We start from the raw sequence: 72,089 nt of genomic DNA on the forward strand, positions 1-72,089 counted from the left end.
GGTTTGGCCTCCTAAGGTTGAATAGCTTGCTGATTCTCACCATCCAGTTCACATCTGAAGAATGGTGACATACATGGGTATGTAGTATTTATAGTACAGAAACAAACCATTGGGCCCAACTGGTCTGTGCCAGTGTATATGTTCCACCTGAGCCTCCTCCCTCCCCCTTCTTCATCTAACCCCATCAACATATCCTTCCTTTCTTCTTCATGTGTTTATCTCATTTCCCCTTAAATGCATCCTGCTAGTTGCTTCAACTACTCCTTCTGGTAGTGAGTTCCGCATTCTCAACATTCTCTGGGTGAAGAAGTTTCTCCTGAATTCTCTATTGGATTTATTAGTGACTATCTTATATTTAAGATTTCCAATGCTTGTCTCACCCTCAAGTGGAAACATCTCTATTTCTGCCCTATCAAGCTCTTTCATAATCTTAAAGACATCTATCAGGCCACAGCTCACTTTTCTAGAGAAAAGAGCCTCAGCTGTTCAATCATTCTGGAAAGGAATAACTTCTCAGTTTTCGTGTCACTCTGGTAAATCTTTTTACACCTTCTGCATTGCTCCTCTATCCTTTCTCTGCCAAACTGTTCACAGTACTCCAAGTGTGGACTAACCAAGGCCCTATATAAGTTTAACATAACTTCTTTACTTCTTCTGGCACTATTCCTTTTTCTAATTAATTTTTACATATATGTAATTGTGCCTCTCTTCCCTAACTTCTTTTAATATGCAGGGATATAATCTATCGAAACAAGGGGTTTCATCCTTTCTAAACTTTATTCATCAATTATCCCCTTCCTTTCTATCTGAAATACCTTTTTTGATCTTTGCTTCTAATGTCATGTCCACCATGTTAGTCTACCTGGTAAATACCAAGGCAAAGTAGTTATTTAATATATCTACCATTTTGCTGTCATTAACTGTAAGTTTATCATGTGTATCCCTTAGTGACCCCATCCCTTTGCTGATTTTTCTTTTGTTACTTATGTATCTGTAGGATATTTTACTATTCCCTTTTATATTCCTTGATAATTTCATTTTTTTCTCTTTGCCTTCCTAATTGTTCTTTTGACTTCTTACCTAACCTTTTCATATTCTCTTTAATCATCCTCTGTTTTGCTGTCTATGTACATAGTGTATGTCTTTTTCTTTAGTTTCTTACATGGAAGAAGAAAACTGGAGGCCATCAATTTAAGATAGTCACTAAGAAATCAAAAAGTGAATTCAGAAGAAACTTCTTTACCCAGAGAGAGGTAAGAATGTGGAACTCATTACCATAGGGAATAGTTGAGGCAAATAGTATAGATGCTTTGAAGGAGAGGCTAGATAAGCATATGAGGGAGAAAGGAAAAGAATTAAAACTGTCATACAAGGATGTAAAGGGTTAATACTGAAGACAATGAGAGAGAGAGACCCCTCACACTGTACAAGCGATGATGTAACAGTCACATCAGATAGGCTTGAGAAAAAGATAGTATAGCAGGATGAAGGATGCTAGCTTAGGTGGCTTGCAGAGAGTGTATATAGTAAGTGAAAATAATAAAAAATTATTAGTTAACCTTTAGCGGAGTCTAAGACTTTCTCTAGAATGCCCTACAATGCTACTAATACAAATACAACTAAACCCAACATGGTGGCTGTGGTAAAACAACAGTAAAACAGCGGTAAATTAATAGTAAACGAGCGATGAAAGTGACCAGGAGAATTTGAAAATCTCCTTACGTTTGGAAGAAACACCAGATGAACAACAGAGAAATTTAAAGAGAAATACTGGCCCGGTACAGTAAGAAAACTACTTATCTGCAGAAGGGGCTATGAAGAGCTCCGCAGCTGTGGTGAGTCAGAGCACAGAAATACAGGCTGTACCACAGAACAGAAGCATGGTGGGCTGCATGTAGAATCCAGTGATAGGGTGAGTCACAATTCCAATGGTCGGGGATCGCGTTAAAAGCCTTTGAGAAGCTTCCAGTAGTTTTCTTAAGGCATCGTGCTCAGGGAGAAAAAACAGGGGAAAGCCCAATCCTTCACTAGGGCTAAACATGAGGGTAATGAGTGGGAAGACCCCGAAAAGTGTGCAAACTCCTGAAAAGCGGGAGGAAACCCCAAAACAGCAGGAACACCGCCATTAAGGCAACAAAGCCTGAAAAAAAACAGTGAATTTCTCAGACAAAGGGGAAAACCCTAAAAAGCCTATTACAACAGCAGGGAACTCTCATAAACAGCTGGCACACCTCCGTTAAGCCAGCCAAGCCCAAAAAGAAAACAAACAAGCAGAATTTCTTAAAAGGGGAACACGCTAAAAAAAAAGTCTATTAAAGAAAACAATATGGATCCAAAATTGGGAATACTTGAGAGTTTCCAGAATCAAGAGGGACCCAATCAGATTCAAAATTAGCGATCATGGAGAAAAAAGGTTCCTAAGGTTTAGAATTGCTTCGCAACTCCATACAAAATCTGAAGTGGAACAAGTGAATACCCTTCTACACTCAGCAGGGCCGATTCTGGACTATGCAATTGTCTGACCAGGGATCAATGAGGCTACCAATAAATTCGAAGAGGTACTCCAAGCCTTTGATAAATATTTTAATCTCTGTACCAATAGAATCTTGGAAAGAGCCAAATTTAATAAGCAGACACAGATGATTGGTGAATCTGTAGACTCCTATATTAATGAGCTTTATAGATTGGCAGAAGGTTGTGAAAATGGTGAATTAAAGGCAGAACTAATCAGAGACAGGATAGTTGTCAGCATAGCGGATGAATCCTTGTTGGACCTGCTGGAAAGCAAGGAAGACCTTACACTGGAAAAGGCCATTTAATTTGTAAGACAGACTGAAGTTCACAAAAAGAATAGGGACATCCTATGAGCTGAAGACAAGCCATGGATGAGAAGGAGTCCAATCCCTATCCAACTGTTAAGCCAAAGCCAGGGAAACACTTTGAGGAACAGAAAAAACATACAGGTGAGACGATGCAGGAAATAAGACAATCTTGCCAACATCGTGGAGCCAAGAAGATCCACAGACGAGAGCAATGCCCAGCAAGTAAAGCTGAGTGCTTTACTTGTGGAAAAACTGGACACTATGGGAAAATGTGCCATAGAAAAATTTCTTTGCTTCAAGGTACAAAGCAGAAGACCTTCATTCAAACAGCAGCCAATCAAGCACAGCAATACTCACAAGAGAAAGAACCAGGAGCATTCTTGTCAGAAATCAGTAACCAGACCAAGATTTCTGGACAGCAGACATCTACGTGAATGGACACCTCAGGAATTCTAAGCTCGACACAGGGGCTAGCATCACGGTATTGTCTGACCAAAAGCCTTGCATGAAGAGACATTACTTGCAACCAACAGATATACAGTTGCATGGTCCAACTGCGAATAAAAAGCAAACTCCAAGCAACTCCTTCAGCATAAAAGAAGACAACTGGCAGAGATCGTATATGTCTTACACAATCAAGAATTTTCTTTACTGAGCAGGAATGCATGTTTACAATTGCAATTGATTAAAAAGGTAGCCGAAGTCAAGCAAACAAAGGTAAACAATTCTTTTCAAATTCCTGAAGCTGTTCACAGGGCTCATAAACCAAAAGACAGAGTACAGGATCACTCTGAAGTAAGGGGCCAGACCAGTCTATATCTTCACACCAAGAAGAGTACCTCATCCCTTATTAACCAAAGTCCAAGAACAATTGGAGGAGATGACAAGAACGGACATTATCTCTCCGGTAACACAAGCAACTGACTGGTGTTCAGCCATAGTTACTGTCTTGAAGCCAAATGGAACTCTGCAAATATGCATGGACTTAACGTAGCTCAACAAAACAGTAGCACGTGAGATTTACTCAATGTCTATGGTGGATGATAGTTTATCGAAACTCTCTCAGAGCACCATGTTTACAAAACCCGATGCCAATATTGGGTTTTGGCAGGTACCCCTGGATGAGACCTCAATGTTATTGACTACATTCATAACACCTTTTGGGCAGTTTTGTTTTAATAGGTTACCATTTGGAATAATCTCCTCACCAGCGATTTTTCAATGATCAATGTCCAATACCCTAGAAGGGCTCACAGGAGTGATATACCATATGGATGATATTTTGATACACAGGAAGTCAGTAGAGGAACATGGCCACAAAGACAGAAAGGTTCTAAAGAGACTTTAAACGGGAAGTGTGAATTTTCCAATACTTCCATTCATTTCTTGGGCCACATTGTGAGCAGAGGAGGAATAATGGCAAATCCTCAGAAAACAAGGGCCATTAAGGAATTTCCTATCCCTACAACAGTTCAGCAACTCCAGAGATTTCTCAGAATGGTATATCAACTAGAAAAGTTTTTACCTCACTTAGCACAAATAATCAATCTGCGAAGACAAACTTTAACAAAACAGCAAGTGTGGTGTTGGGATGCCCGCCCATCAGGAACAAGCATTTCCAGAAAATTAAAGAGATGCTAATTTCTCCAGACATGTTGGCACACGACAATCCTACACTGCCTACAACAATAGCAGCAGACGCCTCGTCAGATGGCTTGGGTGCTGTTCTTTTCCAGGAGCAACCTGATGGTTCCCGTAAATCCATATTCTATGCGTCAAGAGCACTGTCAGATACAGGGACATGCTACACAGTTATCAAAAAAGAAGCTCTAGCTGTCACATGGGCGTGTGAAAAATTTTCAGACTACATCATTGGAATACGTGTGATAATCTAGACAGACCACAAGCCATTGGTTTCTTTATTAGATGAAAAGAAATAGCAAAAAGGCCTCCATGTATACAAAACTTTCGTCTCAGATTAATGAGATACACATACGAAGCTGTATAGGTCCAAGGGAAGTTCCAATCGTCAGCCGATGCGCTATTGAGGGCAACTGTAGAACATCCATCACAGGAAGACCTGAATTTCGTAGGTGACATAGAGTCATACTTGCAATACACAGCACAAGGTTGGCCAGCAAGCACACAGAAGTTGCAAGAAGCACAGAAGAATGACAAAGAATGCATTTGCATTCTTTACCATAATTGACGACTTATTAGTTTACATTGAGATCCGATATCTTAGATTGATTATGGCAAGGCCATTTGGGTATAACCAAGTGCAGAGCGAGGGCACAATCTTCAGTATGGTGGCCTGGGATATCTAAGGATATTGAGACCATGATCAACAACTGTCAGACATACGCGATACAAAGGCCAGAACAGCGCGAGCCACTGTTAACTACCCAATTTCCAATTTTCCTCGGGAAAGACTAGTCATGGATTTATTCATGTTTGGTGGAAAGTCATATATCATCATTATCGACTACTTTTCCAGGTGGGTAGAAGTCCAACAATTACATTCTATGACTACTGAGGTAGTTATCATAGTCATCTTCGCAACACATGGAATTCTGGATGAAATATTATCAGACAATGGACCACAGTTTGCGAACAAATATTTTACCCAGTTTGGCGTGAAAGTAGGCTTTTAGCATCTTACGAGCTCACCAACATATCCACAGTCCAATGGCAAGGCAGAACAAGGTGTGAGAACCAGAAAATCTTTACTTAAGAAAAATGAAGATCTTCCTTTCTCATTCCTAGTTTATCACTCAATACCACTGCTGTGCAGATTATCACCAGCAGAATTACTGATGGGAAGAAAGTTAAGAACGCAGCTTCCAGTATTGCCTCAACAATTAACACCTGGATTGAAGATTCAAGACTACGAGAAAGTTTAAGAAAGAGAAAATGCCTACAGAAGGAAACAAACCTGGAATTACAATAGGAGATTTCAAGTGAAAAGCTTACCCAAATTAAACAATGGTCAAAAAGTTTGGATACGTGGACCAGGAAGGAGAAGGTACAAAATCCATAAACATGAGGACTATCAGCAATCACGTGTTATACGAATGAATGAAGGGAACATAACAAAGGAATTGGAGCAATATCATTCCTATTCTGCAAAAGCAACAGCCAGTAATTCCATCTGCAAGATCCAGATGAAGAGGAACAAACCCAAACTGAAAGGAATACGACAACCTGTAGAAATTAAAAACAAGTCAGCAACCCAGACTTCCTACGAAGTCTACTGATCGCCCCAGAGAGATTACAACCAGATCGGGGAGAGTTGCCAAACCTCTGATGAGACTGAATCTGTAAAGTCAGAGACCTGGGGAGAATGAGAGAGTTGTAGAGAAGTCATAAATGTATATATAGTTTTAGTTTAGAGATACAGCACTGAAACAGGCCCTTCGGCCCACCGAGTCTGTGCCGACCATCAACCACCCGTTTACACTATTCCTATACTAATTCCATATTCCTACCACATCCCCACCTGTCCCTATATTATCCCTACCACCTACCTATACTAGGGGCAATTTATAATGGCCAATTTACCTATCAACCTGCAAGTCTTTGGCATGTGGGAGGAAACCGGAGCACCCGGAGGAAACCCACGCAGACACAGGGAGAACTTGCAAACTCCACACAGGCAGTACCCGGAATTGAACCCGGGTCGCTGGAGCTATGAGGCTGCGGTGCTAACCACTGCGCCGCCCCAATATGTTTGGAAAAATATTGGATAAAGACTTGGGTGGAGATGTAGTGTAAGGATGTAAAGTGTTAATGCCAAAGACAGTGAGAGAGACCCCTCCCCCTGTATGAGTAGTCATTTAACAGTCACGTGAGATAGGCTTGAGAAGAAGAAGGTATAGCAGCACGAAGGATGCCAGCTTAGGTGGCTTGCTGAGAGTGTATATAGTAACTGTAAATAATAAAGAGTTGTTAGTTAATCTTTACCGGAGTTGAAGACTTTTTCTACAATGCCCTACAATGTTACCAATACAAATACAGCTAAACCCAACAAAAAACTATGCTAGCTTCTTCTTTAAATGGCTCAGAAAAGGCATGTACCACCAGGCTGAACTCAGCCCATTCATCGTTTTCACTTGCTCTCTCACTATAGGTAAGAATAGACAGAATTAAAATTATAGTTCTCTAGAGAAGTCTATATAATTGAATCCCACTGTGAACAACACAGACATCTTTCTGGAACTTAATAACTATGCAACTGTTCACTGGGAATGGAAAGCTTCTATGCTGAAGTTTTTCCTCAACTAGACAAGCAACAATTTCCTTTAGCTCTGTGTTTTGACTTTCACATGGAGGGAAACACAGATGGTTTGAGATCATAAATCCCACTCCAGTATACCGGAAGAGGGAAGGTTTGGTTACCTCACAATTATCCCTAGGGACCCTACCTTTAGGGCACATTTCCTCAAAGCTCTGTTGGAAATTTTTTTTAGGTGTACATGGTTTAAAAGTAGAACTAACCTCTGCTGTTACATCCTCCACTGTAGAACAGCTGGCAACACTTGCCTTCCAGATTTATTCATGGAGGATGGTCAATTGGCAAAAGTTCCAGAGAGCTGATGGTGCACAAGGGACCCCAACATGTGCCAAAACCTTCAAGAGATGAGGGGAGAAAATCGGAAATTCAAACTAAAAAACCTTGTAAAAAACAAGTCAATATGTACAGTGTTGCTGAAAACAGAATGCTGCTGCTCGAAAACACAAACAATAAATACTCCAATGATAGTTTTGTTTCAGAAGCCTTTGGCCTAAATAGGAACATAGAAGCAGGAGTAGGCCATTCAGCCCATCGAGCCTGCTCTGCCATTCAATACAATCATGGTTGATCATCCACTTCAATGCCTTTTTCCCACACTATCACCATATCCCTTTATGTCATTGATATTTAGAAATTTGTCAATCACTACTTTAAACATACTCAATGACTGAGCTTCCACAGTCCTCTGGGGCAGAGAATTCCAAAGATTCACAACCCTCTGAGTAAAGAAATTGCTCCTCATCTCTGACCTAAGCTTCCCCCTTATTTTGAAATTGTGTCCCCTGGTACGAGACTCCCCAACCAGAGGAAACATCTTAGCTGCATCTACCCTGTCTATCCCTTTAAGTATTTTGTAGGTTTCAATGAGATCACCTCTCATTCTTCGAAACTCTGGAGAATACAGACCCAGTTTCCCCAATCTCTCTTCATAGGACAATCCTGCCATTCCAGGAACAAGTCTGGTGAACCTTTGTTGCACTCCCTCTATGGCAATAATATCCTTCCTAAGGTAAGGGGACCAAAACTGCGCACAGTATTCCAGGATCTGTGGAAAGAGAAGCAGAGTTAACGTTTCAGGTCAGTGACCGAAGAAGGGTCACTGACCCGAAACATTAACTCTGCTTCCCTTTCCACAGATGCTGCCAGACCTGCTGAGTGGTTCCAGCATTTCTTGTTTTTATTTCAGATTTCCAGCATCTGCAGTATTTTGCTTTTATCACAGTATTCCAGGTGCAGTCCAACCAAGGTTCTATACAAATGAAGCAAAAATTTGTTACTCCTGTTCTTAAATCCTCTTGCAATAATGGCGAACATACCTTTAGCCTTCTTAATTGCTTGCTGTACCTGCATGTTAGCTTTTAGTGACTTATTGATAAGGACACCCAGGTCCCTTTGTACATCTACACTTTCTAATCTGTTACCATTTAAGAAATACTCTGCACATCTATTCCTCCTACCAAAATGGATAATCTCACAATTTTCCACATTATATTCCATCTGCCATGTTCTTGCCCATTCACTTAGCCTGTCCAAATCCCCTTGAAGCTGCTTCGCAACTTCCTCACAACACACATTCCCACCTAGTTTTGTGTCATCTGCAAACTTGGAAATATTACATTTGGTCTCCACACCCAAATCATTGATATATATTGTGAACAGCTGGGGCCCAAGTACTGATCCTTGCGGTACCCCACTAGTCACAGCCTGCCAACACGAGAATGACCCGTTTATTCCTACTCTCTGCTTTCTGCCTGTTAACCAATCCTTAATCCATGCCAGTATATTATCTCCTATCCCATGTTGGGCGGCACAGTGGCCCAGTGGTTAGCACCGCAGCCTCACAGCTCCAGCGACCCGGGTTCAAATCTGGGTATTGCCTGTGTGGAATTTGCAAGTTCTCCCTGTGTCTGCGTGGGTTTCCTCCGGGTGCTCCGGTTTCCTCCTACATGCCAAAGACTTGCAGGTTGATAGGTAAATTGGCCATTAGCAATTGCCCCTAGTATAGGTAGGTGGTAGGGAAATATAGGGACAGGTGGGAATGTGGTAGGAATATGGAATTAGTGTAGGATTAGTATAAATGGGTGGTTGATGATCGGCACAGACTCGGTGGGCCGAAGGGCCTGTTTCAGTGCTGTATCTCTAAAACTAAATGTGCTTTAATTTTGCTAACCAACCTCCTGTGGGGGACTTTACTAAAAGCCTTCTGAACATCCAAGTATACTACATCCACCAACTCCCCTTTATCAATTCTGTTAGTAACATCCTCAAAAAAACTCCCAACAGGTTCGTCAAACATGATTTCCCATTCATAAATCCATGTTGACTATGCCCAATCAGATCATTATTATCCAAGTGTCCATTTATCACATCCTTGAGAATAGATTCTAGCATATTTCCTACTATTGATGTAAGGCTAACAGGACTGTAGTTCCCTGTTTTCTCTCTCCCATCCTTCTTAAATAGTGGGGTGACATTTGCTATCTTCCAATCTGCAGGAACCGTTCCAGAATCTATAGAATTTTGGAAGATGATCATCGGTGTTTCCATTATTTCCATAGCTACCTCTTTCAACACTCTGGGATATAGACTATCAGGTCCCAGGGATTTATCAACCTTCAGCCCCATTAATTTCTCCAATACAACCTTCTTACTAATACTAATTTCCTTCAATTCCTCATTCTCCCTACTCCCTTGGATTGCTCATTCTGGGAGATTTCTTGTATCTTCCTTGATGAAGACAGACACAAAGTAATCATTTAGCTTCTCTGCCATTTCTCTATTCTCCATTATAAATTCTCCTGACTCTGCCTGTAATGGACCCACATTTGCCTTAGCCAAATGTTTCCTTTTTACGTATCTATAGAAGCTTTTACAGTCCATTTTTATGTTTTTTGCTAGTTTACATTCATATTCTATTCTCCCTTTCTTTATCAGTTTCTTGGTCCTCCTTTGCTGTATTCTAAAATCCTCCCAATCCTCAGGTTTACTATTATTTCTGCCAACTTTATAGGCCTTTTCTTTTAATCTTATACAATCCTTATCTTTCTTGTTAGCCACGGTTGACTGACTTTTCTTTTTGTGTTTTTATGCCTTGAAGGAATGTATAATTGCTGTAAACTATATAATAATTCTTTAAAGATTGCCTATGTACTGTCATACCTTTTAATGTATTTTCTGAATCCACCTCAGCCAATTTGTCCCTCATACCTTCATAATTTCCTTTGTTCAAATTTAACACCCTGGCTTCAGATTGAACCACCTCACTTTCAAACATCATGTAAAATTCTATCATATTATGGTCACTCATCCCTAAATGTTATTTAACAAGATAATTAATTAGCCCTTTCTCATCGCATATTACTAGCTCTAATATAGCATTTTCTCTAGTTGGTTCCTCAACATACTGCTATAGAAAACCATCCCTAACACACTCCAGAAACTTGTCCTCCACAGCATTAGTGCTCATTCGGTTTATCCAGTCTATATGCAGATTGAAGTCACCCATAATTACTGTATTACCCATGCTACATGCTTCTCTAATCTCCTGATCAGTACCATCAGTACCACTACTGTTTGGTGGCATATAAACAACTCTTACCAATGTTTGCGACCTCTTGCTGTTTCTTAGCTCCACCCAAACAGATTCCACTTTTTGTTCTTCTGATCTGAGATCCTCCCTTACTAGTCTACTGATCCCAGCCCTTATTATCAGTGCAACACCACCTCCTTTTCCTTTTTGCCTGTCCTTCATAAATGTCGAATATCTTCGAATATTCAGTTCCCAGTCTTGGTCACCATATAGCCACGTTTCAGTAATGGCAATTAGATCATACCCATTACCTCTATTACCTTTAAATTATCAACCTTGTTGTGTATGCTGCATGCATTCAGGTAGAGTGCCCTTAAGCTTGTCTTCTTGACTTTATTCTGCATTCTAAGCAGTGTTGATGCTCGTCTTTGTTTCGCCTGCCTTCTGTCACTTGCTACTTTTCTACCTCCTGTTACCAGTTTTATTTCCTTCCAATTTGAGCTACCCTTCACGTTCCCATCTATCTGACAAGCTAGTTTAAACCCTTTCCAACAGCACTAGCAAATCTCCCTGCGAGGATATTAGTTCCTTAAAGCATACAACTCCTTTAGCTGTTCATCCAAATAGGTCACGTTAAAAACTCGCCATGTATTTACTGCCAATCTAGATGCTGTCCTTGTATAGTTCGAAAACTGTCTGATAAACCAATTTTAGCGTCTCCACGAGAGCACACATTCTTTGCCTGCATATAAATGTACAGAAAACAAGGGAGAACAAACTATGACACACTTAAAGTGTATTTGTCCACTTTTAAATAGTTTTTTTCTGCTTTTGAAGCACTCCCAAAGATAAGGGCAACAGTCCATGTACTGAGTGAGAGATTCAGCCATCATTTGCTGCAATGAATAAATCTTTTGTGCCAATGAGACGTGTCAGTTAATCATAGGAGTACAAATAGAGACAGCAGCTCTGCAACTTCTCCCTCCCCCACACTCTGACTGCCTGCAACCTGTGTCGGCATCACACGAATGATCGAATGTTTTGTTCAGTGCGAAGATTTAACATGGTAAATTCTCAAAGAGTAAACAGCTTCCAACTGCTTTTCTTTCGTCGTTGAAAGTAATTTACTACCTTTAAACAAAAGCGGGAGCATGCACCTTTAAGAGCACACATGATTAATTATTTTATCCAATTCTGTTTCAATACATTCAATGTTCCAAAGTGCTATCTCTGTTGTAACATTATTATATCATGTTGCATTTTATTCCATGTTCTTTTCAAATGTTCCACACAGTATAAAACCTTCTTGAAAATCCCATAATAATACTCCACTGCTAACATGTACTCAAGTTAAATAAAGTTGTACGTATAGATTATTATACTTCTGGACTGGCTTTGGTGGCAAAGGATCAAGTGCCATCAAGAAGCTTGTAACCTGACGTTCCCAAAGTATAGCACTCTACAGATAATCCATAGCATATTAACTCCTTTACTAATTCAGGCCAGCACCACTACCATATTTAAATCAGTAATTTAGGTTCTGATAATCGGCTATAATGTTGATGTGCCGTTCCCCTTTTCAGGTGCTTACAATCCCCTGTGTGTATTTAAAGCATTCCTCTTTTTATTTTATATTGAAAATTAATGCCTACTTTGAAACTATTTCCTGCCATCATTCCATAGCTATTAATAAAAAATATCTTAAAGTAATAAAACTGCAAACAAAGTACATCCAACCACTTGAATAATGGGAAATACGCATCATCTATCTACTAATATTTGGCACCAGTACATGTTGTTAAACTTGGACTTACAGCCACTAAGCAGCCCACAGCCTGAAGACCAATCAAAAACATGATTACACATGACTAGAGCATTGGCATCAAAGCAACTAGCCACGTGAGGACCTTTGTGACATGACTCATGCTTCCATCCTTTTTAATTTATTGGTCTGTCACATGGCTTAATTGAGAAACCCCAAAGGGACATTACCAAATATCTATTTCATAATTAGCAATATCATTCCACTGAAGTGATGAGGTGTACTGATGGAATTACTTTTATTTCTTTTACCATGGATTTAAAAGGCAAGAATGGATATAAATGTATTCATAAGTAAGATTTTATTTAAATTACAAAAATAGAAGTTAAACTAGGATTACCATTTCAAATGCATTCATTTTCTTGTGGAATTGCAAACAGGATCAGAAGAGCAGAAATTATCCTTTTTATTAAGATCTTTTGCAATGACTTAATAGAACCATAGGAAGAGGAGTAGACCATTAACAGCTTGATCTGTTCCGTCATTCAATTAGACCTGTACCTCAGTTCCATTTATCCACCTTCGATCCAACCTACCCTTACCTAGTAAATATGTCAATAACACTTCTGAAATTTTCAAATGACCCAGTAACCACAGCTTTTTGGCAGAGAGAATTCCAGATTTCCACTACGCTTTGTGTGGAAAAATGCTTCCTGAGTTTACTCCTTATAAAGACTCAAATTTCACAAGTGCTAATTTCTCCACATAACAAATTAAACAACTTTAATCTTGAATATTGAAGGGCCCAGTTAATTTTTACATATCTTACCTTGTGGTTGGTTGTGATTCTTCCTTCACTTCGACATTACCTTGGTGATCTCTTAATATGGGTGAACGCTCGCATATCACTTAACCACAAGATGGTCTCCACGGGGGTAGTTATTTTAATTAAGCAAATTCTTTGGTACTGTCTGGCCATTTAAAGAAATTATAAGCAACATGTTCAGAGTTATCTTACTGTGGTATTCAGATATACAGAAAGCAAGTTCTTTCTCATTAAACTCTTTCAGGAATGTAAGTAGCGGTTGTACTCAAGAACATTTAAGAAAAACTTGTGTGTGTATAGAGAGAGATAGAGAGAATGAGAGAGAGAGAGAGAGAGAGAGTACCCTATTACGTCCTTAGGATGTCTCAAAATGCTTCACAATCAATGAACACATTTTTAAGTTCAACTACTGTTGTTATGTAGGCAAACATAGTAGTCAATTTTTGGCCAGGGCTCCATAAACAGCAAATGAACAAATGACCAGATAATCAGATTTTTTTTGTTGTTGCTGTTAGTCAGAACACTGGGAGAACTTCCTCTTCTCTTTTGGGTAGTGCCATGGAATCTGTTATGTCGATCTGAATTGGCAAACGAGGCATAGGCTTAATTTTTTTTTTCATGGCATGTGGGCGTCCCTAATTGCCCTCGAGAAGGTGGTGGTGAGCTGCCTTCTAGAACTGCTGCAGTCCATGTGGGGTAGGTATGCCCACAGTGCTGTTGGGAAGGGAGTTCCAGGATTTTGACCCAGCGACAGTGAAGGAATGGCGATATAGTTCCAAGTCAGGATGGTGTGTGGCTTGGAGTGGAACTTGCAGGTGGTGGTGTTCCCATGCATTTGCTGCCCTTGTCCTTCTAGGTGGTACGAGGTTGTGGGTTTGGAAGATGCTGTGTAAGGAACCTTGGTGCTTTGCTGCAGCGCATCTTGTAGATGGTACACACTGCTACCACTATGCGTCTGTGGTGGAGGAAGTGAATGTTTGTAGATGGGATGCCAATCAAGCGGGCTACTTTGTCCTGGATGATGTTGAGCTTCTTGAGTGTTGTTGGAGATGCACCCATCCAGGCAAGTGCAGAGTATTCCATCACACTCCTGACTTGTGCCTTGTAGATGGTGAACAGGCTTTGAGGAGTCAGGAAGTGAGTTACTCGTGGCAGGATTCCTAGCCTCTGACCTGCTCTTGCATTTATATCACTACTCCAGTTCAGTTTCTGGTCAACGGTAACCCCCAGGATGTTGATAGTGGGGGATTCAGTGACCATAATGCCATTGAATGTCAAGGTAAGATGGTTAGATTCTCTCTTGTTGGAGATGATCATTGCCTGGCACTTGTGTGGCACGAATGTTTCTTTCCACTCATCAGCCCAAGCCTGCATATTGTCCAGGTCTTCTTGTATTTCTATGCAGACATCGAAGATGAAAATTGTTGAGTTTTCTTTCTTGATAGCTGTAAATCATCCATGCTTCACAGCCGAAGAGCCAGGCGCTAAGAACACTGGCCTCAAAAACCAACACCTTGGTCCTGAGAGTCAGCTGTTGTTTATCCAGGCACTTTCCGAGAGTCGGCCAAAGGTGGTAGCTGCTTTCCCTGTGTGTGTCGAATTTGCTAACACTTACGAACATACGGGCATATGAATTAGGAGCAGAAGTAGGCCATTCGGCCCCTCTAGCTTGCTCCGCCTCCACCACCTTCTGAGGCAGAGAGTTCCAAAGTCGCATTGGACTTACATTGGAGTTTTTCTAAGTGTGATCGAGGACAGAGGGATGACACCCTGTCCCATAACCACAGTTTTCTTGATGCTCATAGTAAGGTAGAACAGGTTACAGGCATGAGAGAGACAATCTGAGTCTTTGTAGTTGAGTTTCCATGTGGGCTGCTCGTGCAGCATCACCAGTGTAGAGGAATTCCCTGATCAAGACGTGCTGTATTTCCTCACTTTCAACCTGGACAGAACTAAAATGCAGGGAAACTCCTTTCATATCTGCAGGGAAGGCAAAGGTGAGGAGGATGGAGAAGAAAATTTGAGGCTAGGATACAGCCCTGTTTCACTCCATTCTTCACACTTTCACTGTCAGAAATGGTGCCGTCAAACTGTACAGCACTGTGCATGTTGTCATGAAAGGAATGGATGAGATCAAGGAGCTTTGGTGGACAAATTTTCTCCATAATCTTGTAGAGTCCTGCTCTCTTGACAGTATAGAATTCTTTTGTGAGATCTATGAAAACAAGGTAGAGAGATACGTAATAAAAACAAAAAATGCTGGAAATACTCAACTGGCCCGGCAGCATCCATGGAGAGAGAAGCAGAGTCAACGTTTCAGGTCAGTGACTCTTCATCAGAAATGGCAAATGTTAGAAATGTAATAGGTTTTAAGCAAATAAAGTGGGGGTGGTGCAAGAGATAACAAAAGGGAAGGTGTTGATAGGACAGAGGGTCATAGAGAATAACTGACCAGAAGGTCATGGAGCAAAGGTAAATGGTATGTTAATGGTGCGCTGAAAGACAAAGCGTTAGTGCAGAGAGGGTGTTAATTGACAGAAAAATGAACAGCCCTGGCCCAAAGCGCAAACATGAAAAAAAACAGTGGGTAGGCACATGGTAAAAAAATGAATGAAACAAACTAACATAAAACAAATAAAAAAGAAAAAATAGCTAAAAATAAAATTGAAAAGGGGGGCCCGTCATACTCTGTTATTATTGAACTCAATGTTCAGTCCGGCAGTCTGTAGAATGCCCAATCAGTAAATGAGATGCTGTTCCTCGAGCTTGCTTGATGTTCACTGGAGCACTGCAGCAAGCCCAGGACAGTATGTGGGCATGAGAGCAGGTGAATGTGTTGAAATGGCAAGCAACCGGAAGCTCGGGATTAGGTTTTCATAGAGAGGTATGTCCTGTTCCCAACACTTCTCTTGTAGTTGGTGCATGGAAAAGATCATGTCTACTGTAGATTTGCCAGCACAAAAGCTGCACTGTGCTTCTGGATACACTCAGTCTGCAAGTTGATGGAGTCTTTTCAGCGTGACCCTAACAAAGTCTTTCCCAGTGACACTGAGGAGTGAGTTGCCCTTGTAGTTCTCGCAGTGTACCACTATACTAAATAGGCTAAATTCAGAACAGATCTAGCAGCTCAAAACTGGGCATCTTTGAAATGCTGTTGACCATGAGCAACAGCAAAATTGTATTCCACCACAATCTGTAACCTCATGGCCTGGCATATCTGTCATTCTACCATTAGTATCAAGCCAGATTACCAACTTGGTTCAGTGAAGTCTAGGAGAACTTGCCAGGAGCAGCACCAGGCATACCTAAAAATGAGCTGCCAACCCAGTAAAGCTACAACACAGGAATACATGTATGCTATAAACAGAGCGAATCAATCCCACAACCAATAGATCAGGTTAAAACTCTACACTCCTATCACATCCATTTGTGAATGGTGGTGGACAATTCAGTAACTATCTGGGGGAGGAAGCTCCATGAACACCATCAACATACTGGGGGTTACCATTGACCAGCAAATTAACTGAAGCAGGCAAATAAATACTGTGGCTACGAGAGCAGGCCAGAGGCTAGGAGTTTTGCAGTGAGTAAACTGCCTCTGCACTCCCCAAAGCCTTTCCACCATCTACAAGGCACAAGTCAGGAGTTTAATGGAATACTCTCCACTTGCCTGGATGAGTGTAGCTCCCAACAATTCAAGAAGCTCAACACCATCCAGAACAAAGCAGTCCACTTGATCGGCACCCCATCCACCACCTTAAACATTCACTCCCTCCACCATCAGTGCACAGTGGCAGCAGTGTGTAACATATACAAAATGTACTGCAGCACCTTCCAAACCTGCGACCTCTACCACCTAGGACAAAGGCATGGGAACAGCACCACGTTCAAGTTCCCCTCCAAGTCATGCACCAACCTGACTCGGAACAATATCGCCGTTCTTTCACTGTCTCTGGGTCAAAATCCTGGAACTCTCTGCCTAACAGTACTGTGGGTGTACCTACACCATATGGACCATAGTAGTTCAAAGGGGGTGTATGTTAACTGTTATCAGTATGAATCATGCTTGAAAAATGCTTTATGAAGGAGTAACACCTGCCCACCCTGTTAACAGTATTCAAGAAATTAAACAAAATGCTTATGGGTAAATGTTCACTTTAGTGCACAAGTCTTTTTCAGATCTCAAGAGTTGAAAGGCTCAAAGGCACAAAAATCAAAGGTAACACTCCAGTACAGTACTGAGGGCATGCACGTGCAGTCTTTCAATGAGAGGTTAAAGCTAGGCCCTGTCTGTTCTCTCAGGTGGACAAAGAGCAGGAAAGTGATCAATATTTATCCCTCAATCAGTATCGCATAAACAGATTATCTGGTCATCACATTGCTTGCGAGAGCTTGTTGTATGCAAATTGGTTGCTGTGTTTCCTACCTTACAACAGTGACTACACTTCAAAAGTACAGCATTGGCTGTAAAGTGCTTTGGGATATCCTATAATCTTGGAAGGTGGTATATAAATGCAAGTTTTTCTTTCTTTGGTGGAGGGGAAAAGGACACAGCAATCACTGCTTCCTTAGTCGCACCAGATGTGTCAATGTTTCCAGTGTCATTTCTCATGGGAGACATTACAGCAGCAATTGATTGGCCCTCTACAGCTGCTTCCACTAGAAAGCACGGCACAGAATCAAAGGATCATCACAGTGCAGTTGCCTTCTTTCCTTTTTTGGTTAGCAGGTGGGAAGAATAATTCTTATATAATTATACAAGGCTCCCAAAGGCAATAACATGCTTATTCTGGGCTCACAAAACTCTGTTACAGTGCAGTCTCCAGAATCCAACTGATACTCTTCACAGAGTTGTGTTTTGTTGATGGTGCTTCAATTTCATCCTTAACACACTAAGGCCTGCTGGAAAAGTAAGTCCCAGCATAATAAATCACCTGACACTGTATTTGAAAGGAACATTAAGTGCACTTAAATTGAGTTATTGCCAATATGATCAGATGTGTAACAAAAACAAGAAATGCTGGATTCACTCAGCAGGTCTGGCAGCATCTGTGGAAAGAGAAGCAGAGTTAACGTTTCGGGTCAGTGACCCTTCTTCGGATCAGATGTGTACTCATTACAAATCTCTTACCACAATCAAAGTAATTGATCTTGTGATACAACACTTTCCATGAGGTTACCTTAGAGCTCAATATTGTCAAAACTCATTGTTAGTTAAACCAGCAACTGTGTTGTAGACTAAAGCACATTTATAAATAAGATGAAACCTGCAAGCATGGGCCACGATAGGAGACATACCAGGTTCAAACACTGCAATTAGAAGTTGGATGTGATATAAAAGATCACTTTGTATCTTAATCTGGATTTTGTTCTGGACATCCCTGAATAATCTTCCAAAATATGCATGTTTTCTTTGTGTGTTGGAAGCGCACAGCAGATAGATCTGTTCTAACTCTGATGAAGGGCAACACCCAAACCATTAACCTTTCTCTTTTAGACAGTGCTTTGTATTTCTCACTTGGATTTCAGATTTCCAGTTTTCCTTTTATTTGTTTTTATCTCTTAGCCTCTTGTCATGTAAATGCAGTCTACTCCCTCAACTTAAATCTGAGTTTATTTAAAATGAGAAATTGAATAAACTAGCACTATGGATGAGTCATCCTATAGCTCAAAAAATTGTGTTGTAAATTGCTGGAAGTGCAAGTTGATAATGGTGCAGCGAGGCCAACAGGGCATCTGGGACCTTGAACAACTGGACCAACAGTCTATCTCCTTAACTAATGAAATATTTAAGGATAGAGAACAAAACAGAGCAAACTACAGAGAAGAAAATAGGATGAATTAGGTACAGAAAGAGAGGGAAGAATGACTGGAATGAAAGAGAAAAAGACAAAGGAAAAATAAGCAAAATAAGATTTGAAATACATCCAAGAACAATTTACTACCTGCAGGATAGTTTCAATTGTTCCATTTCTGGGTTGGAAAGGTTGAGTGGCATTGCAGGAACTAAATCTCATAATTTTAAAGGACTCTTAGTAAAGGCCTGCTTGGGTCTGCAAACAAACAAAAAACGACCTGGCCCGTGTCCTTCCATTTTTCCCGCACTGGACCCGACCATCAGTTAACTTACCTTCAGTTCTTAACTGTTGCTGATCTGCGCAAGCTTAAAATAACTAACAAAACCACCTTTCTAGTCCAAAAATTAACATTGGAGTCACTTACCTGTGATAGAGCATATCCGACCCGAGCCCGAATGCCGGACCTTGAAGTACAACCTGACCCGACCTGAACCCAACAGGTCTTTGGGTCCCGTCGGGTTCGGGTCAGGTAGCCGGCCTTTAGCCCTTAGGTTGTTAAGGATGAGCCCTAACTTTATGTGATGAGTTTAACAGCGCAAATGCAGCAATTTCTTGAAACTCATGGTGAAGTTGACGGCGAGCTCCCGCTTTCGTGAGACTAATAAAAGAGGAGATTTGATAGAGATGTTCAAAATTATGAGGGGTCTAGACAGAGTAGATAAGAGAAACTATTCGCATTGGCAGAAGGGTCCAGAATCAGAGGACACAGATTTAAGGTGATTGGCAACAAAACCAAAGGCGACAGGAGGAAAAGCTTTTTTTTTAAATGTGGCGAGAGGTTGTTATCTGGAATACACTGCCTGAAAGGGTGGTTGAGGCAGATTCAATTGCGGCTTTCAAAAGGGATTTAGATAAGCACTTGAAGGGGGAAAAAAATTGCAGGGCTATGGGGAAAGAGCAGGAGAGTGGGACTAGCTGGAATGCTCTTACATGGAGCCGGCACAGGTTTAACAGGCTGAATGGCCTCCTATTTGCTACAACTATTCTATGATTCTATAATGGCAGAGCAACACAAATTAGCCAGCAATTTGTGGCGATTCGCAACTCATGGCATATCTCTCCCTCGCCACAAATAGCTGGATTATTTACACACTAATAACAGTGTGCCAATTAAACTTGCCATTATATTGTCAGCAAATTCTGGATTCAGTTAAATCTCTCTCTATGCTTTCACTGTAGCTCCCGATACTTGCTAACTCATGATGTTCTTTACCTATGGCATAACGTTAACCCATAGTATTACACACTAATCTACTTTCTTGTTGCACAGCGTGACAGGAAAGGAAGGGATCGGTGCTCAGATTAGGAGATGGTTTGGAGGTAATGGATGGGGAAAGTTCATCTCAGGGTAACAAGGAGAAGCAGTGGAAGGTGGGGAACTAGGGAACAGGCCCAAGATAATTGGCCCTGTGCAGAACAGCACCACCTGCCTTAAAGATGGAGCTGGGCAGACTCACTGGCATTCTAGGCAGGTGTGATGGAAGTAGAATGGTGGTAATGTAGTACAGGAAATAAGTAACAATGACAGGAAATGCGTACTAAAAGAAAGACGAATATGTTAGAAATAGAAAAAACATTTAAAAACATCTGAAGGCAATAAAATAAGATCACATTTTTGCTTTAATTAAATTGTGAAAGAATGTCAGAAATACAGAAGTTGTGGGAAAGATTACAATAAAAAAAAGAGGATCACATTATGTTTTAAACAAAGAAAACTGTTTACTATAAATAATATTCTTCTTTGACAAATTTAAGCCTAATCTTAAATGTCTCACATCCACAAACAGGAGACCCATACTTCCATCAAGTGTCTCTATTTCCCTGCACATAAGACAGGAAGTTATCTTCTGTACTTGTTTAAGATATAAAGCAAAACCCACAAAATGTTATTATACCAGTTTTACAAAGCTAAATATTTAATCAGATATAAAAATTATGCAAATTTGCCAGGCATCCAGTTCTCTGCACAGCCTTTCGATTTAGATACAGAGTTCAGGCAGTACAGGACACGGTCCTTGAATTAACGAGAGGGAGAAAGAATCTAAACCAACAAAGTATCTTTAATGATGGCTATCATTGCAGATATGAAACAGAGGTCTGGAAAGGGCAACATTTTAGAGATTCAGAGCAGTCCTTGTCGTTTTAAATCCTCGTAGGTCTTCTTGTTAACTACATTTCCACTTGAATCCTCATATTCTTCCTGAAATTTAACAGTACCAGTCAACAGTTAAAAGAATGTTTATAGTTAGAGTTAGAACATTACAGCGCAGTACAGGCCCTTCGGCCCTCGATGTTGCACCGACCTGTCTTTCATTAGTCTTTCAGAAAGCATTCCGGTATTGCTTTTCAATATGTTTATTGAAACTGCAAGTTAAAGTTTACTTACTTAAGAAACAAATGAATTTATAGAATATTTGAAAGCAACTGTGCATTGATTAATGAAAGATTTTAGAGCTGGAAAGAAAACCAGAATCACTACACTTATAATCACACTCATTGAGTTTCAGTTTGACTCAGTTGGGAGCACTCTCACCCGCATCAAAAGTCACGGGTTCAAGTCCCATTCCCGGGCTTGGGCATGTAACCAAGGCTGGCACTTCCTCAGTAATACATTTTGAGAGGGGTCATTGTTTGGATAAGATGTTAAACCAAGACCCCATACACCTGTTCAGCTTGACACATAAGATCTCTCGGCACTACTTGAAGAAGAGCAGAAGTTCTCCTGTTCTCCTGGCCAATCTTTATCTCTCAATCAACATCACAAACAGATTAACCAGCCACCCACCTCATTGTTGTTTACAGCTATGTGCAAATTGAGACTATACTTCTAAATTGATAGCTTGGCTGTGCAGCACTTTGGGACATCCCAAGGTGCCATGTTAAATGCAAGCTTTTAAACTATTTTACTTTGCATTTGATGTTCAAATATAAATTGATGACACGTTGAGAGAAAAAGGATCTGGAGTATTGCGCAAATACTACAGAAAACACCACAATGTTTGAGTGGGCAACATGCTTGCCCTGTTACCAGAGGCTGGCCAACTCCAATTTCCCAAAACCCAAGTAAATTCTTAAAGTGACTATAGGTTATGAATACATGCAGGGGTCAAGCCGGTCTGTGGTTGAGAGTTGGACAAAATGAATGCAGCTACAAATAAGCATGTTTCCTATCAGTTTTCCAAAAATGAGTAGGCTTAATAAAGGGCAAATCAATTGATTCACAAACTTAAGATCGACCTAAGAGTTTCAAATGGCTCAGGTCTGCCAAATGAAAAAGCTCCAAACCACAAATACTGTGTTAAAATAGAATGGGAGTGAGCTTTACAGAGGAAATGCTGCTATTGTAGAAAATGCTATAAACTTATATGGCAAACTTGATTCAAAAATAAGCTGGTAAACTGAACAAGCACAAAGGGCTGCATTAACTGGGGCTGCATTCACAACAGAACAGAGTTAGGTTCCAGGTTGGAGGGCTATGCACTTCATTTGGATAACTGGACTTGTACTAGATCAATTCTCAGACTGTTACTACTCAGAAATTACATAGCCAAGAAATTACAATAGTGCCTACAGATTCCCAATTCGTAAAGTTAGCTGGAACAGGCTGACACGGATTGCAACGAGCCAACCATTAGCAATAAGAAGTCTCCAACCCAAGGCAGGCATTGTAAATGTTATATGATATTGTGACTACTCTGAATGTTTTTGAGGAAGTATTGAGAGGTGGGAAAGAGTTACATCATTATACAAAAGTAACTGGCATTTCTATTAAGAACTAGTTATTAAATTTCAGGCGTGTTGTTTCACTGAAGCACAAATATAGCTATAAACGCCTAAATCCTTTAACAGCACTTTCAAGCATTGCAACTGAGTTGCCTACACAGGGACCCAATTTATTCAAATAACCAGCTCACAGTCCCCAGCGTTCCCTTCCATTTTGGAGCTCTTTAACTCACCTTTTATCGTTCCAACACCCTTTAGATGCTTGATTGGTGGGACTCTTGAACTTTTAAATCTGTTTTTTGGCTAATAAACACATTAGCTTTTTCATTGCGACAGTAGTTAGCATATCTGGACTATCACCCTCCATTTGTTTTCCCTTTGCCCTAATTGTGCTCCGTGCTATAAAAGTCCCTCTAATAATAGTACTGATCCAGAATATTAATCTGTCTTTTGCAGATGCTAACTGCATCATGTATTGCTATTATTTTCTGTTTTGATTTCTCTTCACTGTAGGTCTGTGAGACTCCACACTGAGCTATTCCCAACCATTTCTTTAACAGACTAGCAGCAATTTAAAACCATCATGTAATGTGCTTCGTTCAAAGCTCAAGCAGCTCATTTACAGTAATTACCTCTGTGTCTGGCTGCCATCTCTCTGCTGCCTTTGAGTGCTTCAGTTTCGCCCACACTGATTAGAAAAAGAAAGTTGTTAATATTCTTTTCCATATATAACTGTAGCATGAATTCTTCATGCCAGACAAGTCACAGAAAATAGCAATTGTCTACCGAAGCCAAAGCTCTTTCAAATGAATGCAATTTTTCATTATAGAACTACATACAGCACTGGAACAATGGATTCCAATTAATCCCTTGTAAGCAACAAAAAACTAAGCAATGCTATTGTTTCTGCAGAGAATTCCACATCTCAACCCAAACACAGGCTGGAGGATCTATAGGGCTTTTCCATGGCTAGCTTTCAAAATGGCTGCCCGGATTTTCACAGAGGAACTCTTTCTTTCTGCATGATCCCACTATCTGAGTGGGCGAAAAGGAATGAAAGCAAGAGAAAAATGAAGAAGCAGCATTTTAGAACCAGAGATCAAAACAGATAGATTTGAGAAAATACCAAATATGAACATTCTGTAATTTTTCTTAGATATGTTTTCCCTTCTGGATTTATGATGGCAAAGAATTGAAATATCAAGTTAAAAATTAGGACATTAGGAGTGAAAAGGGAGGTTCAGCATTTTTTTTAAAGCAGTGTAACAGCCTTTGAAATCAACCATAAGCAAGGCCAGTGATTTGCAGGGGTCATGAAAAAATTGGATGGAATCATGGAAGCTAACTTTTAAATCAGTATTAAAAACCCATGCATAGAAATAGAAGTTGGTTTATTCAGTTATCATAGAAGAGGGCCTGGCTACCAGGAATGGCTTTTTACATGAACAATATAAATGTACAGCAATCTAGAGCTGGAATCATAGACAATATTCCTCTTAGTTTGGCCTACTATTGCCAATTGCAATACCTCAATTGCTAAGAGCAGTTAAATCAGTGGAGTGAATGGATTGAATCTGGAACTTTCTTGGTTCGAGAAGCTCAGTACCCACATTACACAATGTCCAGCCCTCCAGGGAATGCAAGGCCCTAATGAAATGAATGTTTAAAAAAAAAGTGCAGTGAAGAGGAAAGTCTTGTGACTGCACAGCAGTATTTCAAAACAGGGTTTACTTCAGTGAGATGCAGTGTTCCACATGGACAAACTTAAGAGGAACCCTTTCAAACTATTGCTACTGCATTTCAATGATTTCTGATATTTGGGAGTTAATTAAAGAGAGTCAAGGAATCATATTTGGCACAATGATAACCTGCATGCAAAATAAACATAAAAATGCACTTCAAAAAGAGGTGTAGAAAAACAAGTGAAATGAACTTTGCTGAAGCAATGAGACTAAATTGTTTGGCAATTTCTGTAATATATAATCCCCTTATTGCAAATTCCTTCTCACTCTCAATGTTCCATTTTCAGGAGGTTAGGATTTAAGAAACAAAAAGAGAAATGATCCAACAGCAGATTTAGATTAGATGTCTAGAGCACATTTTTGAAATACTATATTGCTTTTTATTTTGAGTACTAGCTTTTTTATTTAAAGAGGCTGCTCGTCACATTTTGCCGTTTTAAGTGAAAAATAGAAAATTCAAAGGGGTATGTGTGGGGAAAAAAAAAACTTTCATTTAGCCATTCATTAAACAAACACAAATATCTACTCAACAATCTGCAATTATCATAAAGGGTCAATCTTTCCACTTCTTTTTGAAACTTGCTTTATAAATGGTGATGGTTTGAAATTTTCTAAAATCAACTTTCCACAGCGTTCCTACTATAATGATTTGTCCATTATGCATGATGGATGGCAAAACCAATATATACTGCAGAAATGAAATAACTCCCGTAATTGAAAACACGCTGCCCGAAATCAACCTACCTTTCAAATTGTCAAATACAGAACTGCACAAAACAGCCGATACGCTCAACATGTTTTAAGTGGTGCCTTTGTAATTGACGCCTATGGTGATGCTGAAGGTTCAGTGCTACTTGTCTGATAATGGTGGCTGTCCAGGATAAGTGTGGACAGTGGAAGGGGTGGAGACTGTATTAAGTGTTTGTTCTAGAAAATGCTTTGAGTTAGTGGAGATTTGCCATGAAATTTTATTCAGTTTTGACAGGCGTTTAATAGATAAGTACTTACAGGATACTGCATCTTCAATTTGGGTGACATTTGCAAAATGTGCTGTGTTAGGGATTCCAAGACACCGCATGCCATGAGCATGACGCCATTCCTAGAAATGGTAAAAATAAAATAAATAAATATGAAGTAATTGTGGAAAACTTAAACAAACCTACAACTATCGATGTCATGCAATTTACTGAACAGCTGTTAGATGTGATTTGGTTGGCATTTAGGTTTTACACAAACAGGGGAATTTAGTCAATCATATGTCTAACGGCTTGATCAGATTATCCTACTTCTTTCTCCTCTCTCCCAAAATATTTTCTACCAAACTTTGTAGATGTCTTCATTGAACATTTTGAGTTATTAAACACTTTGCAATCACTAGCCTGTGTTGCATATACTGGGACAAAGCATGATAGCACCAACCTCATTCGAGCAGAATATAAGGATAGCGTGCTCCATTTAAAAGGCCCAGCTGGGAACTGGTAAACCCAGGTCCAGCCTTAAATGGCAGGTTCTTCTGGGACTCAACTCCATGACCTACTTTTTTTTTTATATTGAAGAAAGTGAGCAGCCTCCAATGGAGTGCATATAAAACATACTGAACCTACTTAATATCACCATTATCGACATTTAAAATTACAGCAGAAAATGTCAGTGATATCAGTAATCTGACAGTGCTAATGCACCACTTAGTGGTACAACACACACACATCCTTGTGCTCTCCATGGGAAGGATTTCCTGATCTCAGCTTTGTCGCTCCGTGTAACTGCAAAGCGGGACCAGGTACCACCCTCAGAATAAAATCATTAAGATCTCAGCAATGCAATTCCCCACAAGACCATTTGTGGTGCAGAAGCAGAAGGTGCTTCCCAACAAGGAGGGAGAAAATATCAGCATGGGTGTCACCTACGTAACTTCCGTACATCACGTGGAAGCCAATTATAAAACAGCACCAAGTAAAGCTAACTCACTGATCCTTGTCCAGGAATTAGTGCATGCTACAGCAGAGGGAACTATCTAAACAGTAAAAAAAATTACCTTCAAAAGTATTTCTTTTTAAATGAGAAAGTTTACACACCAAGTTTAAATTATTGTTCTTACAGCAAAGTGGCGCTGGAATGCTTTGGGTCCTCTGTAAATATAATTTCCACAGATTTCACAGTTGTAGTTGATGTTCAAACCATGCAGCTTGTACAACCAGTAGGGAATGGGCTGAAATGGAAAGCGCAGAGTCACAAAAATGAAAAATATAAAATTACCATGCAAAAATAACACATTGAGAATTTCAAAGTAATTAGCACTGCCATCTATTGATGGTCAGTACCATTGCTGGTTGCTGAATATTATAATGGAAATAATTGCTAAAACACACTGAAATATCACTAATGTATCATACTGAATAGATAAAACTACTGAAAAGAAAAATAACACAACCTGGACCAAAAATGAACTACCACAGAACTCAGGTTATTGGGCAATCGACACTTCAACCCAGGCTGGAGTTGAGTTAAAAGACTAGTTTTTGGTCTTCTTTTAAAAATGAAGCAGACCTAAAGTACCACTCCAACTATTGAGATATTCCACAGTACCACAACTAAACTCGAAGTTTTCAAAATAAGTAAAAGAGTTCATGTGTGGCTGTTATGAAAGGCTAGAACTCAGTCAGGTATCCTAGTTAGAATTGTCCAATGTTGTAGTGTTCAACATACTGAGGAAACAAAACCCAGCCTTTACTGTTTTTTGAGAGACACTTAAATTTAGATTTTTCCTTTTGCTCTCTTGGGAGGTGAAGTAGATTCACCACCACTCAGGTGCCTACTGCACTGGGAGCACATTTAAAGACCTTGCTATTTTGCAGAGTACTCTATTTCAACAGTAAGGAAGATTCATCACTGATCAATTATTAGGCCTTATTATGAAACAGAAAAAAAATTATGATTCCTCATAGTTAACCAACAATTTACACCCTCACTCCTTGAAGTCATATCTAACATTACGGGATATGGATTTGAGTCAGTGCAATTTCTTCTTCAGCTGCACAAATGTTACCTAAAAAAATGATTCAATTTTAATCACAAAAGTGGATGGATAGATAAAAGCATTGCAGCATGGTATTTACGGTGAGATTTACAGGAATCAAAATTACAGAATTAAAACTCAGATCCTACAACATTCCATTAAAAGTTATTTAATCACAAAGATTAGAATGGCCCATTATGGAGGACAGGTGTGATCTTTCACCATTTTCTTTTAAGCTCACCTTGCCATCCCAACCCAAAGGCAGGTTCTTGGGATTGTAGATAATTTCATTTTCCTCGTCTTCACTTTCACTCTCACTGACGTGCTCCTCATCCTCCTCTTCTCGCTCTTCTCCAGTCCGAGCTTGTTTGCGTTGCACATTCTCTCTGGTGAGCTGTCTCTGTTCCTGTAGAGCAGGAAAAAAAATTGAACACTCAAGAGGGCCACAGGTACACTGCTGCATCAAAATAAATACAAAAACAATTACAGCAGAATTCACCAAATTCTGAGAATTGGGAAATCTTTTGTGATTGTAGAATTTGTACATTAATATTCATATCTAGAGAAATTTTTTTGCAGCTTACTAAATGTTAGAAAATTTGCTGATAGACATGGAATCTTTATACAACATTTTTATGCAATGAAAACTAATTCCATGTGATAAGATATCTTGCAGGGTCACAATCAACTTGCCTCCTGTTTATTTCAATTCACTACAATGTGATAGTAAAAATAACCCTACTTTTCCCTGCACCACAAAAGGAATATTTATCCTTTCAATGCTATAACATTTCGGCATCAAAATACTGAAGTAACATTCTACCATTGCCAAGATTTCTCCAAATCTTCCACTTTGACACACAATGTTCAAAAACAACAAATGTAATATTTTGATACAGGAAAATTTGTTTATACTTTCAGTAAGTGAGTATTATTCTGTAATGTAAAATGATCTATCATTTTGCACAAAATCTCAAAAATCCATCTGTACTTTGTAACAAAGAAATCTTACAGGACATCCTTGGAACCACAATACTCTCAAGACTGTATACTGAAGATGGCTGACAGCCAAGTAATAACATTTTGATAGCTGCACTACTGGGAGTTAAAATTGCACTTTAAAAAAAAAATTACAAGTTAAAGAAGTCTTTCCAGCTCAAGTTGTTCTTGAACATCACCGGTTAGCTAGTTTCGCTGAAACATTAGCAGTGGTCAAGGAACAAGCCATACCATTTTCTTGACTTTAGACATGATACAGCTCAGAGAATTCATGAGACAAAAGGGGAAAAAGAACACCTGGAGAGTTGATTAATTTACTGAAAGAAATGTGGTGAAAAAGTATTCCCATGGGCATACAGGGCTTGTCTGCAATTTTAAAGATCCCATAAGAAAAACAGACTTATCCCTGGGCCACTTGCAACTCTACAGATCTAGGCATTAAGAGGTACACAAATCGAGTAATGGTGACTTGCCCACCAATTTTTCTTTCTTAGAGACTCATGCTTCCCATCATTGGACATCTTTCAGAGAGCAGCACAAAAACCAAAAGCACCTCAATGAAGTCACATCCATGACCATGTGCCCTATCATTCAGAAAATGCAGCACCAATGAGCTAACTACTAATGTAGATTCCAATTGAGGAATAATCTGCAGCTCATGCTGCAGAATTATCCAGCCAATAAATTTTATTTATGGAATATATACATACTTTGGCAAATACTTAAATATAATGCTAGAGGAATGTTAGATCCTGAGAGAAAAGGATCATGTACAAGCCATTCCAACCTGTATTAAATACTAGTGGATCCCACATTACATTGTTGATGGCAATAGAGAATATGCTGTTTTATAAGGACAAGAGTGCTAATCCACAATAATTCTGTTAAGGTGGAGGTTTCTCTCTTTGAGGCCTCAATGTCCAACTGTTCAGTAGAGAGAAGTTCAGGTCACTGAGAGTTTAATTGTCATTTGCAAACTGAAAGGTGCTTGGCAATTTCAGGCTAAGGTCAGCATGTTAAGACTGTTTGTATCTGCAAGAATGTGCAAACTGCTGTTTTTAATATGTTACTCGCAGATCTCCTTCTGGCATTGCTTATGGCAAGTCAAATATTACACTGTTAAAAGAGTAAGGGAGAGATGTACATCTCCAGTGTAAGAGTTTGCAAAACACTTTCAAAGACCAGCGTCTAGACATAGTGAAGCAAGTGCTTTCTGATTGGTTTCTGGTGAATAAATAATTTTGTGTCCCTTGCCCACTGCAACAGTTAGCACTGCTGCATTACTAAAATCTTCCTATAAGCATCGTTTCTGAATAGCCAGTATAACCAAACAAAATATAGCTGCTGTAATTTTCTCCTGCCACTTGGTCCCTCGCTCCCAAAAGTGAAGAAAAGTGAAGCAACTCTGTTTAGTTGCTAGAGTGACAACTCTGGGAAAAGCATCAACTTTAAGCCCCGTATTTTGGAGTGTGATACAAGCCTCAGAACAACAATTTTATGAGACCAAAGTTTTACAGGTAAATTTAAAAATATTGTGCAACATCTATTTTGTATGCTTCTATTGTTACAAAGCTTATTTTCAGCCCTAAACATTTGACTTTCTTTCACTGTGATGTATAGTGTTTGCTTTACCCATTATGATTGTACAAAAGTAAATCTTTTCTGTAAGTTAAATCAAAACAATACAACATTGGTCTGCTAGAAAAAAGCCAGTATCTGTCCAGACAAAATCAAACAAGTGATCGACTTCAGTTTTAAAAGAGTGCCCATAAATAAATTTAAACCAGATAGGTCAGGCAGACTTCAGCAATCTCAGAATACTCACCCCGAGAGTTTCTATGTATTCATACACTTGAGCTTCAAGAAAAGCAATTTCTTTGTTGCGTTCTGAATCCCTGCAGTTGTAGTGGGGGAAAAAGACATTAACTATATTGAAAGACATAGTTCAAAATAAACCAATTCAATACAGGAAAGCCCCATTTCTTGTGTTCTTGTGCTGTAGAACATTCATATGGAGAGATCGCAGAATCTCTGCTCTGGTATAATTTTCAATTTTACAAAGCATGAGGAAGTACAACACTCTTCATCAGATTTTGTTTGAAATTCCAATATATGCACACAATTTTCCAGAGCAGTCACAATTCTTTTGTTTTGATGCTCATTAGGTTGAGAACTGATAGCGTTAGAGAAAGAAATATTTTTCGATTTCACGCATTAAACATTATAGGCCAGTTGTAGTATAGATAAATGTTCTTCGACTTGGCAACCTCAAGGGTTCTAATGATACCTCACACCTTGATTTTCATGGGTCTTGCAATGTGCTACCATATTAGGGGCTTCCTGTGCTGCCAAGCAAAACATGCATCTGAATGTTTGTGTCACAATGCACAGAATTAGTACCGTGTCATAGCCCAAGTACTCGGTGAACATTTCAAACTTTCATCTGCTTGAAACAGCAAATAAAAATCTACACTGGTTTGTTACACATTTACTTGAATTGAGGCCTAACGCCCACTCCTGCATGCACGGCATTAAGTGCAGTATGAAATAAATATTAAAAAGTTGGTTATGACATTAAACCTGCATTATCACTCCCCTGAAAATTCAGTAAGTTTATCCTGTGCACGATATAGAATGTTTCCAAGAATAGATTTTTGGTCTGTGTTGAGGAAGGTGCTACAATTGACTGCAGCTTTCTGAAGTTAAATAGAAGCAATATCAACCAAAGTTCCTGCTCCTGATCATCCCTTTGCATGCACTAGGGGTGACAAAAGAATTAATATTTGTCTGTAATGCTCCATAAACAAACAGCCTGCCAATATTGAATGGTTTATACATAAATGATGTCCAGTTGGCTGAACTACCACACGGCACCCAACACCAACAGAACTGTACCTCAAAAAGGAGTCAGCACCTATAGGAGGAAAGGGAGAAAATTGCTAGAGCAAGCTGGGAAAAAAAGCTATTTATAAACAAAATAATTTAAAATGTTAATATCTTGGGCCAATTGCAACCATCTTCAAGACAATGAGGAAAAATAAAAATAAACCCCAAGATCACAAGGCACAAGTCTGCACATATGGCAGAGCTTGCTCTGGGTGGCATCTGAACTGTGTTTGGGAGAGCAGACTGTCCAGTAACTTTGGGGATAATTGTAACCTAACCCACTCGGTGGAAAACTGACGGGATCAGACCGGTCGCCCATTTTACACCCCATCCAATTTTATTTTCCATTGAAGTCGATGGAAAGTATTCCATCAGGCAGGTTAGCTTAAAGTTACCACCCGCCACCCCCCGCCTCCCCACAGTCTACTTCATGCACTCTTCAGTACTGCAACAACACCTCATTAAGAGGCCTCAAGATAGGTAACTAAAAAGAACTGACATGAGAATCAGTGCTTAAAAATGTGCAGGCCAGATAATAGGTTGATATACAAAGTTACAGTAAAGGGCATTCACTGAGGTATAATGTCTGAAAAAATTAGAATAGTTTGCTTTTTGGCATTGTAAACAGCAATATAGAGAGACATGGACTGGTGGCTTGCCCCAGTGATTCAACTGATAAAAACAGGGAGTGACTAAGCCATACAGCCACAGAGATCCCAGGTCTGTGCAGAACTTGCTGATCTCAAACGTAGCAGCAGTGACACTACAACTGCCTGTGATGCCAGCTGGGGCTTGGGAAGGGGAAAAAAAAACTCTCGGGGCTCTCATTCCTGTTTGCTGTAAAGCCAGTTCTGACAATAGGTCATTGACCTGAATTGTCAACTCTGTTGCTCTCCACAGATGCTGCCCGAGCTGCTGAGTAAAGGTCTGCAAAGGAAACCCGACCGAGCCCGAATGCCGAACCTGGAAGTCCGATCTGACCCGGCCCAAACCCGACACACGTCGTTGGGTCCCATCGGATTCGGGTCGGGTAGCAGGCCTTTACCCATGTACTGATGTAAAGGCCTGCTACCCAATCCTGATGGGATCCGACAACACGTGTCAGGTTCGGGTGGGTCATGTTGGGCTTCCGGCTCCAGCATTCGGACTGGGGTTGAGTTTCCTTTGTAGACCTTTACTGCTGAGTATTCCCAGCCTTTTTTGTTTTTACTGCTGTACAACCGTCCCAGCTGAGATGATGCTTCAGGACAGGCTTAACCTTGGTCAAATAACTTACCAACACTCTGCTTCAGCTCATACATTAAGGGTGGTGTCATGCTAACCCCCTACCTGCCAAGAATGAGGCACATTAATTTTGTCATGAACTGGCTAAGACATCTGCATATTAACAGATGGTACTTGGAAGGACAAAGGACCATTCCCTGACACGTTCAACCCACACCTTGATCACCAGGTATTGTGTGCAAGAGGAGCATTCCAGAATCTGCTGAGGTGATACAATCCAAGATGTGGTCAGACCAGTTAGTCACATGACTAACCTGCTTGGCAACCTGGGATTTTCTGAATTGTACAAACAGTTTGAACTGAGTGCGTCTGTTTGCTCCCAAACTGAAAAGATCTCTCCTGTCTGCTCCCATCTCTTTCTCGCAAGCCTCTGAATCCACTGAAGACACATGAACCCCAAGAAAGAAAAGTCTCCTACAGTGAACAAGGTTTAAGAAGAATACTGGGCCCCAACGAAAAGCAAGATCTACCTACAATCAAGGATTCTACAGTGAGCTCGAAGAACTGTAATAACTCTTCAAACATTGCCTCAAACCTTTCCACTTTATTTTTCTTCTGTTCTTTTCTTTCTCTATTTGCATGTGTGAATCGTGTATGCATGCTAGCATGGGCACGTCGTGTATCCGTAGGTGTCAATCGAATTAGAGTTTAAGTTCAAGTTTAATAAATTTAAACTTTTCTTCTTTAAACCTAAGAAAACCTGTTTGTGCTGGTTTCTTTGCCTTATAATTGGAAAATGGTGAACAAGGATTCACTAAGGGAGAGATAAAAATACAGTGTGTTTAAAAATAAAACCCTGTTACAGTAAGACCAGGTGAAGGCTGAAAGGAACCCTAGACCTCTTTCTCACCTGGTGATAACAGTGGGAATATGGGCAAAGTACCGGAGAGCACCCACTGTGAATGGAACTCTACTCCAGTACTTAAAGATGAAGAGGAGGGGAATAAGTTACAGAAAGATGTAGAGGTTGTGTATGTGTGTTTTAAAAAAATTTTGTGAAGAGAGTTCTGCCGAATCAACAGAAGGACAATGCTGGCAGCACGAGTCTCCTGCATAAATTGGGCTGAGTGTACATGATACTTAACTACACAAATATCAATTTTCATAATTACTAACTTTTTAGTGCCTTTGGATTTAGATTTTGCGAATAGTGAAGGGTCCAGTGCCTCCAGAGATTTCCCCTTAGTACTGAATAACCTCTGGGCTCTCTCTTCTAAGGTTCTGAAAGAAGGAAAAAATTATTTTTACACATTTTGGACTCCTAATTATAAGTGCATTAACAATGGATATTTAAAGTCTTTAAATGGTTTTTAAGGTCATCAGCCCAGTAATTCTAGTACATGATTACAACTTTACAGACATTGAATATCAGCACATCAAATTATACCATCTGCAGTCATAGGTAGTACTCGTCACATTTTCCCATACATCAACACTCAGAAAATTAATTAATTTTGTAGAATGATTTCAAAAACTTCCACAATGAAATTTGCAAAAATAACAAAATGTATATCCTCAATAATACACCAATCTTAATACATTTCCCTTTATAAAAATCTAGACAAAGCCTCCAAACTCTCAAATTAAGGTTGTGTTTTACGTCTTTAGCCTCGAGCAGTGGCACAAACAGACAGCACTGGATTAGCTGCCTGTTATATGCAGTACCTGACATTTAATTCCATTTACTGCAATGAAACGGAGTATCAGATGCTGTGTATTATGGGCAGCTAATTCAATACCAGCCATTTTGCACCACTGCTCGAGACAAATTTCCACCCACAGTGTTTATTCCTGTAAACTGTTGACTTAGGTTGAACACTTACCCTCCACATTTCAGACCCAAAGCCATCAGAGCAGATTTCAGTCTGTCCAAACCCAAGGAAGCCAATTCCTGCCGGTTCAAAAATACCAGTTTATAAAGAGAGTTTGACGTATTATTTTTATATTTATGAATGCCCCATGCAGTCATAACCAAACAGAGAACTGTCCAGCAGGTCCAATCCCAAAGATGCATATCATAAGCTGCTTTTGCAATCACATCAAAATAAAAAAGGCCCAATCGTCTACTGAGTCAGGCAACATTAGTGAGCCCACTGTCACACCCAGTGCACCGACCACTGTTAAAACCACAGTCTACATTCCTATTCCTGATCATTATCCAGTCACCTTTGCTGGACATGTGGGCATGGGAACACTGGGTGAGCAGATCATCAGGCTTGGCTGTGAGAAGCCAGTTGATACTCGCTGCATAGCCTCATACGTAAGAAATAGCCACTTGAAGATATTGGACACCTGCTGGTGCCACTGTAAATTAGCTTAACTTTTTTTGCCATCAGGAAAGGAGCAGCAAAATGCAAAAAAGTTCAAAACTTGGCATTTTATGAATGACAGGTGCCTTTCCTCAGCCTTGCCCCTCTCTCCATTCAAGCACCGTCACTGAACTGTTGCCATTATAATCTGGATGTACTATTTTATTTAAATTCTTTTCAGATCGACTGAATGCTTTATGTTAATTTCTAATCCTAAGGCATTTGTGGCTGTGCATTCAGCTTCCGAGGACCTAAGCTCTTGGATTCCCTCTCTACCCTCCTTTAAGATGCTCCTTAAAACTGACCAGTTTGGCCAAGTTTTTGGCAGTAGCCCTAATATCTCCTTATATCTTTTGGTGTCAGATTTTGTTTGATAATGCTTCTGTGCCAGCACCTTGGAGCATTTTACATTAAAGATGCTATATAAATGAGAGTTGTTGTTGCCTAACTTCAGTGACCATAACCCAGGAGAATAGCACAAATGATGATGTATTATTTTTGTGCATTAGCCCCCCCCAGTTTACAATGTGATTTGCCACACTTGCTGCAGGCCAAGTCTATTGATTTTAACAACTGTGCGCGAGCAAACTAGGGATTGTGCATCAATATGTCAAAGTATTGTAGTATTCTCAATGCAGTGATTTTTTTTTGCTGCAGTTTCAGTTAAAAAAATTTAAAAAAGCTTACTACATTGTAGGCACTGCATTTTATTTTGGACAGTCCTGACAATTGAAGAGAAGCTGATCTGTGTTTCTGTATGTTTGCAGAATACAAATAGGCAGATATGCAGAATTTTCTATGCTTATTTAATAGGCAAGTACATGAAGTGTTTAGTTTGACAGCCACTCAACAAACCCACAAATGACCAGATAATGTTTTAGTGGTGTTGGTTGAGGGCCAACGGTTGGACAGAACACTGGGAGAACACAGCTGCTCTTCTTCAGAGTGCTATGGGGCTTTAACGCCCACCTGAAAGGGCAGGAGGGGCTCTTTGTTCAACATTTCATCCAAAAGACAGTATCTCCGACAGTGCAGTAAAGCCTAGATTATTTGTTCAAGTCTCTGAAGTGCGGCTTGAACCTACTGACTTAAGCAAGAGCGCTAACACAGAGTCAAGGCTGACACCTTGAAAGCTGCCCACAAAAATCTAGCAATCTCAATGGCATGGACATCACTTTTCCCAATGTTAATTTGAATATGGCACCAGGTCAAGGGGCCCTTCAGTTGTCCAGCAACAGTGATGTCATCAAGCAGGATAAGCTGACAATCACTTTGAAGAATTCTCACAGGCAGCAAACCAGGAAGTAAAATGCAATAAATATCCATCACTTCTTATAAATGTTAGAAAGAGTGAAATAACAATTGGGACACACACATTAGAAGCTGAAATATCAAACTTAAAATTTAAAAACTACAGAATTTATCATAATGGAAAAATTTGATAATACCCTAATATAAAGTTAATTTTTCAGAGACAGAGAGGTTGTTCAGCAACCATTGAAAACTCAGTTACACCTCATTAACAAGGCGTAGCTTTTTCAGGGGGTTTAACCGCAATATCACAGCATTAAAAAGCGGAAGTTCTGGTCAGTTCAGTGATTTATAAAGACTGCCATCTGCAGGGACTTCACCAGTGCATCATGAGAAGAGCAGGGAATCATTGACAGCAACATGCATTTAAACTGCGCTTGTGCAGACTCCAGAAGTTGACATCAGTTTCACAGTTGTAGTGACTGCGAAGGCTGTCAGTTCCTTCATCATTACAACTGCAAAATCCAGGACAATGCATCAAAATGGAAAGCACACATTAACAGCCTATGTGCTTTAGGCAACTGCAATTAACGAGTTTCAGGATTTGTAGCTTGTTTCAATATTTAGGGAATAAAGGATTACGAACTGCAATTTTAAATATATTCCAATGATCAGCTTAAAAAGGAAAATTAAAGTTGAGATTGTGTCGAGAGTAGTTTTTATTTAAAGTAGTTCCCTATTTTCCAGGATCAATTATATCTCCATGGGAGATTATTCTTTATTATAGTGTATCTTTTTTCTAAGTACTCATTCTAGAATTTCCTAACGACAACTTGCATTTATACAGTGCCTTTAATATAGTAAAACATCCCACGGCTCTTCAGAGGAGTGTTATCAAACAAAATTTGGCACACAGCCACATAGTTATTAAGACAAGAGAGAAAACTTGGTCAAAGAGGTAGGTTTTAAGTAGCATCTTAAAAAAAGGACCACCATCACCACCTACAAGTTCCCCTCCGAGTCTCACACCTTCCTGACTTGGAACTATATCACTGTTGCAGGGTCAAATTCCTGGAACTCCCTCCCTAACAGCACTGTGGGTGTACCACACGACATGGACTGCAGCGGTTCAAGAAGGCAGCTCACTACCACCTTCAAGGGCAATAAACATTCACATCCCATGAACAAATAAAAAAGCTAGAAAAGCGGAGAGTTTTCAGGAGGGAATTCCAAAGCTTAGAGCCTAGGCAGCTGAAGGCAAGACATCGATGATGCAGAGAATAAAATGGGGGATGCGCAAGAGTCCAGAATTGGAGGAGCACAGAAATCTGAGGTTTGTAGGTTGGAGGAGGTTACAGAGATAGGATGGGAGAGGCCATGGTGGGGGGAGAGATCTGAAAACAAGGATAAGGATAATAATTTTTTTTTAAAAGGTGTTGCCGGACCAGGAGCCAATGCAGGCCAGTATGCACAGGAGCAATGGGTAAACAGTTAGCATATGGGCAGAAGAGTTTTGGATGAGCTCAAGTTTACAGAAGGCGAAAAATGGGAGGCTGGCCAGGAATGCATTGGAATAGTCAAGTCCAGAGGAAACAAAGGCCTGGATGAGGGTTTCAGATGTCGATGGGACATGGTCGGCGAAGGGTGATGTTACAGAAGTTGACGTAGGTGGTTGACGATGCAGCAGCTATGTGATTGGAAGCTCAAATCAGGGTCAAACAGGACACCAAGGGTGCAAACAGTCTAGTTCAGCCTCAGACAGTCCCCAGGGAGAGGGATGGAGTCGATGGCCAGGGAACAGAATCTATGGTGAGAACCAAAGACAAAGGCTTCGATCTTCTCTATTTAGTTGGAGGAAATTTCTGCTCATTCAGTACTGAATGTTGGACAGGCTGCATGATAAATCAGAGACAATGGAGGGGTTAATAGAGGTGGTGGTGAGGTAGAGGTGTGCGCTATCAGCATAGATGTGGAACCTGACGCCATGTTTTCAATTTATGTCACCAAGGGTCAACATGTAGATGAGAAATAGCAGGGGCCTCAAGAATAGATCCTTGGGAAACTCCAGAGGTAAAGGTGTGGCAATGGGAAGAGAAACCATTGCAAGTGATTCACTGGTTATGACTGGACAGAAGAATGCAACCAGACCATGGAGTCCCACCAAGCTGGATGGCAAGAGAAGCACTGCAGGAGGATGGTGCGAAAAATCAAGTCAAAGGCTGCACTAAGGTTGAGAAGGATGAGGAGATAGTTTACCTTGGTCACAGTCAGTCACATAGAACAACAGTTGTAACTAACACATGGAGAACAAAAAATGAATAGCATTTACTCAATGGACCAGAATTTCCTTCATCCGAGTCACATGGAAATTTACTCCAGCTTCTACCCTGATTTTGCCAATGACAATTTAAACCAAAGCTGTCGCGGAATCTCGCCAGCGTATGCCTAAATGTAAAAACTGGCGTAAAACAAGTGGAAATCACCATAAACAATCGAGGCCTCAGGAAAGCTCGGAAAATGTTTTATATCTTTGGTGTCCGTTTTTCCTTGTTATGAAAATTAAAGTTTGAAGCTGTCAAACCATCATTTATACGCTAACACAGCCATATTTAAAAAATATAACTGAGGAAGCTTTTCTCTTTCTAACGTGATGTAATACCAAAAAATGCATTTGAAGATATAGAAAATAGGACTTTCCAGGAAATTCCAGGCCAATATATTTTGAATAATGGTCACCATAAGCTTCAAAACAAACCAGATAGAAATCAAAGCCACAAGCAATTAAAAAGAGAACCTACTTCCCAGGATGAGAAAGCCGAAAGATCTAAATGAGCTCCAGCGTGAGTCAGGGCGCTGCTCGTCTCTTTCTGTTAAGAGAAACTACAGTTATATTCACTCGTTCAAGCTATGTGATACACATATAAAAATTATCCTAAACTCCTTATGCAATATTGCTGACTTAGCTCAAACCATTAAATTTGGGGGCTTCCCTTAATTCAGTAATCCTTCCACAGCATGGAAATTTGATACACCTCTGATCATGGAACTCCATTTAGACTGCAGAATGGAAAATGTTTTCATGGGCATCATGGTCCAGGGCTCAGCTGTGTGAAAATGTTCAAACCGCTCTGTCATCAAATGCTACAATACCAGGTTCCTGGCACGCAAATCATTCAGGTTTTTTTTTTTAAAACTTCCTCCTCCTCATGATAGAGGTTTACAAGGTTATGAGTGGCATGGACAGAGTGGATAGTCAGAAGCTTTTTCCCCAGGATGGAAGAGTCAGTTACCAGGGGACATGGGTTTAAGGTGCGAGGGGCAAAGTTTAGAGGGGATGTGCGAGGCAAGTTTTTTTACACAGAGGGTGGCGAGTGCCTGGAACTTGCTGCCGGGGGAGGTGGTGGAAGCAGGTACGATAGCGACGTTTAAGAGGCATCTTGACAAATACATGAATAGGATGGGAATAGAGGGATACGGACCCCGGAAGTGCAGAAGGTTTTAGTTTAGACAGGCATCAAGATCGGCGCAGGCTTGGAGGGCTGAATAGCCTGTTCCTGTGCTGTACTGTTCTTTGTCCCCAGTATAAAGCCACATTTCATCATACACTGTCCCCCTCTAGTGAATAGTTATTGTATCAACTTGCATTTATTTTTTTTAGGTTAAACTTTACAAGAATCTCAAAAGACAAAAATACAAACACAATAATCTCAAACAAAAGCAAAATACTGCAGATGCTGAAAATCTGAAAACAGAAAATGCTGGAAAACTCAGCAGTTCCGATGAAAGGTTGGTTTCTTTCTCCACAGATGCTGTCTTCCTTGCAGAGTGCTTTCCAGCATTTTCTCCTCTTATTTTTTAACTAAGTAACCTTGTATGGGCTGGGGCAAGCAGGTGGGGAGTGGGAAATGACATCTAATCAGTTCTTATCCGTCTTTAATCAGCAACGCACTTCAGGGAGGAGTAAGGAGGAAAATTTGGAAGGGGAGGGGCTTACAATTCATAAGCAATTACTATCCATTTCAAAAATTCTAGGAACAATGGCATAAAGCCATGTCGAATGATGAGTTCAAACCAATAAGTCCAGTATTTAGGACAGCAGCGACTGAATCGAATATTGGAATACATTGCTCGCCAATAACAAATACAGTATGAATTTCAGTTACACAACAGCAATCAAACCTTTTTTAAGAGACTTTAGTTTTATTCTTCATTTATTTGATGTAATCCAGATTTTAGTAGGTAAAAGTAGTCTGTCTGTTGGCTACAAGAGTCCGATTTGAAATAAGTCTGGATAATTTCAATCCTGTTATATGGGCCCACAGACCAAACTTGCCCCAACTTCTGTTTGAATTAACAACCTCACTAAAAGGCCACAGGACAGCTCCTGGGGGAAATGCGGTCGTGACAAATGAAGCCAGGACCCTTCACCTTCCCTCTGCCCGTTTCTTGGGCAGGCTGGGATAGAACATGGGACGCACCCGCGACTGCGTCCCTATCTATGATCTTGCTTACTGAACAAGGCATGAATCTACTGAAAGGATAATCAAATTTAACAGATATATCATTTGACATGTTTGCCAACATTTGGTCCACAGCAACACTGGATACCAGGGACCAGAGATGTCTGCCGATCCCTGGTGTCCAGTCTTGCTAGTGACAGGATAGGGGTCATTTAAAAATCCCAGTAGTCAGTGCAGAGTGATTAGCTGCATAGGTTTAAGCACCTATTGCACTTGCTAAAAAAATTGTTTTAAAAAGAACCCTTCAGCCAGCAGCATGGTTGCCTGCACACAAACCCTGCAGCAAGGCACCACACCACCTCCACCAAGACTCTTCGACAGACCAGGAAAGTCTGGCATATTTATATTAGGGATTCTGAAACTAGAAACTCGGCTGAGGTACATCTAGTGGAGGGTGAACCTCCTTTTATCCTGTGGTGTGCCCCAATTCACCTAAAAAGGAATATTTGGGCCTGGGCATCTGAACATCTCGAGAGGTACAAAAATTAACATTATGTATTACATGGAATGAAGGAGCAAGAAATGTTTTTTCTTGGACTCTGTCATCTTGGGTATACACAACCACTGAGATTGCAAATGGAGAGGAGTATAGTTATATTTTTCCACCAGCTTTTCCAGCCAATGTCTACAAAGCTATTTAAGAAGGCTAATGTATTGCCGTCGGCTGTGTTTAATTCACAAACCCAAAAGATTAATACAGATATGTTTCACAGTCATCTAACAATATCATATATAATTTTGGGTAATAGAAGTGAGCCCTAGCCAAGTGAAAATGACACTGAGTACAAACAGTCCAGGTTTATGGTTGCTGAGAATCCCACAAAGTTAGCTTTTTTGTAATTTTGGCCAACACTAGTCTGATACATTTATTGTAACATAATGTTATACTACAATAATTGAAATATTACATACTGGCCAGCCAGGAAAAGTGCCATTTTCCCATTTTTTCTCAAAGTCAATTTGTATTTTTCCAAAGAGTTCATTCTGATCCAGTAAAGGTTTCACTCGGTCTGTATAATCCTGGAGGTAATCCAACAACATTTCCAGATACCTAGAGGAATTAAAAGCTGGATTCAGTGCAATTAAAACGGACTTCATCTTGGTGCTCATGTCCTTTCAAGTACAATAACTAGATGTTAAATAGCGAAGAGGGTTGTGATTTATATTTGACCCAGTTAAAGCAAAACAAAACATCTAATTAACGAAAATGTGTTCACTTAACTCAAAGAACCTAATTGATTCGAAGGGAGAAAAATTGTGGCCCTTAGGTTTCATCTTTGAAGTCAGTTTCTCTAATACACACCACATTTTTCTTTAAACCACCCATGGTGATTTCAAAACTTTTCAGAAAAATTCTCAGACATTTGCATCTTTCATAAACATGTACTCAATCCATTACCCACCCTGATTTTCTGCATTTGCAAAAATTAAAAAACACTTACATAAAGATATTGGTATTAATTGGTATTCAAAGAGGTAAAATTCCAGTGTCAAATTAGACCAATTATTACCCACAGAAAGGAAAACCATTACAAAATTCAGCACTATTGCCAAGTAATGGATTTACTTTTCACCTTTTAAAATACTTCAAGGAAAGACCTGCATTTAAATAAGAACATAAGCAATAGGAGTATGAGTAAGCCATACAGCGCCTCGAGCCTGCTCAATCATTCAATAAGGTCATGGCTGATCTTACCTTAGCCTCAACTCCACTTACCTGCTTGTTCGCCATAGCCCTAGACTCCCCTACAGTTCAAGAATCTGTCTATCTCAGTCTTGAATATATACAATGACCCAGCCTCCACAGCTCTCTGGGGTAGAGAATTCCAAAGATTAATGGCCCTCAGAGAAGAAATTCCTCATTTCAGTCTTAAATGGGAGACCCCTTATTCTGAAACTATGCCCCCAGTTCCAGATTCCCCCACGAGGGGAAACACCCTCTCAGCATCTACCCTGTCTAGCCCCCCTCAGAATCTTCTATGTTTCAATAAGATCACCCCTCATTCTTCTGAACTCCAATGCAGAGAGGCCCAACCTGCTCAATTTTTGCTCATAAGACAACCCCTTCAGCCCAGGAATCAACCTAGCGAACTTTCTCTGAACAGCCTCCAATGCAAATATGTCCCTCCTTAAATAAGGAAACTAAATCTGTTCGCAGAACTCTAGGTGTGGTCTCACCAATGCCCTATACAGTTGTAGCAAGACTTCCCTACTTTTATACTCCATTCCCCTTGCAATAAAGGTCAACATTCCATTTGCCTTCCTAAGTACTTGCATACTAACTACCTGCATGTTAACTTTGTGTTTCATGTACTCGATCCCTCTGTACCACAGCTGGATATCACAGCTGTGCTGAAGGAGGGCACTATGGAGGACTCGAGCAGTGAGGCAATATGGGCAGAACTCAGAAATAGGAAGGGTGCGGTAACAATGTTGGGGCTGTACTACAGGCCTCCCAACAGCGAGCGTGAGATAGAGGTACAAATATGTAAACAGATTATGGAAAGATGTAGGAGCAACAGGGTGGTGGTGATAGGAGATTTTAGTTTTCCCAACATTGACTGGGATTCACTTAGTGTTAGAGGTCTAGATGGAGCAGAATTTGTAAGGAGCATCCAGGAGCGTTTTCTAGAGCAGTATGTAAATAGTCCAACTCGGGAAGGGGTCATACTGGACCTGGTGTTGGGGAATGAGCCCGGCCAGGTGGTTGACGTTTCAGTAGGGGACTACTTTGGGAATAGTGATCACAATTCCGTAAGTTTTAGAATACTCATGGACAAAGACCAGAGTGGTCCCAAAGGAAGAGTGCTAAATTGGGGGAAGGCCAACTATACCAAAATTCGGCAGGAGCTGGGGAATGTAGATTGGGAGCAGCTGTTTGAAGGTAAATCCACATTTGATATGTGGGAGGCTTTTAAAGAGAGGTTGATTAGCGTGCAGGAGAGACATGTTCCTGTGAAAATGAGGGATAGAAATGGCAAGATTAGGGAACCATGGATGACAGGTGAAATTGTGAGACTAGCTAAGAGGAAAAAGGAAGCATACATAAGGTCTAGGAGGCTGAAGGAAGACGAAGCTTTGAAAGAATATCGGGAATGTAGGACCAATCTGAAACGAGGAATTAAGAGGGCTAAAAGGGGTCATGAAATATCTTTAGCAAACAGGGTTAAGGAAAATCCCAAAGTCTTTTATTCATATATAAGGAGCAAGAGGGTAACTAGAGAAAGGATTGGCCCACTCAAGGACAAAGGAGGAAAGTTATGCGTGGAGTCAGAGAAAATGGGTGAGATTCTAAACGAGTACTTTGCATCGGTATTCACCGAGGAGAGGGACATGACGGATGTTGAAGTTAGGGATTGATTACTCTAGGTCATGTCGGCATAAGGAGGGAGGAAGTGTTGGGTATTCTAAAAGGCATTAAGGTGGACAAGTCCCCAAGTCCGGATGGGATCTATCCCAGGTTACTGAGGGAAGCGAGAGGGGAAATAGCTGGGGCCTTAACAGATATCTTTGCAGCATCCTTAAACACGGGTGAGGTCCCGGAGGACTGGAGAATTGCTAATGTTGTCCCCTTGTTTAAGAAGGGTAGCAGGGAAAATCCAGGTAATTATAGACCGGTGAGCCTGACGTCAGTGGTAGGGAAGCTGCTGGAGAAGATACTGATTGATAGGATCTATTCCCATTTGGAAGAAAATGGGCTTATCAGTGATAGGCAACATGGTTTTGTGCAGGGAAGGTCATGTCTTACCAACTTAATAGAATTCTTTGAGGAAGTGACAAAGTTGATTGATGAGGGAAGGGCTGTAGATGTCATATACATGGACTTCAGTAAGGCGTTTGATAAGGTTCCCCATGGTAGGCTGATGGAGAAAGTGAAGTCGCATGGGGTCCAGGGTGTACTAGCTAGATGGATAAAGAACTGGCTGGGCAACAGAAGACAGAGAGTAGCAGTGGAAGGGAGTTTCTCAAAATGGAGATGTGTGACCAGTGGTGTTCCACAGGGATCCGTGCTGGGACCACTGTTGTTTGTGATATACATAAATGATTTGGAGGAAAGTATAGGTGGTCTGATTAGCAAGTTTGCAGACGACACTAAGATTGGTGGAGTAGCAGATAGTGAAGGGGACTGTCAGAGAATACAGCAGAATATAAATAGATTGGAGAGTTGGGCAGAGAAATGGCAGATGGAGTTCAATCAGGGCAAATGCGAGGTGATGCATTTTGGAAGATCCAATTCAAGAGTGAACTATACAGTAAATGGAAAAGTCCTGGGGAAAATTGATGTAGAGAGATTTGGGTGTTCAGGTCCATTGTTCCCTGAAGGTGGCAACACAGGTCAATAGAGTGGTCAAGAAGGCATACGGCATGCTTTCCTTCATCGGACGGGGTATTGAGTACAAGGGTTGGCAGGTCATGTTACAGTTGTATAAGACTTTGGTTCGGCCACATTTGGAATACTGCGTGCAGTTCTGGTCGCCACATTACCAAAAGGATGTAGATGCTTTGGAGGGTGCAGAGGAGGTTCACCAGGATGTTGCCTGGTATGGAGGGCACTAGCTATGAAGAGAGGTTGAGCAGATTAGGATTATTTTCATTAGAAAGACGGAGGTTGAGGGGGGACCTGATTGAGGTGTACAAAAACATGAGATATATAGACAGGGTGGATAGCAAGAAGCTTTTTCCCCCAGAGTGGGGGATTCAATTACTAGGGGTCACGAGTTCAAAGTGAGAGGGGAAAAGTTTACGGGGGATATGCGTGGAAAGTTCTTTACGCAGAGGGTGGTGGGTGCCTGGAACGTGTTGCCAGCGGAGGTGGTAGACTCGGGCACGATAGCGTCTTTTAAGATGTATCTAGACAGATACATGAATGGGCAGGAAGCAAAGAGATACAGACCCTTAGAAAACAGGCGACATGTTTAGATAGAGGATCTGGATCGGCGCAGGCTTGGAGGGCTGAAGGGCCTGTTCCTGTGCTGTAATTTTCTTTGTTCTTTGTTCATTCTGTAATCTTTCTCTATTTAAATAATATTCTGCTTTTCTGTATTTCCTACCAAAATGGATAACCTCACATTTTCCCATTTACTCCATCTGCTAAATTTTGTCCACTCACTTATCCATAACCCTTTGCAAACTGTGTGCTCTCACAAGTTGGTTATCTTTGTACAGTCAGCAAATTTGGCGACAATACACTCGATCCCTTCATCCAAGTCATTAATACAGATTGTAAATAGATGAGGCCCCGGCACTGATCCCTGTGGCACTTAACTAGTTAGTTTGCTAACTCATTCAACATGTCCACCATTTCCTTATTTTCATTGACAATGTCACCGTTCCCAGTTTTCAAGAGGCCCACATTGTCCTTGACCATCCTCTTGTTCTGAACATAATTGCAAAAATTCTTGTGTTGATTTTGATTTCCCTTCAATATCACCTTTCATGATCTCAGGATATTCCAGAGCACTTTACAGCAAATGAAATATTTTTCAAGTGTAGTCACTGTTGTAATGTAGGAAACTTGACAGACAATTTGCACACAGCAAGCTTCCACAAACAGCAATGAGATAATGGCCAGCTAATCTGTTTTGTGATGTTGAGTGATAAATATTGGTCAGGACACCACAGATAGCTTGCCTGTTTCTCTTCAAAACAGTGTCATGGAATCTTTTACGCCCACTTGAAAGAGCAGATGGGGCCTTGGTTTAAAGTCGCATCTGAAAGCAGGCACCCCCTCAGTACCACACTGGAGTATCAGCCTAGAGTTTTGTGCTCAAGTCTTGGAGTGGGACTTTAATCCACAGTCTTCTGAGTGAGGCAAGAGTGCTATGAACTGAGCCATGGGTGAGACAGAAATGGTTTACATAAGTGAACATAATGGAGATGTTCCAGAGATTTGTGTCTCTTACATGATTACATAACCAATATTATATCACTTATATAAATATACTCCACTAAACATTTCCAACTTGTAATTTAAGCAAGCCTCAGTCAAGCTCCAACTGCTCCTGGAAAATAAGAGCAAGTATTCAACTGTAACTAACTCTGGGTTCAATTCCCAATGAAAAAAAAACAAACATCATGTAAAGAAACAGAAGGGAGAACTTGCACTTATAATCACACCTTTCACATCATCAGCATGTCTCAGAGTGCTCCACAACCAATGAGTATCTTTTTGATGTTTAGTCACTTATTTTGTAGGCAAAGTTGGCACCAATTTGCCTACAGCAAAAATAGCAAATGAGTTAATTACCAGTTGAATCTGCTTCTGGTGGCTCAGAGAGAAATGCTGCCTGAGACAACAGAAGAACTCTATGCTCTTCTTCATATAGTACCATGAGATCTTTTACATCCACCTGAACAGGCAGAGAGACTTTGGATTAACATCTCATCTGAAAAAATAGCATCTCTGACAATATAACACTCCCTCAGCACTGTTCTAGTTTTGAAGTGAGACATGAGCCCACAACCTACTGATTCAGTTTTGGGTGCTATCACTGAAACCAAATATAAAATACCTTTTCATAGAGCCTTGTGTATACTGCTCGTCTTTTTTGCTCTGCCAGTTTTCAGTAGGTGAGGCAAATTTTAAAAAAGCAGATAGACGCTACGTGGTTAACTCACACATAGGAACAGATGAAATTAAGTTATATTGAAATTCTTGAAAGGGAACCTTTAGTGCAAGGATAAGCAGGAATAAGTACTTGTATATGATAAATTATAGCAGTTTCCTTCTTTCCATTAAGCAAATTATTTAACATAAATTCAGTTACAGGGCTTTTCTACCTGTACTAACTTGTGCGGCAAACCACAGCACTGCTGTCAATTGTGCTTTTGGACAGAGCTGTCTATTACTCTGTCATTAAGACTCTCTCTGGACTAATGCTTTGTCTTTCACATCATTAGCACTCCCTTTGCCTTTGTCCCATGACATCTTTGTCATTTAATCTCACCTGCCCACTGCCTATCACACACCTTCCCTTTTGTTCTCTTCCCACCCCCGCTTCACCTGCTTAAAACCTATTACATTTCTAACCTTTGCCAATTCTGATGAAAGGTCACAGACATGAAACGTTAACTCTGCTTCTCTCGCCACAGATGCTGCCAGACCTACTGAGTATTTCCAGCATTTTCTGTTTTTATTTCAGATTTCCAGCATTCACAGTATTTTGCTTTTATTATACTGCTGTTAATTGCATAAGTCGGTGAGGTCAGAATGGAAGGAACCCTGTATGTAAAACTAAACAAATCGGACTGACAGGAGAAGAAAAATTGACAATTCTAACAGATAAGTACTTAAAACTCTTTGCCACCCTGGTTAGCCATTAATATTTTGCTTATTTAGAAGTTGATTCCTGAAAACAGCTTTTGTCGCATGGTAGTAAAATAAAGCAGCAGCTAACCGAGAAAGCATTTGCAGTCTAAACAGTGAGGGGACAATATTAAAAAATTAATTTCACTTACCTCTTATATTCTGCATTTTTTCTCTCTTTCGGAATATCAAAAAGTTGGTCAAAAGTAATCAAGTAGGTAATATAATCAAATTTCTGGAAAAAAAAATTAGTTACTGGAGTTTTACAATCTGTTACATTAGATAGAGACAATTAAAATTGTTTTATGCTTATTTTCATGGTGCAAATATTGATTTTCAGGCCAATGTTTGTTAAAAGTGAAGTGCCAGCTGTGTCCCAAGACAATTTCCCTCAGTAAAATTACTGACAGCGGCACCACACGTGCTTCATCGAAATCCAAGCGAAAGACACCTACAGTTCAGTTACAGGAGTATTTTCTATGCTAGTCTTTATCCTTTACTGAAATCGTCTTCATAACAGATTGTGGTAACATTTAGTTTATTTAGACAATCCAACTACTTTGATTCCACAGAAATTCTTCCTCTCAGATATAACAGGACACAAGAGCTATAACCATTTTAGCACCTCTAAATGGGACCAGAGACTTTAATATAAATTCACTACAATACTTCAGAAAGACACTATTACAGTCAGAATTAGTAATGCTTCAGTGAACATAAAAAAAAAAATCCAGATAAGGAAATATAACTACCTGCCACCAGAGGGATCATTATCCGAATTGAAGACATACCTCGACTGACTTGTCACATTAATACCGCTTTACTGCACGCATATTAGCTGAATGTTTTTATTTATGTTGGAATATTTTTGAAATTGGCACTCCCATCTCCTGAAATCCTGAACACTATCAATTATGTAGTCAAAGATAGCAGCATTTTGAACACTTCCACTACAGCCTCTAACAGTTACAATTAATAATTTCTTGAAGATAATTTTTTTTTAAAAAACTGAATATTCACACCAACTCGATTAACAATATCAAGAATCGCAAGTGTGTACAGGATAGATAAACGTGATCCTGCATGATGGTAAATCCCCAAAGAATAGCTACGCTATTTCAGCGTAAGTTTAAACAAATTCACAGAACCAGTCAACCTATGGATTACTTTTCAAAAGCCAAGTCCCATTACATATCCTCTAGCCAACACACAATTAATTTTCATAATTCAATAATTAAAAAGTCAAGAAGGAAATTAATGCTCTAATACAATTAACAGATTCAATTTTGCTAACACTCCAATTGCTAATTTACCTTTATTATTTTTCCTCTACCTCTATAACCAGGTGTATGAGAAGTGGACTTGCTGAATATCCCTTTGATTTTTTTTTTGATAGTGTGGAACTTCCTTACTTTCACTTGGCATCATCCACCATGATGTCAAAGACTGGTGTTTAATTCAACAGACAATTGCAGCCTAACATGCCACGAGAAACAAGCAAGAGCACCAAGGTGTTAGACCACTGCACCATCCCTAACTTTACTGAACTTCCTGACAGCTGACTTTCTTACTTTGCATCATGACTCACCTCTGAACCTTTCAGGTTGATGTATTTGAGATAACAGTCATGAAGGTCAAGGTAACGTCCATATCCTTCCTCATCTGTGAACTCCACTAGATCTACAAGAAGCAAGCAGATATAATTTTCATTCACATATGTATTTCAATCACAAGCTAGAGTAAGTCTAATGTGTGAAAGAGTCAGTGGCACTAAGATGATTCATAACAGCAACTGTGAAATATGAGACAAAGAAGACAGATATGTTGCAGGGAGGAATATTTAGTTGTAGAAATACTGCATGTGAAGAGAATAAAAAATTCTCTCAATGCTAAAAGGATTCATCATACTACTGACTGCACCTATCAGAGGCATTCGCATATAACTAAGAGGTAAGCCCCAAGTAACATTCATTAACCAAGATGCCTTAACTTAATAAATATTTTGTACATTGAATGGGTTAAGAAAAGATAGGTCATATGTCCATTTGGAAACTGAAGGTGGTCAGTGTATTTAAATATGCATGGATGTGATCACTTGCTACATAACTGTGTACCTCATACCTGTTGTTTAGTTACAGCAATAATTGTAAACCATGGCAACTATATTTAACAAGAATAGTAAGCAGATTATAAAGATTAAAAAAACCTCCATACTTGGATAAATGGAAAAAATGTAACACTTGGTTTCAATAGCATTTCGTATATCGTGGTCATTGATATAGTACATACATTGTTCAATATTACTGAACCATTAAAAACAGTTAGTTAGAAAGTACTGACAAATTAATTTTCACACGGGATCTAATGTCAAATTAAGATTACACAAAGATAATAATTCAGTGTTGCACATAAAAAAAAAGGTAGAAACCCTAAAGAAAATTGTGCACTTACTCTGTGCTTCCTCACTTGGACTATCCCTCGTCTTCATTAACTCCTCAAACTCTACAGACATTGGAATACTTATCTAGAACAAGGAAAAAAAAAAGTGAACAATCTCAAAATAGCTTTGTTTGGCTTATCCAGTTGACAGATAATCACCTTAATTGAAACATTTCTGTGTTCTATTTATTTACATCATATCCAATTTCCAGGTTACGAGTTGATCAACAAGTGATGCTGAACTGTAAATTGTGGGACATGCAGTTTACAAGATCGGTGGTAAAGTGATAAGGATAAATTCATTACCCCATTATTTCCTATCGTGCAAGACACTCTGCTTATACAAGACCTCAAAAATTGTTTCATGAAATGGAATGGCTTATACTAAAGACAGTTAAACTTATTTTTGTAACAGGATCAAGCTAGTGCAGTAACTCAGAGCCAATATATATTACATCTGCACTGGAATACAGGTTTTGGAGATTCCACATTACTCCTTGCATGAGCACTGCAGATGCAAACTAATTAGGAGATCTTTCTCAATGAAATTAAATAAATGACCTGCTTAGGAACTGAACTCACAGGGAGCATTGACAACCAATTTGGTTAACTTGTGACAAAGATCTCCAAAGTGAGCTCATGAAAAACTGAGCAATCTTTTACATAATAACATGCCACGTGCCTGTGTATGTTTATTAAACGACAAATGCAAAATGTTAATGCAAGTATTTTACTTTATGGGTTTGAGAAGTAATCTGAAATACTGTTTAGTCACTTAGTGGAAAGAATTATAAAGAAGTCACGATACATTTCAAGCTATTCCATAGTGGTGTTAATTGTGGACAGACATTTTACAAAAATGTCAGATTACTCTGAAATGAGCTCCAAGACTCTGAGGATACCAACCTCATTTGGGTGCTTTCTGTGGAATTCTTTGATCATCTTCAACCGGTTGTAGAACTCCCCAAATTCATTTGGTCCCGAAATGGCATTTAACTCATCCTTCCTCATACTGTCAGCAAAACAAAACCATAACAATGTAAAGGACTGCAATATGCACAATATAACAGACAAAACAGATAACAGCAACACATCATTCTACAGGGCACTGAATGTTCTCTACAGATCTCAACCAGGATGCACTTGCAGTCAAAGAAACGTGCAGTAATGAAAATATAGAACCAAACTGAAGAGTTATAAAAATTGGAAAGTTTTAAAGAGACTGGTATATGTGCTATCAATAAAATGGAGGACAAGGCACATGACCCTCAGCATCTCTTGCACTCACATAATCCACAACTTTCTCTACTAAAATTGAAAATCAATTAAGTCCCATCTGCATGGAAATGGGACAGATAATCACACCTGGACGTCAGCTATACTCAAACAGAATGAGACAAGACCTTTCTCAGACTTCCCGTCTCCAAATAATCTCCATTACAATGGAGTGTAAACCACCCTCATCTCTCAGAATGGGGACATCATCAAGGTCATTATACAGCCCAGCTAGGACTGAAACCTGAAGTCACATGGGCGAAGCCAACCCTTGTAAAAATATCCACCTTAAAAGGTAGTGGTTCTGAGGAACAAAGGGGGACCCTTTTCAGGACAGGACTAGAGACAACAACATAAGTCTGGTCTCTCCTCAGCCACAAAGTGCAACAAAAAGCCATCTTGAATTCTAGCACTGCTGTGTGAGAGAGAGAGAGAAAGAGAGAGAGAAAGAGAGAGAGAAAGAGAGAGAGAAGAGAGAGAGAGAAAGAGAGAGAGAAAGAGAAAGAGAAAGAGAGAGAGAGAGAAAGAGAGAGAGAAAGAGAAAGAGAAAGAGAGAGAGAGAAAGAGAGAGAGAAAGAGAGAAAGAGAAAGAGAGAAAGAGAAAGAGAAAGAGAAAGAGGAAAGAGAAAGAGAAAGAGAAAGAGAGAGAGAGAGATCATTTCCAGCCAAAACAGTTGAACCCTGCTCAGACAAGTTGGAAGCTAGCTACAACAGAGAGAAGAGAGTGCCTTTGCAAAAACGACTTTTCTACCGATGAGAACTGACGCAAGAAATCAGCACTGTCTTCAACCCATAGTGAACCGTCAGGAGACTACGACAACCCAACGAATACCAGACAACCAGCAAACTAGCCTGCAACTTTAAAAATTCACCTTCTGAGGAGGATCCCACAAATTATTCCTGAAATAACAGACTTTTACAACCTGAACTCTTAACACCTCTTACTGGGTCTTCCATTATCTTCTCTCAAGAGAGCCTGAGTGAATGCACAAGTGAGTGGTGTTGCAATCATTTCAGGATTTGCTTAAAATAGTTATCTTTATTTTTTTTTTTAAACTATTACTTGTCTGTTTATTTGGCAAATAAAACACAAGGGGTTAAAACACTAGTAACAAAACACTTGTTTTGGATAGCTGGGAGGTGAATAGTGGGAAAAAGCCATGCCATGAGCTCCTGGCCATAACAATAGCTACAGAATATTTGTCAAATATTGATCAAAATTGAAGAAATATTGCTTGTTTTGTTTTTGAACAGGATTAAAAAGCTGTAATTTTTATTTACCTTATTGGAGGCAGAGGCACTTGTGCTGGTTAAGGCACAGGAGAGTAGTGCCAGAGAAGGAATACATTCTTTTTATTAGTGCAGCACCAAGAACAACCAGGCAAAACAGATGATGAGTTTGATGTCAATGCAGCACAGCCCTCACCAGAGACAAGCACCATTCCTTTGTAATTGCTCCATTACCCCACCATTTATGCAAATAAAGTGGAATGAGTCTTTGTACCAGCTTCATCATTAAATAGTTCTAAAATGCTCAAGTTGCATGGCACTTCTCACCAAGTACGAAACCTATTACTTTCTGAAGTTGGTACACCAGGAATAATACATACCTATCTTTATCTTCATACAAGTCTCTTAGATTTCCAGCCACTTCCATGTATCTCTGGAAAATAAATTTAGATATTTCTAAACTTAATCCATTTAAAACTGGTAGTGCTGAGCAGGAGACAGTAATCGGCCTTTAAAGAGAAAACTCTTCCAAGCTTCAAAATATAAAATATTGCTCACTTTTCCTTCAATTGACTAGATTCTTACAAACAAATAACATTAAAAAATGTCTTTTAATTCCAGCCCAACTTGCAATAATCGTTGCTGAACCATTAACATTCCAGCAATCGTCTTAAAACTCCAGCACCCTCAATCCCAGAAGGAAGTGTTGGAATTGAAGATTGGTTGTTTACAAAACAGAAATCGAGAATTATTCACCCCCGCCAGAAAACCCCCTTTTAAAGAAAGATTACAACTTGATTATTTGGCGAGGAACCATTTCAACAGGGAACTTTAAAAACAGAATATCCTTGCTCATGAGGAATGTGTACATTTCGAGTTAATTACAGTATTAGGAAATCCTTGGCTTACTTTTTATTTTCAAGTGAAACACATCTAAAACAATGAAAAACTTGGTTGTCTGGGATTTAGTGCTGTAACAAGAATGGATAGCTACCAAAATAAATTGGCCTTGGAGGGAGCGCAGCACAGATTTACGAGAATGATACCAGGACTCTGAGGATTAAATTATAAGGAGTGACTACACACACTAGAGTTGTATTCCCTGGAACTTAGAAGGTTAACGGTACATTTGATCAAAGTTTTTAAGATATTAAGGGGAGCACATAGGATAGACAGAAATTATTTCTGCTTTTTGGGAATTCAGGACTAGGGGACTTGTGGAGTGAAATTAGGAGATACTTTTACACGCAAGGTGTGACGGATGTTTGGAACTCAAATGACATATGGGGATATGATGATAGTGTGGGAAAAAGGCACTGAAGTGGATGATCAGCCATGATCATACTGAATGGCAGGGCAAGCTCAATGGGCTGAATGGCCTCCTGCTGCTATGTTCGCAAACAGCAGTTGATGCTCAGTCAGTTGCTAATTTTAAATGAAATTTATATGAGCTCTGTTAACCAAAGGTATTGAGGAATATGGGGCAAAGGCGAGTATATGGAGTTAAGTCCCAGATCAGCCATAATCTCATTGAATGGCAGAACAGGCTCAAAGGGCTAAGTGGCCTACTGCTGTTCCTATGATCCCAGGTCTTCAGAGTGAGCTGAACTTAATGTAGTGAGAATGGGGAAGGACAGAGAATGGCCCCGAGTTTCTGTTCCTCATCGTTACCTAATGAACCCTGCTGATAAATGTATGCGAACAAGTTCAAGCTCAATTGAACAGCCTCCCCATATTCACATACTGCAGCATCATCAATGCCTATGAAATCTCACCTGCTTTGAGGATAAAGAAAACTGATTAATTACCATCAAGAATATGTCCTAATAAAATGGCAACTTAAATTATCAGATGGTTCATTATATGCAATGAAGTTTAATAGGGAAAAAATAAAACTAGTGCACAATTCAGAGTCTAAACAGACCTACATAGATCTGATTTATACAACAGATTTTACTGCAAGCAAATGTAAATAACAGCAGTCCTAAAATGACACACAGATATGAAGATCGGATCACAATGACCTTACTTACATCAAGCACCGCTCTGGCACGATGATCAGAGTTGATTTGATCTCGAAGCTGGAAAATTAAAAAGTTCATTTTTTAAAAAAAAAACTGGTAGAAATGTGAATCCTAGCCTCACCATTTAAAGTTGATCATCAGCAGAGCTTCACCACTTGTTCAGACCTACAAACAGTCAATGCTTCTCCCTTCATAAGATAAAGTAAAAAACTGATGTGTTTACTCCCTAAACAGAGGCTTGGCATCGGATCTTAAAATAGCATTGAATAATCCATAGCTCAGACTACATTTATGTGAACAGAAGCCTTGTCTATATCTTAATCACTTCCAAGTCAACTTCAGGAATGGTTAAAATTTCAATTTGTGATACCTGAGGGTAAAAACTCCTATCATGGATTGATGCATAAATCCTGCTCCAAAGCAAACCGATTTCCTTGCAGAAATGTAACTAGTGCAGTTCACTGGAGCGGGGATTACTGCAGTTCCGCTGAGGTATGGAAGCTGCAGCCAGGGGCTGGGAGCCTCCTGGGCTCGGGGTCTGGAGCTGGGCCCCTGCCTCCCGTTAGACATGAGCTCTGGGCTCCTAAGGACAGAGTGAGCGGAGGCCGGAGCTAGAGCGGCAGATGTTTGCCGTTCATCCCAACCAGTGAATTTCAGCCCAGCTCGGGAGACATTTTATCCAAAGGAGCATCATCGGCCTGGGCCCGGTGTTACCGAGGACCCGCGGCCTAGGCCTGGGCGGCGCGGCCCGCTCTCCTCACCGTGGATTTCTTCACCATCATCTCCTTCACCATCACATCCATCAACCGCTCCTTCTCCTCGTGATAACGGCGCTGCTGCTCCAGAATGGTCTCCATGGTGGCGACGGACACACGGACCTCGCAAACTGACGGACCCGCTCACGGATTTGCCAGTCCAGCGGATGTGATGTCACCCGCCTGGGCTTGCGTTCTCCCTCCGCCGCTCAGCGAGCGTCGCAGGAAGGTTCCACTCCGGGGCGGCCACTTCCTTTGGATGGGTTTGTTTATTTATTTGTGTCTGTTTTTCTTTTCTCTTTAAAGAAAAGCAGCTCACAATAACCATGTTCCACTTTAACTGCAAAGAAAAGATGTTGCCATTTGACCCCATCTGGGTCCAGCCAACCATTGCCAATTCACTGGACCCACCGCCAACCACATCACCCAGTTAAACAACCTGTTTGACCCAATATGACGTAATCAAAGAAAATGAAGGGAACACTATTTATTATTGTCTCTATGATTTTTCTCCTGAGTTACTTGCAGCAGGGTCCTGGAGATTAATGTTCAATTCCTGGAGATCGCAGAGCAATCCGGAGAGTTGGCAATGCCACGTCGGCCTTTTCGTGGAATATGTGGAACATTCTGTGTTGTTGTCCGACTCATTTCCCCCCTCCTGACCCCTTTTTCCTGTACATAGGTGACTGTGTCAGTGCTTTTTGTTCTCTCGCCAAACTGGGAAAAGGTGATCAACTTTGATTCTAATTAACTTCCACCTGTCTCTCACCTGCACATGGTCCACCTCTAATTCTTCCCTTCCCTTCCTCGACTTCTCGATCTCCAAAGTCTGAGGATAAACTGTCCACCAATGTGCACAAGCTTGCTGACTTCCACAGCTTCCTTGATTACATTTCTTCTCACCCTTCTTCATGCAAGGATTATTCCACACAGTCTCAATTTCTCAGTCTTTGTCGCATCTGTTCTGGCGCTGCCACCTTCCACACTAGCTTCCAAAATGTCTTCCCTTTATCGCAGCTGAAGATTCCCATCCACTGTCCTCAACTGTATCTGCCCCATTTCCCGCACTTCCACCCTCACTCCTTCTCCCTCCCAGAACCATGATGGAGATGCCTTGTTCTCACCTTCTACCCCACCAGGCTTCACATTCAACAGATCATTCTCCGCCATTTCCACCATCAATAGTGTCACCACCAAACACAACTTCCTGTGCCTTTCAGCATTCGAAAGGGACTGTTCTGTCCTTGACACCCTGGTCCACTCTTCTATCTGCCTCAACACCTGATCCCCTTCCCCCTGGCACCTTTCTATGCAAACGCAGTTTAGGGGATGCAACACCTTCCTTCCTATCGTGCAGTGACCCAAACATTCTTCTGGATGAAACAGTCATTTACTTGTACTTCTTCCAGTTTGGTATACTGTATTTTTTTTATTCGTTCATAGAATGTGGGCATCGCTGGCTAGGACAGCATTTGTTGCCCATTACTAATTGCCCTTGAGAAGGTGGTGGTGAGCTGTCTTCTTGAACCGCTATAGTCCTTGGGGTGTACGTACATCGACAGTGCTGTTAGGAAGGAAGTTCCAGGTTTTTGAGCCAACAACAGCGAAGGAACGGTGATATAGTTCCAAACCAAGATGATGTGTGGCTTGGATGGGAACTTGCAAGTGGTGGTGTTCCCATGCATCTGCTGCCCTTGTCCTTTTAGGTGATAGAGGTCGCAGGTTTTTAAGGTGCTGTCAAAGGAGCCTTGGCGAATTGCTGTAGTGTATCTTGTATATGGTACACACTGCTGCCAATGTGCATCTGTGGTGGAGGGAGTGAATGTTTAAGATAGTAAATGGGTGCCGATCAAGTGGGCTGCTTTATCGTCCTGGATGGTGTTGAGCTTCTCGAGTGTTGATGGAGCTACACTCATCCAGGCAAGTGAAGAGTATTCCATCACAGTCCCAACTTGTGCTTTGTAGATGGTGGATTGGCTTTGGGGAAACAGGAGGTGAGTTACTTGCCACAGAATTCCCAGCCATTGACCTGCTCTTGTAGTCACTGTTTTTATATGGCTGATCCAGTTAAGTTTCTGGTCAATGATAACCCCCAGGATGTTGATAGTTGGGGATTCAGCGATGGTAATGCCACTGAATGTCAAGGGGAGATGGTTGGACTCTTTCTTGTTGGAGACGGTCATTTCCTGGCACTAGTGTTGTGACATTGTTACTTGCCAATTATCAGCCCAAGCCTGAATCTTCTGAGTTCAAGTTTGAATGTTGTCCACGTCTTGCTGCATTTGGGCATGGACTGCTTTAGTGTCTGAGGAGTTGCGAATGGTACAGAACACTGTGCAATCATCAGCGCACTACCCCACTTCTGATCTGATGATGGAGGGAAGGTCATTGATGAAGCAGCTTAAGCTGGTTGGGCCTAGGAACTACCCTGAGGAACTGCTGCAGCGAGTTGCTGCTCACGATATGGTCTCCTCAAAATTTATGTACACTTTTTGCTGAAGTTGAGGGCCACAATACCTAAGTTTTAAACTTTAAAATTGAATTGTCATCTTTTAATGCAGAATTTCAATCTTTTTCTAGGAACATGGGAACAGGAATAGACCATTCAGCCGCTCAAGGTTGTTCTATCATTTATGACTTTATATTTTATTGCCTTGCAGGCCCCCACCTGCCAAGAATGAGTCACACATATTTTGCCACATGGACATTAAATTTTAAAATTGTTTCTGGGAAGAAAAGGAGGCCCATTACAAGGGGTTGCCAAGCCCCGGCTGGAAACACATTTTTCTCATACTAGCAGACAGTGTTGGAACAAAGAAACCAGTCCCTGCCCCAATACACAGAAGAGACCTGAACAAACCAGTCAGTCACGTGACCACCTGCTGGCCAACTACGGGTGTTTTAAATTGGAGAAACAGAGTTTGAAGACAGAAAGCTGTTTACTCCTGGAACTGACAAGACCTCTCCTGTCTGCTCCCATCTCTTTCTCATGGAACTGAAGATGCATTGAAGACACATGAACCCCAAGAGAGTCACAATTTGAACTGGTCCTCATGTTCCATTTGTGAAGCAAGTGGCCATGTCTTCCCCTCCTCAAGTGGTCCAGGGTTGTCCAGATTTTCCATGTGTGAGTGGAACCTGGGACTTCACAGCTCGGGTCAGTTACCACGTTGCAGTTGGTGATGTTAGCAGTCAACCAGGAGGTGCACCATCGAGAGATGTCAGTTTGTAGGATATGGATTATGTTCCAGTAGGGGCTGCAAGATTTCAGGTGAGTATGTAGTGTTTTTCTTGAGGTCCTGAATCAGTGGGAGTGCGTCGTTATCTGTCAGCTAGTGGTGTTCTTTGAGGAGAATATTTTCCCTGTGGACATCAGGAACTTCAATGTGTGCTAGCACAGGAAGCCACTTGAACTGTGTCTCAACGTTCCAGAAATTATCTTCATGGTTTCCCGGAGGTGGATATCTACCATTTATGAGTGCTGGCTCCTGAGCCATGTTGAATGGCAGTACTCTGCTGTTGGGTAGACCAGAGCAAGTGAAGCAGTGCGTAGAGTGTTGGCTTTGCTGCCTGAGGTGATACCCACCAGTTTCCTTATGAGATTCACTCTTGTCTTGACCTTGGCTCCAGTGTTCTGCAGGTGTTGCTGGTAGGCCAGTGTATAGTCAAGAGTGATGCCAAGGTATTTCGGCATTGGGTCGTGGGTGAGTTGTTAGCTGCAGAACTGGATGTGAAGTTCTTCCCTGGCCTTCGAGCTGTTCAGGTGGAAGACTGAAATGACAGTTTTGGTGGCATTTGGTCGAAGTCTCCATTTTCTGAAGTAGGCTTCCAGACAACATAGATCTTAGTGAGTGTTTTCTCGATGTCCTGAAGTCTTTAGCCTGGAAAGCCAGAGCCATATCATCAGCATAAATGAAGAGCTGTGACTTTGTGGGAGGGAGGTCACTGGTATATATACTGAAGAGGGCCGGTGTGAGAACTGATCCCTGTAGAAGCCAGTTGTTGGTTATGCGAGGGCAGCTGATTTGATCTCCAAGGTGCACACAGAACTGTCGGTTGCTGAATATGGAGTTGATTAGTTGTAGGGTTTTCACACGGCAGATGATTTTGGACCGTGCCTGTACGCCACACTGTGTCATAGACACAGGATAAGTCAACAAAGGTGCTTCCTGTCTTCAGGCTTTTCTGAAAACTGGCCTTGGAGCAGTTACGGCCTGTGCGAAACTCTGCCTGTGAGGGTGGATGGCGGGGGAGGGGGGGGGGGGGCATCGTTGCTTCCAGGAGGGGACTCAGTCTGTTTAGCAGGAGGCGTTCCAGGACATTAAATGTTATTGAGAGAGGGGCGATGGGGCAGTAGCTGCGTGGGTCGTCGAGTGGTTTCCCTGGCTTGGCAATGACCACTATCTTATATTGGCGCCAAATGTTTGGGATGATGCCTGTGCTGTGGATATTGGGAAACAGCTTTGCTCGCCACTTCTGTCCCTATGATCTGATGTTATAGAGTCATAGAGTTCTACAGCACAGAAGGTAAATCCCATCAACTCCTGCCGCTTTGCCTGGCTTGGTAGCCAACAGGGTGCTGTCTGCTTCATCTTGTGTGCAAGGGATTGAGAAATCTGTCTGTCCTGGAACAGTCTTGAGAGACTGTATCAGGGCTGCTTTTACCATCTGCTTATCTTTGCTGCTGACCGGTATCTTTGAGTTATTAGGAGTTGTGAAGCGTTGACTCTGGGCTGTTGGTGCGGTTGTTGCTCGGCTGCTCCCAGGCGGCGCAGGAGTTTCCATTCCCTTCAGCTTGAGTGTGTGAAGTCAATGTTCTCCACTGTCTCCCGCCATCTTATGGGCGTCCTTCATCAAGGGACTTGAGGGGTGCTGTTGCCACTTCGGGATCCTCATGTTCCCTATCTTCTTCCAGGAGTCGTTCACTTTCTGGGGTCCAGCATGGGATGAAGATTTTTCTGAGGCCTCAGGGAACATAATTGGTGGCTGCCAGTTTGAGAACTTGAGTGAAAGGGTTATAGTTTTTGGGGAGGGGTGGGATCTGATTAATCGTGGTTTCGATGTATCTGCTGTGGGTCTTCCAGTTGCCCTTCCATAGATTCTGGTGTGGTTTCAGCTTTGAATTCATGGCTGATTTGTGTTTTAACTCTATCTACCTGCCTTGGTTCCCTAACTGTTAATATCCTTGCCTAACAAAAATCTACCAATCTCGACTTTGAAATTTTCAATTGACCCTTTTTGGCACAGAGCCTTCCAAATTTCCTTGACCCTTTGTGTGACGAAGTGTTTCCTGACATTTTTCTTTTTTTTTGTAACATATTTTTCATAAAATATAGTCAATTTCATTTTCATTTTGTGCTAGTTGCTCAGTACTTTTCTATCATTATGTCTGAACATTAAATAAAACAAAGTGCTTCAACATAACTAAAAATCTTTCTCTCATGTATGTTTTAATTTGTGTAATTTTGATACTTTAGGAATTTGGGCTGCACAATGTATAATCTTAATATTTCTCATGTTTTAACAAAGAACAGTACAGCACAGGAACAGTCCATTCGGCCCTCCAGGCCTGCGCCGATCTTGATGCCTGCCTAAACTAAAACCTTCTGCACTTCCGGGGCCCATATCCCTCTATTCCCTTCCTATTCATGTATTTGTCAAGATGTCTCTTAAACGTCACTATCGTACCTGCTTCCACCACCTCCCCTGGCAACATGTTTCAGGCACTCACCACCCTCTGTGTAAAGAACTTGCCTCGCACATCCCCTCTAAACTTTGCCCCTCTCACCTTAAACCTATGTCCCCTAGTAACTGACTCTTCCACCCTGGGAAAAAGCTTCTGACTATCCACTCTGTCCATGTCGCTTATAACTTTGTAAACCTCTATCATGTCGCCCCTCCACCTCCGTCGTTCCAGTGAAAACAATCCGAGTTTATCCAACCTCTCCTCATAGCTAATGCCCTCCAGACCAGGCAACATCCTGGTAAACCTCTTCTGTATCCTCTCCAAAGCCTCCACATCCTTCTGGTAGTGTGGCGACTAGAATTGCACGCAATATTCTAAGTGTGGCCTAACTAAAGATCTGTACAGCTGCAGCATGACTTGCCTATTTTTATACTCTATGCCCCGACCGATGAAGGCAAGCATGCCGTATGCCTTCTTGACTACCTTATCCACCTGCGTTGCCACTTTCAGTGACCTGTGGACCTGTACGCCCCAGATCTCTCTGCCTGTCAATACTCCTAAGGGTTCTGCCATTTACTGTATACTTCCCACCTGCATTAGACCTTCCAAAATGCATTACCTCACATTTGTCCAAATTAAACTCCATCTGCCATTTCTCCGCCCAAGTCTCCAACTGATCTACATCCTGTCGTATCCTCTGACAATCCTCATCACTGTCTGCAACTCCACCAACCTTTGTGTCGTCCGCAAACTTACTAATCAGACCAGCTACATTTTCCTCCAAATCATTTATGTATACTACAAACAGAAAAGGGTCCCAGCATTGATCCCTGCGGAACACCACTAGTCACATCCCTCCATTCAGAAAAGCACCCTTCCACTGCTACCCTCTGTCTTCTATGACCGAGCCAGTTCTGTATCCATCTTGCCAGCTCCCCTCTGATCCCATGTGACTTCACCTTTTGTATCAGTCTGCCATGAGGGACCTTGTCAAAGGCTTTACTGAAGTCCATATAGATAACATCCACTGCCCTTCCTTCATCAATCATCTTTGTCACTTCCTCACAAAACTCAATCAAATTAGTGAGACACGACCTCCCCTTCACGAAACCATGCTGCCTCTCGCTAATAAGCCCATTTGTTTCCAAATGGGAGTAAATCCTGTCCCGAAGAATCCTCTCTAATAATTTCCCTACCACTGACGTAAGGCTCACCGGTTAACATAATTTCCCCCAGATTTGGAAAGCTTGTCAAAACAAGAAATGCAGGGGACAATTTTCGCCTCCATTACCAGCCGTTAAAGGACTGGTGACTGCCTCAAAAGGGGGCCAATTGTAAAAGCAAGCGCTACCAGTTTTCAGTGGTGGAAGCAGAAAATAATGGAAACACTCAGCAGGTCAGGCAACCTCTGTCGAAGAACCATGAATTGACATTTCAGGTATAAGTCCTTCCGCAGAACTTTCAGTGTCTCCAGCACTTTCTGTTCTTTGCTTCTGCAGTAATTTTTCGCATCTGCAGTTTTCAGTGAATGTATTATTTGTTCAATGATCACTAGATGGCAGCAGATGCTGTCTTTCAGTTTGTAATTGTGACAGGTCAATTGAGCTGAGGTTCTGACACCAGTATGAATAATTGAGCTGGAGAATGAATGCCAGAGTGTGTTCAACCAGCCTCTTAGATCCAACTCCAATTGTCTTATTTCTCCGTTGGCTGTAAAAGTTCAGAAATTTCTTACTGAAATGGTTCTGGGCAACAGTCTCAATCCAGTTCCCACTGGATGTGAGTCTAAAGCATAAAATTGGCCTCACATGTCACAACTGGCGCACACAAGTAAATAAATGGATGGATACATGTGGGGGCTGAAGAATAGAAAACATTCTTTTCATTGTTGACTTGATCAGTATCATTTTTTAAGCAGTGTGCAATGGAATGGCTGAACTCAGCTTTAAGTCATTAGCTCTCCATCTGGAGAGGCGGGGAGATGGTGAATAAAGGCTCTGTTCTTAATAGAGAGGAAGGTTTGATTGGTCCCTGATAGTTTAGTGGTTAAATGCGAGATATCGGCATAGTCTGTGCCCAGTTGCTAATCATGGACAGGATAACAGCTACAATTGGGTTGAAGGCTGATGTGCCAGGCAGGGAGGGGGAACAAGATTCCAGCTCCTGATTACTACCCAGTGACAGTGTACGTGTGTGAGCACTGGGTAAGCACAGAATTGGGCTCATCTGTATTCCTGCCATAGTAAAAAAAAGCTGCTGATACTCATTGACACACATGAAGAATGGCTACTTGGGTATGGTACCATAGGGTGTGGAAAGGAGAAAATGTGGAGGGGTAAAAAGGGAGTCGAAGGGATGAAAACAAAGTAAAAACAAGGAGAGGAAGGAACGGGAATTCTGTGGGGTGCTTTGTTTTGGTCTTCTCTCTGGTTTGAAAATCATAGAAAATTTGCAACACAGAAAGAGGCCATTCGGCCCATCATGTCCGTGCTGGTTGACAAAGCACTACTTAGTCTAATCCCACTTGCCTGCACTAGGTCCTGCAGGTCACGGCTCTTCAAGTAGACACCCAAGTACTTCTAGAGTGTGGTTTCTGCCTCAACCACCCTTTCAGGCAGTGAGTTTCAGGGTCCTACCACCCTCTGCTTGAAAAATTGTTTCCTCATCTCCCCTCTAATCCTGCTACCAACTGCTTTAAATCTATACCAGCTTGTTTTTGATCCCCCTGCTAAGGTAAATAGGTCGTCCCTATTTATTCTGTAACAAGCCCCCTCATAATTATATACACCTCGATTAAATCACCCCTCAGTCTCCTCTGTTCCAAGGAAAACAACCCCAGGCTAGAGACAGAGGCCGAGGAGTAAATCATGTGCTAAACCTCTCAGTCATTGGAGCAAAGAGGGAGAGAAAATTCAGATCTGAGAGTAAGCAATCACTATTGGTGCAGCTGCAATTTTTGATGAAATGTAGGAGATAGATAATTACTGTAGTGGTCACAAATGGAAAAGAAGTGAGCGTCTAAAGCCAAATCATTTATAAGAATATCCAACTGTCAAAATTGCCCAGAATGATATTTACTGTAAGTGTTTGACAGACCTGATCTGCCTATTGCTCTTACTTAAACCATAATGATGCCAAGAATTTCTGTTCTTAACGTTTGTCAGCAGGAATTTGGGATTTGCAAGTAAGAAATTCTTAATGACGCCAGATCTGGCTCTTTAAATGAAAACTGGTATCGTAAAATGAGCTGCATGTCTTGGTCTGTTTCCAAAAGGCACTAGTTTATGCCACAAAAATGCTGGGAGTTTACAACAAAAATAAATGTTAGACTAAGTAAAATAGACACACAAAATGAAAGCCTAATCTCCTGGATTGCTCTTTAAGGTTCCTGAGTGAAATAACTGAAAACACACTCAACCTAGTTACCAGTGCTGCCTTGTCCTCAGCATAAAACCTGGAATCATTCTGTACTCATTCTGCAACCCCATAATTTGGGTTGAAGTTGGCATCTTTATGGAGCCATTTTGCTGCACTGCTGCTGGCCGAGGGCTACTCTCATCTCAAGGCCTAGCTTCTTGATTTTCTCATAAGATTTCCAAAGTCAGTTTTTTTCATTGGCTGTTGGATCGTGCCAAATTAAGAAAATTCTTTTGCCTTTGCTTCATTGCTCGTCCTTCAGACTTGCTGCCATAAACTCCTGATCAGCTCAACACTGGCGCAGATATGTTTACAGTTTTAGCTTTTTATTCAGTTTCTGCTTGTCCTGGTCAACTTTGCTGTGCTCTCTTCTGCCTTTCTGTCACTCTCAGTGTCCTTGACACTCCCAGGGGCTTTTTTCTCAGTCCCACCAGCCTTGTTGTCAGTCCCAGTGTTCTCTTTGTTACTCTTGCTGGACTTGTGCCTGAAAAACTTCCCAGATGAAAATTGGGAAACCATGGTCTTGGTTTAAGTTGGAGGTTAGCTTTGGTCTCCGATTCAGGTTAATGTTGCCTTAGATTCAGGTTTGGGTTGACCTTAAGGCTGTGGTTAGGGTAAAGTTATTTCAAGGCTGTCTTTATTGCATTGAATGCAAAGGTGAAGAAACTGTATTAAATGGTTGGGTGAAAGTAAGGAGGAATCTATTATGGGGACAAATAGATTTCATGAAATTAACCTTGGTGCCATCCTGCCAGCCTTGCTGCTCCCAAGCATTGGGGAAAGAAGATTGTATTCAGGGTGAAGTATTGCAGAGGCAAAGTCAAAGGTGCACAAACAGTGGGAGGGAATGAGTATACCCTCTTTCCTAATCCTCTATTATTAACTACTGGCACTGGGGTCCAGTGCCGTGCATGCCAACAGCTTTCCAGTACCTTGCCCAAGTGGGCAAATGTGAAGATAAATAGTGACTGATGTAGGAAATCTGATTCTGGAAGGCATCACAACTGGGCCCAATTATATTCATACGTGATGCAGACAGAAGGTCATTTTTCATCAGTGGGGTCACTCCTGATTAGAAACAGGAATCCTGATTGTTGGTAGCAACAAAAAAAATCAATGGAGCTATTTTAAACTCATTCTTGGGATGTGAGTGTCATTGGCAAGGCCAGCATTTATTGCCCAAACCTAGTTGCTGAGGGTGGGGGGGATTTGTCTCTTGCACTACTTCGATCCGTGTGGTGCAGATGCTCCCTAATAAGGCGGCTGTGAGTTCAAATATATTGTCCCAGCCTCATGCACTGGAATCAACCTGGAATTGAACAGTCTGGTATGTATGGCACAGCATAAGTTGCATTTATCCATTGTCATTGTGGGGGGGTGGTTCTACATTTTTAAAAATTCATTCACGATATGTGGGCGTTGCTGGCCAGGCCAGCATTTGTTGCCCAGCCTGAATTGCCTTTGAGAAGGTGGTGTTGAGCTGCCTTCTTGAACCGCTGCAGTCCCCCACAGTGCTGTTAGGGAGGGAGTTCCAGGATTTTGATCTAGTGACAGTGAAGGAACGGCGATATAGTTCCAAGTCAGGATAGTGTGTGACTTGGAGGGGAACTTGCAGGTGGTGGTATTCCCATGTGTCTGCTGCCCTTGTTCTTCTAGTTGGTAGAGGTCGCGGATTTGGAAGATGCTGTTTAAGGAGGCTTGGTGCGTTGCTGCAGTGCATCTTGTAGATGGTACACACTGCTGGCACTGTGTGTCGGTGGTAGAGGGAGGGAATGTTTAAGGTGGTGGATGGGGTGCCAATCAAGTGGGCTGCTTTGTCCTGGATAGTTCCTATTGAATCTGCTTCCACCACCCTTATATTATGTCACTGAATTGGACTTAGACAAGTGAACTTTTGCATGCTCATTCGTAGAGATGAACATTTGAATTGATATGAACTTCAAGTGTGAAACATGGAAACCTCCCTAGATTATCAGAGGTTTTGTCAGCCTCCTCCTCCAACTCCTCCACTAAACTATCAAAAGAATTAGAAGTTTTTCCACCATTAACTGCTAGTAAAACGAAAAGTAGACAGTCCCCTCATTAATCCACTTCTACCCTTTCCAGATCCTCTCGTAGCTCAGCAGGTAAACTCACCAATCCGTGCGGTCCTGCCATTCAGGTTATAGGAAAGTTCTCAGTATGAATCTAGGATGGCAGTTGGGGTAATACAACTGCTCTCAGTGTCAGTGGGTTTGGTAGGGAAAGCATCAGCTAGGGTTCCTGCTCCTGATCACTATACACAGTGTGTACATGTGGACACTGGACAAGGAAATGATCAGGCTTGGGTATGATGCCTTCTACAGTTGGACAGCCTGTCAACGGTGACCATCAAGACACACATTTGATGGCCACATGTGCAAGGTATCAGAACATGAGTACTACCTGTGGAATTATACACAGTAATGAATCAAATCCTTCAGGAGAGGAAGGTAGAAAAATGAAGGAATGAAAATGTAAGTAAAAATAGGACCGACTATCCCAAATTTGATAAACTAAATAGGCCAAAGTTCTGCTTTTGTGGAATAAAAGAGCGTCGAGCTTATCCTGATCGATTCAGACTCAACCTTTGGCTTCAGTACTCATCATATCAGCCATAGAGATACAGAAGATATTGCACTCCTTGCGGGATTTACTTCCAAGGGAGGAGGGAATTATAAAAGAAAGGCAGTCGGTTTATGATGTCAGTTTTCTTTGAATTGTGCTGAATACAAATGGAAAATAGAACATTGTATGTTATTTCAACATAATTTGTTAGATAGATGTGGTGGGAGTAGTGACAGATGGTTAATGGTCTCTACCACTGCTGTCTACCAGTAAAGGACTGTTATAATAGTCACCTCACCAATGGTAATTGGGTGCCTTTGTGAAACAAGGAATACAGTTGGCAGACAGAGGAGGCTCTAGCCCAGAAGTTAAGTGTGGAACAAATAAATTTGTTTTAAATAAGCATGGTAAAGTTCTTCCCAGTTGAACTCACAACTAGAAACCAAAACTTCTAAGTGGTAGAATGTCTAAAAATAATCTTATTGAGAAATGCAGTAATAAGAGCTTCTCTTTTGCCCTTATCACCATCAGTTGTTAACTTGAATAATCAGGAGAGGGCAGCAATTACCACCAATCCAGTCCTGTTTCCTCGAATCTTCTTGCCTCCCTTCCTGATACAGCTGGATCATGTGGGGGTAGGATTCCATGGGTTCAGCTGCCATCCAGTACCTCAGGCAAGTAGTCAATTGTCATGAATGAGCTTACATGGTGAGGGTCGGCAGGTTGCCAAATTCATTACAGTGCAGCCCCATTTTATTCCCTTCTGATATCCATGCCCACAGACTTTCCAGCAGGGACCACTAGATAATGATCAGGAGAGAGAAAGCTGGCTGATATTTCTTTCCCTCTAAAGTCAACCCTTCCCAGCTAAGATTAGCTAACTCAGCACTGACCAAGATTGAACCTAGGATTTTCCTGGTCTATTTGACTACATACCAAATGGGGTTGGGCATTATGTCCATTCTGAGAGGTTAGGCCCAATTAACATACCGCACCCATAACACCTACAAGCCGTTGCTGCTTCTGTGGCTGCCCAGCAGAAATTGGGATACCAACCAGAATTATAGTATTGGACAGTTGCATAAACACTATCCAGAGGATGGGTTCTCCCACATCCTTGTAATTTTAAGACCTTCAGATTCTAGAGTGGGTACCCAATGCTTACCATATCCGTGCTCGTCAGGCCTATGACATGTTGCCCAGTAACTTCAATGAGCGAAACAGCACAAGCTGAAGAACGCAGAAGTAGGAAACCCTGGTGATTGATTTTGCAAAGACACAACAATGAAAGGCAGAACCAATGAATTGAATTGAATGATTGGGGTGAGGGAGAGTTTGGACAATCATTATGTTAAGGAAAAAAAAGTTTAAATATCTATACTTTAAAAAAATCTGTAAAAATAATGAACTATACCCCATCCATTCATAAACTCAACAAGAAAGAAAATGGCTATTTAAAAAGGTCAAGTGACTTTACCACACACTCAGTCCCCTCATTTAGTGATCACTATCTGTAAAGTGCTAATACAGAATGACTTGTATGCTGAATTGGAATGCGAAATGTGGGTGAATTAAGTGTGGGCTTTTCTGAAGTCATAAGAATGATGGAAGAATTTGCATTAATTTGAGACAAGGTTTGGGTGCATTATCCCATCCTTGATGATAAAGCCTTATCACAGGAAATAAGAAATAGCCAGTTAACCTTTAGACTGCTGATGCTTTACAATTACAATTAAGACACAGCCTGGTGAGTGGGAGAAAGGTTAATGGACGTTTCAGTGATGGGCCATCTGCCAAAACCATTTATGGATTCTGGATCTGTTCCAAAGCCTGTTATACATTTATGGTTTTCCAGTCCTTGTGTTGTTGCTTCTCGGAACAGCCAAGTTAACCCTTTAAGTGCTGAATGCAGCTTTCAATCTGCACATCCAAAACGCTGCTACCTGAATCCTATTCCACTTGCCCAATATCCCTGTTGCTGAACTACCTTGGCTGGAGAAGGTTACAGACATAGGGAAGAGATTTAAACACAATAATAAGAATTTTAAATTTGAGACCACTTAAGAAATACAGTGCAGATTCATCAGGATTTGCCTAGTATATAAAGCAATACAAATAAAAGCTGGAAAAAATTAAGATTTTGTTTTGTTATGTCAGCCATGGCTCAGTTGGTAGCACTCATGCCTCTGAGTCACAAGGTTCTGAATTCAAGTCCCACTCCAGGGCATGAGCACAAAATTCAAGGCTGACACTCCAGTACAGTAGTGAGGAAGTGCTGCACTATCAGAGGTGCTGTCTTTCGGATGAGATGTTAAACCATGTCCCCAGCTGCCTGCCTGCGAGGGTGGATGTAAAAGATCCCATGGCACCATATCTAAGAAGACCAGATGCCCTGGTCAATAGTTATGCCTCAATCAACATCACAAAAACAGATTATCTGGTCACTATCACATTGCTGTTTGTGGGATCTTGCTTTGCGCAAATCAGCTGCCTCGTTTTCGACATTACAACAGTGGCTACACTTCAAAAGTACTTTATTTACTGTAAAGTGTTTTGGGACATCCAGTGATCATGAAAAGCTCGAAATAAACACAAGGTTTTTTTAGAGCAGAGGAAATTAAGGGGTGATTTGATAGAGATGCATAAAATTATCAAGGGTTAGGACACAGTAGATAGAAATATAGGGGATCATTTTAACCCCTAATAACAGGCGGGAGAGGGTTGGGGGGCGTTAAGTTGATAAATATGTGAAACCCAACACCAACCCGCTGTGAACATGCTTACTTTTGATTTAACCGTGATGGGTTTGGGGCTATTCGACTAAGTCACCCTGGAGAGGTGGTTCTGTAATTATAATATTTAAATGAGGGTCTGTTCCTCAGATTTTGGGAGCCCTTAACACCTGTGGGCCAGGTTTCCCAGGGCTCGGGAACCCAGGCAGCTAAAGGGAGGTGAGAGTCTCTGGCTGTAGCAGTTAAATGATTTTTACAGCACTACTTATAGGCCAGGAGTGCTTCCCCATAGCCCCTCAATCAAACCTGCTACCACAATCTGCTTCTCTCCCCGTGATCTAACAAACCTCCTAACCTAACAACCCCCACCCAATTTTTCCTTCCCTCTGTCCTCCTCACTGTTGTGCTTTGAGTTCCCCCCAACCACTCCCCTCCCCTCCCCTTCCCCCCCCCGCCCCCACCACCAAGCTCATTTCAGATTGCAGCTGTGGCCTTCTACTGCTGGCTTTCCTGACCAATAGCTGACCAGTTTCTCAACCTGGCCAGATGCTATGTGGGCAACAGAATTTTTAAAAAGATGCTTTTTCAGCCTTTCCAGGTATTCCAGCCGCACACATGTGCCTCATCCCTCCCCCACCTCCCAGTAAATATCGGGGGGCAATAATATTTCCCGTATTAGAGGGGTCTCGAATAAGGGGAGCTGGTAATAAGATTAAATGCAAGAGATTTAGAAGAGCGAGCAGGAGAAATTATTTTATAGAGGGTTAAGAGACTATGGAATGCATTAGTGATAGTGACAACATTTAAGAATAGGTGATTGAAAAAAGGGAAATAAAGAGATACGGGAAGAGAGGGGGCATATGTGATTAAGATTACTCATCGTAAGGAGAATAAACACCATGTGGACTGGCTGGACCAAATGGCCATGTGGTAATTTCTGCATAATTGTATATAACCACACTTGTGAGAGAATGTTAACGTGCAGTGAAGAACCGCACAAAATCTGGAGAAAGGAGAAAAGAGCTCATATTTCAGCACAAAACCACAACTGACATCATGGTCCCACGAATGCACAAACTCACTTGAACTGCAGGGAACTACACCCCGCTAAAGAAATGACTTAATGACTATTGGCAAATTGTCATTAAAGAATCTTATCAGGATTTCTAAGACCATTTTTACCTTTGCCCACTTTGCTATCACCAGTTTCTCATGCCATCCATAAACCATGGGCAGTTCAATAAAAGAGTTTGCATTTATATAGCATCTTTCACAACCTCAGAACAGCACAAAGCGCTTTACAGCCAATTGAGTATTTTTGAAGTGTAGTCACTGTTGCAACACAAGAAATGCGGTAGCCAAAACAGCAATGAGATAATTGCCCAGATCGTCTGTTTTAGATGTTGGTTGAGGGATAAATGTTGGCCAGGACACTGCGACAACTCCCCTGCTCTTCTTGGAAATAGTGCCATGGGATCTTTTACATCCAACTGAAAGGTCAGACGGCGCTGCTATTGAATGACTCATCTGAAAGACAGCATCTCGACAATGGAGCACTTGCCTCACTACTGCACTGTAGTGCCAACCTGGATTATGTGCTTAAGTCTCTGGGGTGGGACTTGAATCCACAACCTGCTGACAAGTTTGGAGCTGGCCATTTCCAATGTTATTTAAAAGGATCCTCAGCAATTCTCAGGTAAAATGCTGGACAGTTTTGGAAGACATTTTGCTTGCACGACATTTTGACTTTTGTTTACTTAGACCATTTCAAAGTGTATGTAGTGGCTGTAGAATACTCTGAATTTATCAGGGCCTTCT

General features: G+C 41.0%; 1 protein-coding gene across 1 annotated transcript; it reads right to left on the reverse strand.

The window, feature by feature from the left end:
* Positions 1 to 20,693: 20,693 nt before the first annotated feature.
* sf3a3 (splicing factor 3a, subunit 3) lies at positions 20,694 to 56,032 on the reverse strand. The gene is made up of 17 exons (XM_068011232.1): positions 55,857 to 56,032; positions 55,105 to 55,152; positions 53,452 to 53,504; positions 51,473 to 51,578; positions 50,579 to 50,651; positions 49,716 to 49,807; positions 48,280 to 48,362; positions 41,734 to 41,872; positions 39,100 to 39,168; positions 34,565 to 34,632; positions 33,858 to 33,962; positions 30,397 to 30,466; positions 27,814 to 27,978; positions 26,655 to 26,765; positions 25,565 to 25,655; positions 23,447 to 23,502; positions 20,694 to 21,291 (listed from the first exon to the last, which is right to left on the reverse strand). Exons 1-17 carry the CDS (start codon positions 55,950 to 55,952, stop codon positions 21,214 to 21,216), a joined length of 1,503 nt encoding a protein of 500 aa, XP_067867333.1. The 5' UTR covers positions 55,953 to 56,032; the 3' UTR covers positions 20,694 to 21,213.
* Between the last annotated feature and the right edge of the window lie 16,057 nt (positions 56,033 to 72,089).

This window comes from Heterodontus francisci, chromosome 31, assembly GCF_036365525.1.
Source record: "Heterodontus francisci isolate sHetFra1 chromosome 31, sHetFra1.hap1, whole genome shotgun sequence".
Taxonomy (NCBI): Eukaryota; Metazoa; Chordata; class Chondrichthyes; order Heterodontiformes; family Heterodontidae; genus Heterodontus; species Heterodontus francisci.

Excerpts from the sequence above, each read along its gene's own strand:
- sf3a3 (XM_068011232.1), bottom strand. The coding sequence starts at position 55,952 with ATGGAGACCATTCTGGAGCAGCAGCGCCGTTATCACGAGGAGAAGGAG. Across the intron at positions 50,652-51,472 it reads ACAGAAAGCACCCAAATGAG|ATAAGTATTCCAATGTCTGT; the intron begins GTTGGTATCCTC and ends TCCTTGTTCTAG. Across the intron at positions 41,873-48,279 it reads AAAAATGCAGAATATAAGAG|GTATCTGGAAATGTTGTTGG; the intron begins GTAAGTGAAATT and ends TAATTCCTCTAG.